The sequence below is a fragment of the Camellia sinensis genome, unplaced genomic scaffold, assembly GCF_055761805.1.
Source record: "Camellia sinensis isolate YWXY unplaced genomic scaffold, ASM5576180v1 Unanchor12, whole genome shotgun sequence".
Classification (NCBI taxonomy): domain Eukaryota; kingdom Viridiplantae; phylum Streptophyta; class Magnoliopsida; order Ericales; family Theaceae; genus Camellia; species Camellia sinensis.
In genome coordinates, this window is record NW_028128998.1 from 7,036,219 (window position 1) to 7,108,307 (window position 72,089).

General features: G+C 39.7%; 2 protein-coding genes across 2 annotated transcripts; both read right to left on the bottom strand.

The window, feature by feature from the left end:
- Nucleotides 1–12,360: 12,360 nt before the first annotated feature.
- Nucleotides 12,361–13,041, bottom strand: LOC145814658 (protein FAR1-RELATED SEQUENCE 1-like). The gene has a single exon (XM_082911629.1). The coding sequence runs from the start codon at nt 13,039–13,041 to the stop codon at nt 12,361–12,363; it is 681 nt and encodes a 226-aa protein (XP_082767755.1).
- A 159-nt stretch (nt 13,042–13,200) lies between these two features.
- Nucleotides 13,201–14,451, bottom strand: LOC145814659 (protein FAR1-RELATED SEQUENCE 5-like). The gene is made up of 2 exons (XM_082911630.1): nt 13,676–14,451; nt 13,201–13,537 (listed from the first exon to the last, which is right to left on the bottom strand). Exons 1-2 carry the CDS (start codon nt 14,449–14,451, stop codon nt 13,201–13,203), a joined length of 1,113 nt encoding a protein of 370 aa, XP_082767756.1.
- Nucleotides 14,452–72,089: the final 57,638 nt, after the last annotated feature.

Below are 72,089 nucleotides of genomic sequence, written 5' to 3' on the forward strand. Positions count from 1 at the left end.
GTGGATCGATACCTGGACTTACCATTATTCTAAGGAATTTGGTATAGTTTAGTGTTTAATTTTGGTGTGTGAAACGGCCCATCAATAGTTATAGCAAAGAAGCAGTTGGGATGATAGCCCTCAGAAGTGTCTGTTTCTAGACTTACTCTGTTACTTTGTTCATCATCGCCTGTATGTTCCTCTCTCTCTCTCTCTCTCTCTCTCTCTCTTCGTGCACACTTCATATCTTCTATCATTATTTGCAGGAGAGCTAGAGGTGGTAATGGTTGCAAAGTTGGAGACAACAATGGTAGCGTGTGAGTATAGACTTCTTATTTCCTTAATTTTCTTGCAAAAATGGAGGAAAATAAGATATGGGTTCGACTAATTGTTTTGTTTTACTGTTTTTTATGTTGTTCTGAGGTTAAGTACTATGAATGAGCAATTAATTGAAGTGGGTTATGGGTTGATTGGAAAATGGGTTTTACAAAGGAAGAACTGCAGATTGTTTGCAAGAAATTGAGGTAGGTGAAGATCCTGTCAGAAAAGCCTTCAACAAAATGTCCATTCAGTTATACATAGATGGACAAGGGCGGGTACTTGGTAGGTCTTATTTTAAATTTTTTTAATATGAAATCTCTCTCACATATAGTAATTTTGGGGAGTAAATTGATTATACAAATAAGAAAACTAGCTAAATCTTTAATGCTCCTCTCTCTATTTGATATACATATATATATATATATATATATATTGTTAAATCAACTATTGTTCATAGAAAATTGGCTAAACCATTAAAGGTATCCTACTTCTTTAATATGTTGCTTGGCTTTCAATGGGAATTAAATTGTTCAAGTTGCATTTAGTTTACGAATTTTGTTTTTTTTAAAAATTAATATTATCATTTGTTAATGTTCTGCAATAATAGATGAGTATATAATACTTGATCTTAAAATGTAATTTATCCAATTTGATGTAATTTATCCAATTTAATCTTAACATTATGTTTCTTAAATGAATGTAATTTTTTAAAAGGTTTTGAATCTGAATTAATACTTGATCTTAATAAAAATGGGTTTTATTTTTTAAATGTGTTTTGATTTTTGACATGATTTTGAAATGGGTATTGATTTCCTATGATTTAATCAAATCAAGAATTTGAGAGGAAATAGAGTGGAAAAAAAAATAGAAAAAGTATGAATGAAAAAAGGGACTCATCGCCGTTGTCTATTCCACTGTTGTCCACCACCATTTAAGGGATTTGGGGAGCCGCGCAGTAGCACGCCCAAAACGACGTCGTTTTGAGTTCCAATGTTATTTCAAAAATTTCCAACAATTCCAACAGTACTGAGGTTTGATCCCTTGACCACTCCCACAGATGCAACGCTTTAACCACCGCGCCACTTTGTGTTCTCAACATTATAAAGCACACATAAATTATTTATTATATTATTCAAATGTATACCCATCTGTAGTGTCATCAAAAACAAAAACAAAAAAAAAACTATATGTATATAAATCTAATTAGGTGAATGTCATAATCTCACTTTATTTTGTGGTTCTTAATTTCATAGTGAGGGAATAAATAATGTCCATTTAATTTATATTTTTTATGAATTGATGATGCCACTCAATTCGATATATATTTGCACTTATTCATCTAAACAAGAAGCAAAATGACTACTTCAAGAATAAACAATATAATTCATCAAATCAATAATTAAAAAATAATAATTATCAAGTTATGCCAAAAACTACAATATGTCCATCCAAAAAAACACTAAAAAAAATTCCAAGGCTCAAACAAAATCCTATAAAACCCATTTGAAATATTCAAAATATGTCTCAAAAAAAAAACATTATCTAAGAATTACGATAAAAAATAAAATAAAAATACTACATTTCAATTCTATGAGGGAGGTTGTGAATGACTACAAAATTTTAAAAAAGTTTCATTATCTAAGAATGACTCGTCCCCTGTGGGATTGAGCTTCATCAAATGACATTCTCTAAAAAAATTAAAATGAATAAGTGTGGGAGAATATATTGGAATTAATTTATTTTTTTTATTAAAAACAAACTACATTACAAACTTCAATTGCATACCTGAGAAGTTTGTGGATTAACTAATAGTTGTGAAGATAAAGAGGTAGATTGTGGGTAACTTGTAACGCCCTCAAAATAATAACATTAAACCCATCAATATAAACATGCATTTATATATATAAGATCCACATTCTTCAATTCATCAGAGTATTTCTTTACAAAAGTATTACATGTTAACAACAAAAGCAATTGCCCTACGGACTTACAACTTTCCAAGTTAACACTTGGTTACAAAAAAAGAGTACTAACTCAATTACACATTAAGCCCTTGGCTTGGATTTACATGTAATACATCAAAAGGAAATAAGACAACAAAAGTCTGTCCGCCTCTAGCCTCCCAAGCTATGTCCTTAGAGGTGGCATACTACCTGTACCTGAAAATAATGTCCCATAAAGGGTGAGCCAACGCCCAGTAGAGATATGCTAAACACAGTATGAGCAATACCTAAGACATTAGCAATTGATAAATGTTCAATTTTCATAAACCAATTCATAACCCATTTCCATCTCATGACCATTACGTTCATGTTTCATTTCAGTTTCCATTTCTTATCAATTTCACAATTTACATCAATGGCTCAGAACCTGGCCAACTACTTATATGAGACAGTGACTCATATTAAATATTTCCCATTATCACAATAGATAAACATACAGGTTGTATCAACATCTCAACAGGTAAGCATACAAGCTATACCCACATTTCAACAGATATGCATATTAGCTATATCAACACTTCCAATGACAAGCATATGAGCTGTATCAATACTTCCAATGACAAGAATATGAGCTATATCAACACATTATCTGACAAGCATATGAGCTGTATCAGTGGAGTCCATCCCCTATCTCCTCCCAAACAACATTCGGTTTAGAGGTCCATCCCCTATCTCCTCCCACACACACAATGCATATATACACAAAGGTCATATACACAATCAATCAATCAATACATAACGTTAATGTATTCTGTCAACCGTCATACTCTATGACATATCCAATTGATTAGTTTTAGTTTGTCTAATCATCATGCATTGTCTACAACAATCAAAACTATCCTCCACCGGTAGCCCAAGTAATTATTTCTAAACAGATAATAATAGCTCCAACAGATAAAATATCAATGTTTTCAAAAGTGAGCGATTTATAAATCTAACTCCATCATTCACAACATAATGAGCCAATTTCATTATTTCCAACTCAATTCCATAAGTCCACAAATTTCCCCAAATTAATTATACCAATTAATTTATTCAACCAAATTAGGGTTTTCTACCCCATTTCTCAATATTGACCCAATGGTTTAAATATCAACAACCAACATCAATAACACCATTTGAAACCCAAAATACATATTTTGAGCCCAAAATCACAAAACCCTCTTTAACACATTTTCAAACCCTAAGTCCCAAAATTTCCCAAATTCAACACTTTATCAAAACAACTAAAAATCTAGGTTAAAGACCATAAGAGTGAGTAGGAATCCCTACCTCAAAGATGACTCCCAACCAAGAAGGTGAACAAGACGAAAATGCTCCAACCCACGAATTTCTCGGAACAAAAGATAGCCCTCGACGATCAACAACTTTTTTGTAAAGGCCAAAGGTAAGGAAATCACTCTTACTAGATCAATACCTAGAGAGAAGTCAAGGTTTTAGAGAGAGGAGCTCTCAAAATGGGTTTTAGAAAAAGTAGGAGAGAGAAAGGAAAGTAAAAAGTGATTTAAAATCACCCAGCGGATAACTCATGTACGCATGACCCGCTCGAGCGGAGAACACAATGCTTGAGCGCCAAGAACAAAAATCTGGACATGCTCGAGCGCAATAAGGCCCGCTCGAGCGCCAAGACACAAGAATAAAGCACTTCTGCTCGAGCGCGAAAACCAGTTCGCTCGAGCGTAGATTTCCCCCTCTCAGAACTTATACCCAGAAAGTACTACCTGCTTGAGCGCCAACAAACCCGCTCGAGCGCTACCGCTCGAGCGTAAACAAACCCGCTCGAGCATAAAAATCACATCTGCAGAAGTTTTGCAGGAACACGAAATACTGGAGGTGTGCAATCCCCGCTCGAGCGCAAGAAGACCCGCTCGAACAGATTGCCTAAAAACTGGACAACAAGGAATTGAAACCAAGGCCTAGCCAACCTGTAACAACCCTGCTCAAAACATCCTAAAACTCAATCAAGTGAAATTAAAGGACGGCAACAAGATAGACACTACTACCAACTTCACGGAACCGAGTCCGGAATACAACAGAACAGTAAAGGGACAACCGGGATCGCTATAACCTCCCCCCCTTAAAGAATTTCGTCCCCGAAATTAAACACAAGTTTTTCAAAAAAATCAGGTTTTCTCCATTCTCAACAATATTACGACATAATATTAAACATTTCAACCCATTACCGGTCAATTCCATCTCTTTTCAAGAGGCATTTCACAACATATATTACAAGTGCATTATCAACATGCAATTTTCTTCCATTTCCAACCATTTCCAACATACATGGTTCACAGTTCATATCATAATCAATATACATGATACAACTCCAATTCTATAATATAGCCAACATATGCAATATCATAATCAACTCCCATATCAAGGTAAGTTCTACAACATACTTCCATTAAACCAAAACATTACCAATGTTTTACAACTTAAGACATATATAAAGCTCTTAAGTCCAACAGCCTTACAAAATTCAAATACAAGATTACACGTCAACAAACAAGTCCGGATAATTCTCGCGGACCTCCAACTCACGTTCCCAAGTGGCTTCCTCCACTCCGTGATGTTTCCACAAAACCTTTACCAAAGGGATGGTCTTGCCACGCAGGACTTGATCCAGCCTATCCAAGACCCGCACCGGTCTCTCCTCGTACGAGGCATCCTCATCTACCTCTAAATCGGTCCAATCTAGCACGTGGGACGGATCCGGCTCATACTTCCGAAGCATACTCACGTGAAACACGTCATGCACTCCGGACAACTGCGGCGGCAAGGCTAAACGATAGGCAACCTCGCCAATCCTCTCAAGGATCTCAAAAGGACCAATAAACCGAGGGGATAACTTTCCACTCTTCTCGAACCTCATCAAACCTCGCATAGGTGATATTTTCAAGAAGACATGATCACCTACCTCAAACGCCAAAGGCCTCCTCCTATGGTCGGCATAACTCTTTTGGCGACTCTGAGCTGTAACAAGCCTCCTACGGATAAGCTCAACTTTCTCCGTCGTCTCCCTAAACAACTCCGGACCCAACAAAGGTGCATCACCCACCTCGGCCCAATACACTGGAGACCTACACGGTCGGCCATACAAGGCCTCAAACGGTGCCATACCGATACTAGACTGAAAGCTATTGTTGTAGGCAAACTCCACCAATGGTAAGTGCCTCTCCCACGTCCCATTAAAGTCAAGGACACAACCCTGAAGCATATCCTCAAGGATCTGAATAGTACGCTCGGACTGCCCGTCAGTCTGAGGATGATAAGCCGTACTAAAGGTCAACTTAGTGCCCAAGGCACTCTGCAAACTCTGCCACAACCTAGCAGTAAAATGAGGATCTCTATCTGAGACGATCGTCACGGGGACCCCGTGCAATCTCACTATGTCCCGAATATACAAGTCAGCGAGATGATCTACCGAATCTCTCACGCGCATGGAAATGAAGTGCGCCGACTTAGTCAACCGGTCTACAACCACCCAAATAGCATCACTACCCCGTTAAGTCCTCGGAAGACCTACAACGAAGTCCATAGTGACATGCTCCCACTTCCACTCGACAATAGGCAAGGGTTGCAACAAACCCGCTGGCCTCTGATGCTCGGCCTTCACTTGTTGGCAAGTAAGGCACTTAGACACGAAAGCTGCCACATCTCTCTTCATACCCCGCCACCAAAACTGGCGACCCAAATCCTGATACATTTTAGTGCTTCCCGGATGCACCGCAAGGCATGAATGATGGAACTCTCGGAGTACTTCCTCTCGGCAAGACTCCGGCACAAACAAACGGTCTCGGTATCTCACACTCTGGTCGGGATACACCGTCAAACCCTTCTCAACTTTCCCACTGGAGATCTTCTCTTGGAATGACTCTACTTCAAGGTCACCTCTCTGTGCCTCTAACACTCGAGTCACAAGTGTAGGCTGCGCAACAACAGAAAACAAGGTCGCAGCCTCAACAGATTCGCCCAGATGCAAATCAAACTCGCCGAGTACACCCAACATCCCCCATTCCCAGATGGCAATACAGGCTATATCACTAATGGATTTCCTACTAAGGGCATCGGCCACAACATTGGCCTTTCCCGGGTGATAGTGCAACTCAAAATCATAGTCCTCAATGAACTCCATCCATCTCCTCTGCCTCAAGTTCAAGTCCCTCTGTGTAAACAGGTACTTCAAACTCTTGTGGTCCGAGAACACCTCGAACCTCTCACCATAAAGGTAGTGCCTCCAAATCTTCAAGACAAAGATCACTGCTGCTAACTCTAGGTCGTGCGTAGGATAATTCTTCTCGTGGATTTTCAACTGACGTGAGCCATAAGCTACCACCTTCCCTTCTTGCATCAACACACAACCCAAACCCTCTCGTGAGGCATCACAATAGACCGCGTAACCCGACCCTCTCTCTCGAATAATCAAAATCGGAGCGGTGGTCAATCTAACCTTCAACTCTTGGAACGACTTTTCACAAGTCTCACTCCATACGAACTTGACCCCTTTCCGCGTCAATCTAGTCAACGGCGAAGCTAGCCTGGAGAAATCCTTCACAAACCGATGGTAGTACCCAGCTAATCCTAGAAAACTGCGGATCTCAAACACACTCTTAGGCTTTGCCCAATTTTGCACTGCCTCAACCTTGGATATATCAACGGACACCCCTTCCTCGGATACCACGTGCCCTAAGAATTTGACTTCCTTTAGCCAGAACTCACACTTCCCAAACTTGGCATACAGCCTATGGGCTCTAAGCAACTCAAGCACCACTCTCAAGTGTTCCTCGTGCTCCTCCTCAGAAGGCGAATAGATGAGAATGCCGTCCACGAAAACGACTACAAATCGATCCAAGAATTCCCGGAAGATCCGGTTCATCAAGTCCATAAAGACTGTCGGTGCATTGGTAAGCCCGAATGGCATCACCAGAAATTCATAATGGCCATACCGCGTACGGAATGCCGTCTTAGGAATATCCTCCTCCCTGACCCTCAACTGGTGGTAACCCGATCTCAAGTCTATCTTAGAGAAACAACGAGAACCCTTCAACTGGTCAAATAGATCATCTATATGGGGCATAGGGTACTTATTCTTCACCATAGCCCGATTCAACTTCTGGTAGTCTATACACAATCTCAAGGCACCATCTTTCTTTTTAGCAAAGAGGGCCGGTGCTCCCCACGGTGAAACACTAGGGCAAACAAAGCCCTTATCTAGCAATTCCTGGTGCTGAACTTTCAACTCAACCAACTCTGCTGGAGCAAAATGGTAAGGTGCCATAGAAATCGGCGCTGTGCCGAGCACTAAATCAATAGAGAACTCTATTTCTCGGTGAGGTGGCAAACTAATGAGATCCTCGGGAAAAACATCCGAATACTCACAAACCACCCTCGGTAAAATAATCTGGGTCTCACCACTCTCAAAGCTAGCAAGTAGACCACTAAGCTCACTCCGCCCTCGCGAATCATACCCCGGTGGCAAAACACTACCAGCCCGGTCTCCCAAGAAATCGAACCACTCCCCGTTCAAGGTACATAACGTGACCCTCTGGCGGTAGCAATCGATAACAGCCCGGTATGACAATAGCCAATCCATACCCAAAATAACATCAAAACCCTTCATGGGCATGACAACAAAAGGAAAAGGAAGCCTATGGTCGGCGACCTCTATATCACAACCTCTAACACCTTATTTCAAGATCAACTCACCACCAATAGGCGATACCACACAAATAGAAGATGCTAACTGTGCCAACTCCAATTCCAAAACAGATGCAAATGCAGCAGATACAAAAGAATGAGATGCACCCGTGTCAATCAACACACTAGCAACCGAGTTGCAAAACAGAAAAGTACCTCTCACTACTGATGGAGCCGGTACTAGATCCTGCGCGGTAACAGCATACACGCGCCCTGTAGGCCCCTGATCCACCTGCTCACCTCTAGGAGCAAAAGACTGCTGCACTGACTGGGATGACGAAGCTCCCGGATTGACCCTCGAGGCCTGCACAGATTGAGCTGGCTGATAACACTGCGTCTGCCTAGAACCAGACGCTCCTGAAGTAGCACTCAACTGTGGGCAATACCTCTTCAGGTGTCCAGGCTGACCACACTGATAGCAAGACAAAGTCTGGCCCCTGCCCTGACTCTGGCCCTAAGGTCTAGCTAAAGAAGAAGCAGCTCGCTGACCCCCTCCCTTCTGCGGGCAAACCGAAGACTTGTGATCCAGCTGGCCACACGCAAAACAAGTCGAGCCTCCCTGACTACCTCTCCCAGAGCCCGTACTCGGCACTAGAAAGGTCGACCTAGCCACACCACCCTGAGACTGTTGAGGGTTAGAACCCCTCTGTCTCCTGCCGTCACCCTGACCATCATGGCTCCTCTTGGAGGCTCTCTGCCCCTCATCCTCCTCCTGCATCATAATCTCCATACGAGCAGCTGCATCCACCAAACGTCTGTACTCTCGGATGAAAGATCCACCAACCCTCAGCTTGAGGCCTCGCCTCAACTTCCGCTCAAACTCAAAGCAACGGCGTTCCTCGGACGCCACTAGTTCAGGTGCAAACTTGGACAGACTAGTAAAAGTAGCCTCAAACTCGGCCACTAACAAGCCCTGCTGTCTAAGCTGGCAAAACTGCTCTCTCAGCTTCTCCCTAGCAGCTGCAGATAAAAACTTCTCCTGGAAAGCATCCACAAACGCCTCCCATGCACCACCAACACTGCCCTTCTCGTACTTCCACCATTGACCCGCATCTCCCTTCAGTTGGAAGGATGCCAAGGTCACCTTTAAAGCCTCGTCCTCGATGCCAAGCATCTCGAACATCTTCTCCATCTGTTCCAACCACTCGTCAGCCTTAAGTGGCTCCTTTGGATCCCCAACAAACTCGTCCGAATTAGACCGGAAGAATTCCCTCTTCAAGAAAGAAGGCCCTGCCTCAGCAACCTGATTCTCAGCTCTGAGAATACCCAAAGCTCCCGCTATCTCTCGGGCCAAGGCGCCCATAGCCTGCTAACCTGCTGGCTTGGCCACGTTAGCCTGACCAACTCCCTCCTACACTGCCGGAACGTCATCCGGTAGAGGTACCTCCTGCCTACCATGCCTGCCACGCCTACCACGCCCTCGTCCTGACATCCTAATAAAGGTAACCAAGACTATTAGCACATTCACAATGTGCCGAAGCTATAACACTCGCGTCCTAATGCATGGACAATTGTAATTCACTCCACGTAAGCACATAAACACATAAGCACTTACGAATTTCATTTCTGGATAGTGATAGTCCCGAGGTGTTACTAGAGTTCCGGTTAGAAACAGCATTGATCAAGTGCCTTTCCAACAAGACTCCCAGAAACCCAAGGATCCAATCAATATCCTAGAAACTACATTCCATACCCACATAATCACATAAGCATGTTATCAATTAAGCATATAACATATGAAAATACATCTAAGTCTCTATCAAGCGAGACAAACCCATTGTGATCCTAATCACTTCCCCCGTACCCAAAGTATTCGAACCCGGTACGCTCTGATACCAAGTTGTAACGCCCTCAAAATAATAACATTAAACCCATCAATATAAACATGCATTTATATATATAAGATCCACATTCTTTAATTCATCAGAGTATTTCTTTACAAAAATATTACTTGTTAACAACAAAAGCAAATGCCCTACGGGCTTACAACTTTCCAAGTTAACACTTGGTTACAAAAAAAGAGTACTAACTCAATTACACATTAAGCCCTTGGCTTGGATTTACATGTAATACATCAAAAGGAAATAAGACAACAAAAGTTTGTCCGCCTCTAGCCTCCCAAGCTATGTCCTTGGAGGTGGCATACTACCTGTACCTGAAAATAATGTCCCATAAAGGGTGAGCCAACGCCCAGTAGAGACATGCTAAACACAGTATGAGCAATAACTAAGGCATTAGCAATTGATAAATGTTCAATTTTCATAAACCAATTCATAACCCATTTCCATCTCATGACCATTACGTTCATGTTTCATTTCAGTTTCCATTTCTTATCAATTTCACAATTTACATCAATGGCTCAGAACCTGGCCAACTACTTATATGAAACAGTGACTCATATTAAATATTTCCCATTATCACAATAGATAAACATACAAGTTGTATCAACATCTCAACAGGTAAGCATACAAGCTGTACCCACATTTCAACAGATATGCATATTAGCTATATCAACACTTCCAATGACAAGCATATGAGCTGCATCAATACTTCCAATGACAAGCATATGAGCTGTATCAACACATTATCTGACAAGCATATGAGCTGTATCAGTGGAGTCCATCCCCTATCTTCTCCCAAACAACATCCGGTTTAGAGGTCCATCCCCTATCTCCTCCCACACACACAATGCATATATACACAAAGGTCATATACATAATCAATCAATCAATACATAACGTTAATGTATTCTGTCAACCGTCATACTCTATGACATATCCAATTGATTAGTTTTAGTTTGCCTAATCATCATGCATTGTCTACAACAATCAAAACTACCCTCCACCGGTAGCCCAAGCAATTATTTCTAAACAGATAATAATAGCTCCAACAGATAAAATATCAATGTTTTCAAAAGTGAGCGATTTATAAATCCAATTCTATCATTTCACAACATAATGAGCCAATTTCATTATTTCCAACTCAATTCCATAAGTCCACAAATTTTCCCAAATTAATTATACCAATTAATTTATTCAACCAAATTAGGGTTTTCTACCACATTTCTCAATATTGACCCAATGGTCTAAATATCAACAACCAACATCAATAACACCATTTGAAACCCAAAATACATATTATGAGCCCAAAATCACAAAACCCTCTTTAACACATTTTGAAACCCTAAGTCCCAAAATTTTCCAAATTCAACACTTTATCAAAACAACTAAAAATCTAGGTTAAAGACCATAAGAGTGAGTAGGAATCCCTACCTCAAAGATGACTCCCAACCAAGAAGGTGAAGAAGACGAAAATGCTCCAACCCACGAATTTCTCGGATCAAAAGATAGCCCTCGACGATCAACAACTTTTTTGTAAAGGCCAAAGGTAAGGAAATCACTCTTACTAGATCAATACCTAGAGAGAAGTCAAGGTTTTAGAGAGAGGAGCTCTCAAAATGGGTTTTAGAAAAAGTAGGAGAGAGAAAGGAAAGTAAAAAGTGATTTAAAATCACCCAGCGGATAACTCATGTACGCATGACCCGCTCGAGCGGAGAAGACAACGCTCGAGCGGCAAGAACAAAAATCTGGACACGCTTGAGTGCAATAAGGCCCGCTCGAGCGCAAAAACCAGTCCGCTCGAGCGTAGATTTCCCCCTCCCAGAACTTATTCCCAGAAAGTACTACCCGCTCGAGCGCCAACAAACCCGCTCGAGCGTAAAAATCACATCTGCAGAAGTTTTGCAGGAACACGAAATACTGGAGGTGTGCAATCCCCGCTCGAGCGCAAGAAGACCAGCTCGAGCGGATTGCCTAAAAACTAGACAACAAGGAATTGAAACCAAAGCCTAACCAACCTGTAACAACCCTGCTCAAAACATCCTAAAACTTAATCAAGTGGAATTAAAGGACGGCAACAAGATAGACACTACTACCAACTTCACGGAACCGAGTCCGGAATACAACAGAACAGTAAAGGGACAACCGGGATCGCTATATAACTTGATGAGCACGCAATGTTAGTATCGTCAAGCTTGAAAAGACTGTGACCATAATTCATCAATTGTGGCCAATAGGGTATCCCAACATCCTAATTCATAAAATACTGTTAGAAGTAAATATACTATTATAAGAAAATTTAAATATAAAGAATAAAATTGAGTGGCATAAAGAGGAACTTTGAACAATTAATGTGTTGCTTGATTGACCAATTTTCTAAACAAATTATAACATTTATCAATACATTGTATGAGTCTAAAAGAAAGGAAAAATTAGAATCAATTAGGTGAACAATACCTTACTAATGTCGATAGGTTGTGAAATAATTTTTTTCCTCTTATTAGTCTTCTCATGCCAAGGTTTTAATCTATCCCTACCCTTCTGTCCACCTTTTTTTTTTTTAAGCCTTTAACTCGTGCAAAGTTAGGATTAGAAGTCATATCAATGTTGCTTCCACTACCACAATCACCCAAATCATCAAATGATACCATCATTTTATTCACTTTTGTACACAGTTCCTTAATCCCTTCATCAACCAATTGATAAGCAGGCTTATGAACAGATGCTTGAGTTGCTAGCTTTACTATCCTAGGACAAAGATCCCTATAACGTGCTGATATCTCTAACTTGGGATCATTCTCATCCACTTCAACTTTTCCTCCCTTAATTTCACCACTCTTGGCATCTAATGTCCATCGACCTAATATGTACCTCTCAGGAATTTCCATAACATTCATTCTATCAAGTGCTTTAATTGCATGACTATATAAAATTCCAATGTTTTCAAACTTTTGACAAGTGCAACGAATTTTTTGACAAATTTTTTCTCCTCCTAACTCATTGACTCCCATATTACCCTCCACAATATACTCTTTATCACCACCATACAAGCTAATCATGTATCGAACTTCTCCTTCTAACTCATGGCATTGCTTCACTCGACAAGAAAGAGACATATCCAACTCACTATGAAATAAGTCAAAGATAGGAGGGGTGTACAAATTTGCAACTTGGTTCAAAATTGGAGACCTTTTCAATTTCATTCTCGGCAATTGTTGTCTAGAATTATATATAGCTTTTACTTCTTCGTACCGCTTATCTACAACAATCCGATTGAAGTGGGTAAAAAATTAAATAATATTATGATCAGCTAGCAAATACCTCTTTAATGTTGCGTTCATGCTTTCACTAAGTTGGGTGCTTCACATTCCTGTAGCGAACAAGTATTTCATGTATACGTGCGTCCATTGCTCTCTTTTTTCCCAAGTCTTCTTCATCCACGCATTCTCATACAAGTTGTATTTATCAATCAAAGAATCCCAAGCTTCAATTAACTCGTGTTCATCCTCACATCCAAAAAAACAAGCTTTGAAATCACTACCAAATTTTGAACCACTCTTATACAAGTACCCTAAATGCTTCAAAGCATTTTGCATTAGGTGAAAAGTGCATAATCCATGGAAAACCTTAGGCATGACTTCAGATATTGCCTTAGTAATTGCCTGATCTTGGTCTGTGAAAAACTGGTAGGCTCTTTCCCTGACATTGCATACAAGAAGGTTTCAAATAACCACTCAAATGAAACTGTAGTTTCATCATATAATAATGAGGCACCAAAAATCATTGTCTTTCTAAAGTGGTTAAAGCCAGTAAATAAAGCTAGTGGTCGATATATACTCCTTATTTGTGCGAAATGTTGTGTCGAATGATACGGCATCACCAAAAAATTCATAATCTGTAATCATCTCATGGTCAGCCCAAAAAATATTAGTAATCATCTCATCCACATCCAATTGAATTGCATAGTAAAAATATGGATTTTCTGCTGCTTGTTGCTGAAAATATCTTAACAAACTCCCAGCTTCTCCGTATTGCAAATTTCGTTGTCTTTTTCCACGCAAGTAGCTTTTTTGGTCTTCTCTCGTGAATCCCAAATTTTCTTTTCCCCCTGCTAAGGCACTAATGAGATCATGTGATGCTTTAAGAGAGATACCAGTGTCATCAGCTATATCAACATTCAAAGCCTGAGCCTGACATAACTTTCTTTGAGATGGTATCAAATGTGTGCACTGAGGAAGATGCAAAGGATGGTTGTGGTTGTCATCAAACTTTTTCACTATCCACTTTGACAAGTCACGATCCAAAGATACATACATAAATGCATTGCACTTTGTTCTTGTCTCATGTTTAGGATGATTTACAATCATGTACCGTTTATCTTTTTCTTTTTCTCCCTCCTTACAACAAACAAACTTCATGTTAATCATAGCACCATCTTTTCTACTTTTGCTATGGTAATCTTTTCTAATGCCAAACCCCATAATCCTTTCATATTCATTATAGAATTGATATGCGACTTCCTCTGAATGAAATTCCATGCCAAGACATGGTGTTTTATCTTTGGTCAACTCCCCCATATCTTTGCTACAACCTTCATGTCCACCATTCTCCATTCTAACACCAACAAATCTAAAAAATTGAGAACAAATATAAAAGTAAGGTAAGATTTTTTGAGATTGTCATGACATAAAATTTATATAGATGTCACTATAAAAAAATAAAAAATAAAAAATAAAATATTAGTCTTTATTTATAATTTTTATAATTTTTTATTCTACTTATCTAATAAGATGCCAAGTTTTACTATTAAATTTTTTAGAATTATCTTCTCTAATTTTGAAGTAGCATATTCTCTAGAACATAATGCCTTTTGATTAAAAAAACAATGTTTCTAACCTCAAAACAACCTAACATTTAATGGAAGAGAAAAAAATTGACAAAGAGCAATCACCAATTGACCAATTGAAAGAATTAAGATTCACCTTTTTTTATTCCACAAAATTCATCATTACGACAATATGCCGTTGACAAATAAAAGGATAAATATAATACAGTAAAACAATATGATAGATGTAACATTATTGTTCTTAGTTTTAAAAAAATGAAATAAAAGTTAAACATTAAAAAATCTTAAATCTAGTCATTCATTAATTTTAGAATATTTTGTATTAATTTATTTATATATTTTATTGTTCACTTTATTGATGTCAAAAGAATAATAATAAATAAATTGTAGAGACTAAACAAAGCAACGCACAAAGGGGCAACAATAAAGGTAGACACATCTAGCATTTAGTATTAATAACGAAAGCAATAGTTCTGAAGACAATGAAGAAAAAAAAAACTCATAACATTCTACAGGGAAAAAAGGCCAACCAATCACAATCACAATATTGAAAAAAATTATATGTTTTTTGTTGAGGCCTACCAATATTCAAAGAGCAAATATGTTGTATTCGTACAAACCTAAATAGTACGGTGCAAGCAATAGAGAGTCTTCGACGAAGGTAGATAGATGGTTAGCCGATGAGAACAAACTTTTTAGGATTTTGAGAAATTGATAGTTAAGAGTTTGTTTGAGATTATAAAAATAAGTTAGCGTAAAATAAATGATAAGATCTTAAATAGTGTAGTTTTGATTTTTAAGATTTTTTTAAAAAACAAAATTTCAAAACGGAACTGCTATAAGATTTCCAAAACGGAACTGTTGCGTACTGTATATTTAAGGTATAAATAATATATGTTATATGGTATAAATAATATATGTGTGCTTTATAATATTGAGGACACAATGTGGCGCGATGGTATAGAGCGTTGCGGCTGTGGGAGTGGTCAAGGGATCAAACCTCAGTACCGTTGGAATTGTTAGAAATTTTTGAAATAACCTTGGACAATTCATTTATCTCTTTTCTTAAATAATTGAAAAAATTAGTGTAATCGAGAACATGTGTATTCTCTAAAATAATAATAATAAAGTCAAACAGAATTAATATTTTAATTTTTGAGTACTTTAATAGATTAAAATAATTATATTTGAGAAGAAAATTAATTTGAGAAAAAATGATTATGAATTTGATGGTGTCACCATAACATAAATCATAATTTTATCACTCCATAAATTATAATAATTTTATGTTAAAAAATGTTTGTAGAAACAAACAAATTGATTGTCAAAGTTGAACCTAAAATTTAAATAAATAAAAAATTAAAAAAAATGATTCCGTTTACTAAGGAACGTAATATTATTATAAATGTTTATTTATTAAAAAACGTAACTACCATTTTCGAAAAAAAATTGAAAAATATGGTTGTGGAAAATGTTGTTTTCAAGGAAAATGTTTTTTTTGGGGGTTTGATAAATTTGAACTCAAAATTTAAATTGAGTTTTGTTAAAATGTAATATTTTCACAAGGCAAGTAAGAGAGAGAAGGAGATGATGAGGGTGTGTGATTTGTTTAAAGGCTAAAAAAAAAGGCTTTTTTTAACAGAATTTTTTTACCCACTTCGGTGACAAAACATACGAGACTGTTGGCTTATTTTTCCTACGAAGGAAAATATCATAAATGCGAGCGTGCCAGCAATGATTGAAAAATCCTTACAGATTAAATTCAAGCCAATTATCAAGCGATTGTGTTGACGGTTCTTTTGCCACAACGAAGAGGACTTCAAATTTGCCAAGTGTAGCGAAAAGAAAAAGTAAAAGAAGAAAAGGGGACGGAGAAAGATGATTGAGTGAACAATCAAAGTAATAAATATTTACCTCTACTCCTATGCTTCGAAAAGAAAGTGCATAAAATGCTTCGAAATGGAAATGCTGAAAATAAATGCTTCGAAATATAAATCTATGTTAAACTACTCCTAAGATAAGGAAAATGACAAGAAATATTGAAATCAATTGTCTTTGATTTAAGTTCTGGATCTTTTGCAATGTAGCCATTAATGGCTATTTATAGAAGAAAAAATACAGCAATAACTACTTAGTAACTACACATTTCTTCCATCTTCATTCTTGTCTTGCCATGTGTCCTTCCACTCATCCACTTTGTCCTCCCACTCATCCACTTTGTCCTTCATATTCTCCATTATCTCTATAACTTCTTTTAACTTCCAAATGAATAAGAAGAAGCCACGTGTCCTGCAATTATATAAATAATAAATAATAATAAAAATTGCAGATTTATGGTGTTAACAGAGACATATTCTTAGAATAAATTACTTTTTTCTGTTTTTATTATAATTTTATTGGGTGTATTTTTATATGGGTAATTTTATAAAAAAACATTTGAAAGTCAAAAATGGATCTATATTTATAGTTTGACTGCAAATTTTTAGTAACAAATTTGATAAATTACATTTTAATTTAATAATTTTATTTTCATTTATATTTTAATCTCATCATTAATTGCACCGTACATTCAGACACGAGAATATACTAGTATAATTATATTTCACTTACATTTCACATATTTCTTTCGGGTTGTACTAGAGACCTTAAATGATTTATCAAAATTGTTACCAAATCTCACACATGGGTATGGGACCCACAGACATGTGAGTTTGAGTGGATCTCACACCCATGTGAGAGATTTGATAAAAATTTGATAAATCATTTAGAATCTATAACATTTTTTATTTATTTATTTTAAATTTCTTTCTAAATTTATAAACCAAATGGTATATGTTTGAAAATGTAAATGAGTTTGTGCCTATTTTTTTCACTAAAAGGATTTTAACATTGAATGCAATGTGGGAGATGGAAAGTTTGACTCCACCGAGAAATTGAGTACCAGGTCCGTGAGGAGTGTTTGATTTTAATAATTTAATTCATTTATTATATAAGCCTCTATGGGTAGGGGTTATTAAATGATTCGCGGACAAAAAAACTTAGTATTATCCAACTCGTTTTATAGGTTATCCCAATTTGTTTGACTTACCAATCCGTTCCATCCCATAAAAGATCATTTAGGATTTTGGATAAAGGTTTGAAACACGAAGCCCTGTCCATGAACCCAACCCGTACAAGCTTACACAGGTAAATCTAGTTCGACTATGTCATTAGCCTGACTCAAACTATCCTGTCTAAAAAAAAATTAATATTATTCAAAAAAAATAATATTGTTAAATTCAATTTTAATCCATTAAAATCAATAATATTCCATTTTAAAAAATAACATGTGACAACCCATATTATCCTTGTAAATTGTACTTTAAAAAAAACACAAAACACAATTTGTTAATTGAATTTGATAGTGACCAGTGATATCTCCTAACTTTCAACTTTTTACAAATGACATTGTCATAATTTGTTAATTTGGTGAATTCATACTTTAATTTGATTGTTTTAATAGTATTAATTAATTTGATCATATGAATTATTAAAAAAGAAAAAATAAATGTGTATAACTTAATAATATAAGTCTAATAAAATTTGTGTAACACGATTCAGTCTGATTTTGACCTGTAAAATTTGGACTTACGAGTGGGAAGTGGTTTTAATTTTTTTTAATAAGCCCGACCCGTACAAGCTCGTTGATTGGTCAAAACCCAAAACCCATTAACATATGGGTTGTGGACACACCAGTTGCGGGCCGGTTATAAAAAAAATGGGAGTGAATTCTCTTTAGTCGAGACAATCAACTTGAGAGAATCTAAATCCTAAAAAAATAACTTAATAATTGTAATTAAATAATTTAAGGGTGATGTTACATAGGTTAAAAAATTGGATTTATTTTTCAAACTCAATGAGATATTACCTTAAAATATTTAAGCTAGTTCTCTCTCATATATTCTCTAATCAAAAATGCTAGAGGCCCCAAAAATTCTACCAAAAGTTTTACCAAATGTCTCACATGGGTGTGGGACCCACATGTGACCCACATTGTGTGGGTCCCACACCCATGTGAGACATTTAGTAAAACTTTTGGTAAAATATTTGGGGTCTCTTGCGTTACTCTTCTCTAATTATCAACCAATAATCTCATTTACACATCATTAGATAGAGAAAGTGTGTTTAGAAAATAAATTTGTTTATTATTTTTCATAATTTAATTATATTTATATAAAAAAAAAAGGATAACCAGCATAACTTTGTGACTAAACAGTATTTTTTTAAGGACAAACATTAGAAAATATATGACTACAACTATTGGATCAAAACAATATTTTTTGTGAATGATCTATGTACAAGGGGGTGTTTGCTAACCTAATTTGTCACTGAAAACTGAATGTATTAAGTAATAATTAATTAAGTCCATTTGATAACCACAATTAATATTGCTTAAAATTTTAAGTGTTTCTTAAAATGTAAGTTAAAATTTAAGAAAATTTTAAGTTATATAAAACCTATTTAATTCTGGTTGAATTTATAAATATTATACATATGTATCAATATACACTATTATAAATTCACTATCACAACCACCACCACCACCACCACCGTAATTAGGGGTGAGCATGGTTCAGATTGATTCGGCTTGGCGTAAAATCAGGACTGATACGGTTCCATAAAAATTGAAACATCCAATCCATGTAAATCGTGGAATCAATCCGAACTAAATTATTTAAATATGGTTCGGTTCGGTTCGGTTCAGTTTGGAACCACAAATTCACATAATCTATTAACAAAGAAAAATTATATAACATTTTCATTTCACAATTTTTCAACACATAAACATGCATATTTGTTGGCTTTTTGGCTTTCGAAGGTTAATAATGTAAATTTAAGCGTGCCAGCAAGGATCAATTAGTCTTTACAGAATATTAATTGCCAACCAATTATCAGACGATTGTGTTATAGTTCTTTCAGCCTCAATGAAAAAGACTTTTACTAGTAGCTTGTTTAAGAGAAATTAGTAAATAACAAGAAGTGAAAAACAATTTCAAAATCTGAATTTCATTAAGAAATGACAACTTACAATGATTTGACCCAGCCTCATAGAGGTTCACAGCAACAAACTATTTGAAACTACTCCTAGGAAATGAAGTGCAGTATAGGAATTGAAGTGCAGAAATGTAAAGAACTGTAAAACTGGAAGGAAAATGAAGTAAATAAACTGGTTTTTTGATCTAAGTTTGGAGTCTTTCATTCTGGGGCCTTCCTTGCTATTTATACTTCCTAGTGGTAACCATCGAAGTGGGTTTTCAACCGTAAAATGTCCTCCCACGATTGCTAAACCTACTCTCTCACAGTCAGTCCCACTACGCCACTCTTACAGTTTGGCTTCCTTGCTGATTTTGAATTTAAGCTTATGAATAACCGTTAGGCCACATCATCTTGTATCTCTTGACTATTCCAGTGCTACGCAGAACCATTATTACCAATACGAACTGCCCCGTGCCCGACTTTGATTGGTGACTTGCATTAATTCCCCAAATTGCCTTTTAGGTGCCACGTGTCACTCTGTGATTGTCTTTTACAAATTATACACCTAACATTACCCCCCGCACTAATATACCCAATACTTAGTGATATTAGTGGGTTAATGCAATCTACCCACGTCCTAGGACGTGCATGAACTCTGTATAGTCTGGGAGTATAACTGCTTTTTGAACAATGAAGTAGTGAACTTCATTAAATCCTAGTGCTTTGCACTTCCATTCTTTGAGTAAACGAAAATACTGGTACATCCTCAATGGCCAATCACACATTCTCTTATATTGATCGAGCATACGAGGAGTCTTTGGAAGATGATTTCAGGCCTCAAAAGAACCTCAATGCATTTATTGGCTATACCCATCCGCCTCTATTTATACAAGTCATGGAAGCTTTTGTAAATTACCAACCTTTAGACCAAAAATCTGCCAACTACAGACCAAGCATTTGCAAGAATGGACCTTGGAAGCTCTTTTTTTGCCCCCACCACCCTCCGTGTGGGACAAAGCCGCTTTTTCTTCCTCCCAGTCCACTGGCTGGGAAAGTTGGTCAAAACCTGATGAACCCCAATTAAGGGAGCGGATTCACCATCGATTCGTTGAATTCGATGATCCCCTTTCTATTCCTCCTTCTGCTCAGAGCTCAGTGGTTTATCCCTATGTACTCATTGATCAGAAACGTAGTTTGGAGGACAACTTGCTTGTGGCGTGGTGTATGTCTTCTATGCCAGCGAAGATAGTGCGAGCCACTCCTCATCCAGACGAAACATAGGGATACAATCCGTCATTCTTGGCTAAGAAGGCAAAACTTTGCTCTTTTGACTGGCTCGAATGCGTGAATATTCCCCAGTTCTCCTCTTCTTTCGGGATGGATCCCTCTGCACCTCCTCTTCCTCAGAATCGTCATTGGATAGAGGAATTGAAACTTACTCTTTTCGAGAATCAGTTTCTTTCTTCCTACCAACCTCCAGCTCTTCCAACTGCGTTTGAGCGATACAAAGCTCAACTTTTGCTCACTGCCTTCTCTCACTTGCCTTTCAATGTTCTTGGAGATGAGATTCCTCTCAAGAACTTCCAATAAGTCTGTGATGTTATGACTCGAGGTCATGTTCTCAACCCCATTGCCCAGGCAGAGCTTCAAGCTTTTTTGGATCAACTCCCACTCCTTCTTCATTGGTACAAAATTTCTTTGGCTACCAGTGACTGTTTGGACGAAATCATAGCCAATAGAATTCAGACTCAGTACGAAGTAGAGAACATTATTAAAGAATATGATGACTTTAAGAATAAGGATTCAGCGTACTGGGATGATTTAAATATGGATGAAATGGAACAAGGCTTGAAAGAGATAAAGTTTGAGATGAATGCTGAACAACTTTTTCACCAAATAAGACCATACCAGCTGTAACAACCTGGCTTTTATAGGATAGAAAACAGAATAAAGAAAGAACATAAGTTCATTGAACATTGCTGGGTTCAATTTAATGAACTTGTTACTTTTTCCATTCCTTACTATTATGAAATCGAATTCGTAGCCAAGTAGGCTTTTCTAATGTAATTACTTACATATCAATAAAACTAGGGTTTTCTTTCCCTATTTGGCATGATCTGGTTTTATGTTCCAATTGCATGCTTATGACCTTTATATTCACACAATTCAAATAAAATTAAGGCTTCGAATTAGCCATTTTTTTGCTTCGAAGCCTGATTTGAACATTTCCATAGTATGGAATATGTAAAGCCTAATTTGAATATTTCCAAAGTATGGAATACAATTGACAATCTATGCCTTAGGTCTTCGCATTCCAATTGCATGGTCAACATAATTTAACAGCTTTGAATTAACCAATTTTGCTCTGAAGCCTAAAATATTTCCAAAGTGTGGAATTTTCTCTTAAGAAAGGTAATCTTTGTCCTAAGTTTTACTTTTCAATTATATGGTTAGCATAATCTGTATAACCAACAGCTTCGAATCAACCATTTTTGCTTCAAAATACAATTTTTGTGCTTCGAAGTATGGAATTTTCTCTTAGGAATTACACTGCTTACTCCTAAAGAGTGAGTCTAGTACTTACTTTCGGAATCCACAACTTTAAACAAGATAAGCATTCCGAAGATTCTTTCGAAGAACATTACCGTATAAAAATGGTCTAGGAGTATGCCTATAGAACCTTTGAGAAGAACAAGCCTTAACTATTTTCCTTTTTTGAGGCATAAGCTTCAAAGATCTTGGGAGAAGACTGGTTTCGAAGCTGACTACAGGTTTTCGAAGCCACACTGAGCATTTAAAAATATACTTCCCTTCCACAACTTACTCCTGAAAAAGACTCTACGATGTGGTTTTAAAACCCCTTATGTTCTGAAATTAGCGTTTTAATTCCACATAAGTCAAAACCATCAAATGGTTTACTTCAGGTCTAACTGACCTGTTGGGTTGAATTGGTAATCTTTTGGACAGAAAGGTTAAACCCTTCTTCCTTCGCGCTTTGCCTATTCACTTCCCCAAAATTTCCCTTCTCACCCCTACTGCTTTTGCCTACAACTTTCCACTCCTCATCTACCTTCCTCTTTTAACTTTTCAATAATGGCTTCTTTATCTCTGAAAGTGCCAGTTGTTGAACATGTAAGCCCCTCTGTGACCTTGAGGAGACTCATCAATGAAGAATGTGAGAAATATAAAGTTGGTGAACGTCGTGCTGTTGATGGACGCATCCCCGTTCCTCGTCACCATGCTCAAGGAGAGTACGTGCTTGGACCCATTTTCAAAGAGGCCCCTCCTCAGCTCCCTACCTTATACCCTCGTCTGGAGGACCATTGCCTAGTCTACGAGGGTGGGCTTGACTGGGGAAGTTGGAGGTTGAACTGACCCTACCGTTGTTGGCCCACAATGAGACCCGAATGGGAAGAATGGTATGATCGAGTTGTCCCCACTAGGACGCTGGACTTTCAGGAACTCTGCCTCCTTGATACCTTTCGACTAGCTAGGTTTTCTATCCCTGAAGACCCTTTCCTCATACCTGTTGCACTTTGTTTTTGGAATCCATCTTTCAATTTTTTCCAATTTCGATGTGGCATGATGGCCCCTACCATTCTTGATATATGTCATCTCTTAGGGTTATCCCCCATTGGCACCCCTTTTGGTCTTGAATATCCTGACCTTAATATGCCTTTTTCCATCCTTCATTTGAATTCTTCCTTTAGTAATTTTGCACATTCTGAAAACTCAAGAGAGGGCCCTATGTCAGACAGAGAGTTATTCTCTTTTCTTCTATATTAGCTTGCAAATTTTTGTTCTGTACGTCTTCTCAGAGAATTATGCCTGAGTTTGCTCCCCTTGCTAAGGCCCTTGTTTTGGGAAAAAAAATAGCCTTAGCTCTATATGTTTGAGGCCACGTATATAGAGCCTACTCCCAATTTTGCGAAAAACCTTTGGATGCCAACCAAGGGGGGCCACTCTAAATATTGCAACTTTGGCTCTTTGCTTATTTCACTGCCTTACACTTTAGGTGCCTGAGTTTTTGGTATCAGACCCTACTTCTTATGGAGTAAAATATGCCAGAGTTTCACTTTACCTTTCCACTTTTGCTTATTACTTTACTTTCTTCCACCAACTCTCAGCTTCCCCTCATTCTTAAACCTTTTTTTGTCCCTTCAAAGCTAATATTGGCCCAGCCTGGTTGAGGACTTTCTTGGTTGACAAAAACTGTTCCCAACCTTAGCACAAGGACATGTGGGCTTCTATCTTAACTCCAAGGGGGCTCTTTATTGGCACTTTATACACTCGAGCTTACAAATGCATAGCAGAAGCCTACTACCCTGCTCAATTTGCTAGGTAATTTGGGCTTACTCAAGGGATCCCTACCCCTCTCTGTAGCCAAACTAACCCCAACCTTGCCACCAGAGAGCTGAGAGTGCAAAGAACCAAGCTGGAGGAGGCAACCTCCTAATTTATTCAAGACTTGATCGAATTTCAATTCACTCCCTTTATCCCACAAGGCGCTGCATTGAGGAGGTACCAAAACTGGTGGACAGCAAATATGGAAATGCACTTGGCCATTTCCCCTCAGGATCTATCGGTGGGACTGGACTTGTCTTCTCAGGCCAAGCCTAAGGGGACTGGACTCATCACTCCTTCTACTACTCCTATTATCCCAGCTCCTACTCCTGTTGCCTCATTTCCTCCTCTTAAAGTCACCAGGGCTGCTTCGAAGAGAGGCATGCACATCTATCTTTCCTTTTTCTTCTCCTTATAATGCCTTGCCTGTCTACTTATAGCTTCTTTTTGATGCAGGGGCTTCACAAGTAGACTCTCCTCAAAGGGCTCAAACCCTAAGCATTATTAAAGACAAGCAACAACAACAATAAAAGAGAAGGAAACTTGTGTTTGATCCTGAATAAAAGGAGGTACCTGAAGAAACACCACTTAAGAGGAGGAAGAAAATAATAGTCTCCCCCTCTGATTTCATTCATGACCCTACTCATCAGGCAGCTGCCAAGGCAGTAGAGAGGGAGCAATCCAAGGAATTGGTGGTTTTCTAGAGATCTGAAAAAAGGAGGCAGCAGCAAATATTAAGGAATGAAGCTGCTACTGCTAACTCGCTTCAAAGCGAAGTTACAAGGCAACAAACTGCCGAACATTATGCTCTTCGTAGTTCTCTAACCATTATCACCACCACTTTCGAGGCTGGTATTTTCCTTTGGTTTCTCTAGTAATTTCCTTTCCCAAGTTTTCAGCAATAAAACTTACCATTGCTTCTTATTTTCTGTCTTGCAGCAACAGTTACTCCACCTCCTCCTCCTTTGACAATGGCTTCTTCTGCCTTGTCTAAAATTGAAAGGCCATTTGAGGCAACCTTGAAAAGGAGGAACAGGATCAACACTGAAGTGCCCTTAAGTGTAGAGCCTATCCAAGCAATACTTCCACTTCCCAGCTCTACATTTTCCATACCATTTTTGAGGTAAGGCATCCCTATTTCTTTATGCCTAGGCTTAACTCCAAATCTACCTCATCTAACCTTTACCTCAGCCTAATTTACCCTCCCTACAATCCTGGTTGCTCCTTCATCACCTGAGAAGGCCCTAGTTTTCACCTCATCAGTGATAGGTGGTGCTCCTAAAGAAGATACTGGTAGCTTACCAATTTCTTGTCCACCACCACCATCCAGCACCAGTCCCTCTTCCCTTGATCTGCTGGTGGCCAAGACTATAGACAATGCTAGGGACACTTCAACCTCTTCTCTTATCCCTATGCAACCATCTCCTCCAGACCTCTTTGCACCTTCAATGTCAGTGGAAGAGATGGACATTTTTGAAACCCGACTGGCTAGCCTTTTTGACACACCTTCAAGCACTCAGCATCCAGCAGTGAAGCTGAACCATTGGCCCTTGCTAACTTCCTCTTGGAAATTTTTGAGAGCTCTTCAACCATTAGCAGAGTTTCTTTGTTTCCATTGGACTTAGGCATCTGTTTGGAATTGCTAACATCATTTTCAAGGATCACATTTGAAGCCTTACAAGGACCTATACTTAAGAATGGTTTCCTCCTATGTTGCAAAGTCATTGAGCAATCCAATATGGTTATTTCAAGCCACTTAGCCCAGGCAGTAGCTACCATAGATTTCTATGTCAACATCTGACACATGGCTAAAGCTGCAGAAGAGAAACTATTGAAAGATAAGGAATTTGTTTTCTATATACATACTAAGGTAATTGAATTGAAGGGACAACATTCTTCGGCTTCTCAATTTCGCATCTAGCTCTTGGAGAAAAGGGCCCAATTAGAAGAGGAGTTAGCAGCAGTTAACCTAGCCTTGGATTGAATTGTTACAAAGCTACAGATTACCAATCAAGGGCTAGCTAACCGTAGGCAAGACATGGCTACAACCATTCAGTTGTTTCCATCCCTTAGGAATAGAGAATCAATTATAAGGGAACAACTTAAGCATTGTACTGATTTCTGGGCCAATCTATGGCTGGATGTACTTAACTCTTTATCAAATGAAATCCTTATTTATTATTTAAGTGTTTTCATGCTTCTTTTGTTAGCATTTCTCACACTTCTTGTGCTTCCCACACAGTTGGATAATAAGGCTTCAAATACCTGCCATTGGTTTTCTTGGGATGTACATAGCCATTTAGATTTTTCTGATGGTATGTTCCCCTAGGCAAAACTCTATGGACTTGATATGGTCCTTCCCAATTAGGTGACCACTTACCAAATTTATGGCTTTTAACTTCCATTGGGAGTATTTTTTTTCACACCAAATCACCTTTATCAAAGCTAATATGCTTAACCTTCTTATTATAGCTTTTGGATGCCTTTGTCTTTTGGAACAAAATATTATTTAATGCTAGAATTCTAGCTTCATCTATATTCTCTAATTCCAAGAACATGCTCTGATGATATTGCTCAAAAGTTAACTGGTCCTGGCATTTCACCCTCAAGGACCTAATGTTAATCTCTACAGGTAACACTGCATCATGCCTATATACTAAGGCATAAGGGGTGACTCCAGTACTTGATCTTGGAGAAGTCCAATAAGCCCATAATACATCCAATGACAAGTTATGCTAATCCCTAGGATTGTCTTCAACAACTCTTTGTATGCCTCAACTCTTTGTATTCCTTTTTTCAAGGACTTGTTGGATGATTCTGCCTGACCATTCGCTTATGCATAATAAGGAGTGGAATTAATAAGACTAATTCCAAATTCTGCTATGAAAGATTTTACCATCTTTCCATCAAATACAGTCTCATTATCTATAGTTATGGTCTGTGGAATGCCAAACCTATGAATCAGATCTTTAATAAATCCAATAACTTCAATTTGATCCACAGCCTTATATGGTTTAGCTTCGACCTACTTAGTGAAGTAATCAATGGCCACTAGGATGAAACAATGGTGCTTCGAAGAGGGTGTATGTATTTTCCCTATCATATCCATAGCCCAACCTCTAAATGGCCAAGGCTTCACAACTGCATGCAAATCAGTTATTGGTATATGTCTTATCATGTCATGCTTTTGGCATGCCTGGCAACCTCTAGCATACTCTATACAATCTTTAAAGATGGTTGGTCAATAGTAGGAGTGCCTTCGAAGCAACCATCTCATCTTCACACCAGGCTGATGGGTACCACAAATACCTTCATGGACTTCAGCCTTAATGCCTCCTTCGGCCCTAGACATTCCAATAACAACCCATCTGCTCCCCTTTTGTAAAGAGCATTACCATAGACTATGTATTGCATAGATTGTAATTTAATCTTTCTGCTGGCCTTCGAAGATCGGCCAGTTAAGTACTGCATAATTGGATGCCTCCAATCTTGATCTTGTAAGTCATTATGATTGACTTCCAAGACAACACTCCTTTTAGCTAAAGGTGGTATTAATTTTTGATATATTGTTTGACTTATGTTCAATTGAGTGTCATCCCTCCTTCTAAAATTTGAAGTCTTCTGAGCTACGCCATTGCCTTTGTTATTCATGAACCTTGGGATATAAGTCACATTTGCTATCTAAAACTGAGAAAGAAAATGTAATACAACAACATAATATGGTAACATGCTAGCACTTTGACATTTGAAAATTTCTTTCACTTGGTTGACTACCAATTGAGAATCTCCAAATATATCAACTGCATGAGCTTGTAATCCAATAAGCATTTCCAATCCCATTATTAAAGCTTCATATTTAGCTTGATTATTAGAACAAGTAATTTCATCAACCCTGAAACCATGTGTAGTTTCTATCCCCTGTGGTGACTTAATTACAACACGAATTCCAATCAGACCACTGGCCTTTGATCCGTCGAACCACATCTGCCATGGCTCAACATTGACCATACCAAGATCCATTATCTCCTGGCTTTCTATTTGACATGGATGATCTGCTAAGAAGTTAGCCAAAACTTATCCTTTTACTACCTTTTGGGGGATATATTCTAGATGAAATTCTGATAAAGCTAATATCCATTTGCCAATTCTTCCTCTCAACATAGGTCTAGATAGCATGTACTTAACCAAGTCTGTAGTTGCAATTACCAAGACAACAATAGACAAAAGATAATATCTTAATTTCGTTGCTGCAAAGTACAATGTAAGGCACAGTTTTTCTACAGCCGAGTATTTACATTCACAAGAATTTAAAAACCTAATAAGGTAATAAACTGCTTGCTCCTTGCCTTCATCATTGTCCTAGGCTAAGAAAACTCTCAATGAATCTTCTACTGCAGCAATGTATAACTTCAAGGGCTTGTCGCTCCTTGGTGGCATTAGCACTGGAGGCTTGGCCAAGTAGGCTTTAATTCCTTCGAAAGCAGTTTGATGCTTTGCTATCCACACAAACTCCTCTTCATCTTTTAACTTTAACAAAGAAGAAAATACTTTAGTTTTTCTTGCAGTGTTAGAAATAAATCTTCGAAGAAAATTAACCTGACCAAGGAACTTTTGTACTTCTTTCTTACTTGATGGAGGCTTGGTCTCAATGATGGCTTTGGCTTTATTCTGATCAATCTGTATTCCCTTCTTGTGCACTACATACCCCAAGAAGTTTCCAGCTGATATACCAAAAGCACATTTGAGAGGATTAAGCTTTAATTTGAACTTTCTCATTCTTTTGAAAGCTGCTACCAAGTGAACCAAGTGTTCCTCCATGGACTGGGGCTTTACAACAATATTATCAATTTAACACTCTAGGTATCCTCCGTTAAGATCATGAAAGACAGTATTCATTGCCCTCTGATATGTTGCCCCGGCATTCTTTAGACCAAATGACATTTTTACCCATTCAAAGGTGCCAATATTCCCAGGACACCTGAATGCTATCTAGTGGACATCCTCCTCTGCAATGCAGATCTGGTTGTAACCAGAATGTCCATGCATTATAGACAAAATCATGTGCCCTACTGAACTGTTTACCAATAGATCCACTATAGGCATGGGGTCTTCATCTTTTGGAGTTGCCAAATTCAGATTTCTAAAATCGATGCATACCCTTATCTTGCCATTTTTTTTTTTTAACCACAAGCACAATGTTTGACAACCATTCAACACACCTGGCTATTCTAATGAAGCCTGCTTTTAGGAGTCTGAGAATTTCTTCATTCACTTTCGGAACTACTTCAGGGCTCATCTGCCTTGGTTTCTGTTTGTATGGTTTGAAGTTAGGCTTCATAGGAAGCCTATGTTCCACTAATGACCTATCCAATCTTGGAAATTCATTATAAGACCACGCAAAACAATCCTTATATTTCTTTAGGACTACCAATAACTGGTTCCTGTTAAGAGAACTTAACCAAGCACTGATATAAGTGGGTTGTTGTGCAAAACCTTCCCCTAAATTGACTTCTTCCAAGGGGTCTTGTGCTTGAGCACTTACTAATGCTTCTCCTTTGACTTCTTCTGCCTTCGAAAAAACTTCTTCATTTTGTTCTGCTCTCAACTTCTCTGGTTTAACATCTTTGCCTTCTTCCTCATAGACAAAATCTGTCCATAAGGCTTATTTTTCTTGTATTTCCTAGACTTTTGTTTTGATATCCAATGCACAGTGCTTATCAAGGGCCAAAGGCCTGACCTGTTATTCCTCCTGCTTACAGCCAACTACCATGGCTTCTCTCTCTTGTTCCTGAACCTTATGGACTATTGATTTTATGTCCAATGTTGAAAACTTGACTAAAGCTAAGGGTCTGACTTCTTGGGTCTCATCTTCTTGCCTACAACCAGGCATCATTGTCATCCTTGGTGATGAACTCTTCATCAGCACTCTCCTACACTAAGTCCTCATCAGCCATGCTATTTTCTCATCAGCCGTCACTTCGGTTGTTCCATTAGGTTTCCTCAATATACTGAGTGGTGTCACTCCTTCAGTATATAACTTGGCCTTTGCAAAGTTAACACAAGCGATAAAGGGTTAAGGGTCTGCGTTGATCTCTTCTGTCTCTCCATTGCATAGGGCCATCATTATTTTCTAATGTAGAGAGGAAGGCACACATTTGTTGGTGTGGATCCAATCCCTACCAAGCAAAGCATTATACTTGGCATTACTATCTATAACAAAGAATGTTGTCATGCAATCTCTGGTTCCCACACTCAAGTTGATGGGCAGGATACCTTGAGCCATCTGCTTATCCCCAGCAAAGCCAGCAATAGTAGTGCTGATTGGAATTAATCTAGGGTTTCTTTTTCTAATTTCTTCAAGGAGGACTTCAGAAGCAGGTTCACTACTGCCCCATTATCCATTAACACCATGTTCATTTGTATCCCATCGAAATAAGCCTTGATATACAAGGGCTTAACGTGCTGTGTCATAGATGTTGTAGGATACTCGAAGGGATACGAGAGATTAATACTCACTTCCTCACTTTTATCTTCAGTTTCCATTGGTGTGGCCACTTCAGACTCATCTTGAATCATGGTAACCTGTGAATCTTCACTAGAAACTGGAATAGGGCCATCTTCCTGACCTTTTTGGTTTCCATCTTCAGCCTGGAACTCCTATGGTAATATATATACCATGTTTACTAACACTAGAGGAAATGAGCCAAACTAAACTACTAGCTGCACTTGTTTCTTTTCCAAACTAACTTGTTCAGTTATTTCGGAAGCATCTTCTATGTTGCACTCTGGTACCTCAGCATTAGTGCCTTCCTTTGAATCGATTCATTTGTGGTCTGCTCCTATTGGCTTTTTGACGAAAAAGGTCTGTTCAGTGATGAAGGCTTCAAACATCTCATCATCAGCCATTTCTTTCCTTTGGCCTAGTTCAACTTCCCCTTCTATCTCGCTGTCGCTTTCCATCAAGGCCTTTTCAAGAACTGCTAGGCTAGATCTTTCCTTGGCTTTCAGTTCAGTGTGAACCTTAGCCAACTGCTCTCTGTTGACACTTCTTTTGTTTTGAGAAGCCAATTTTGGACTTTCTTTTTTCCTCTGTCTGGCCTTTTGACTGGGCTAATGAAGAACTCTCTTCACTTTCCTTTAGATCCTTTTGGTACTGGGTGTACCTTCGCTGGATCTTCCTCCTTTAAGACCTAGAAATTACTAAAACCATATCTGGTTCCTTTGTTTTGGGGTGCTTGAGTAATACCCAATTATTTGGGGCCACCAAGGGAGGTTTAATCATTTGTCCCTTTTCTCCAAAGATATTTCTCTGTGTAGGTATTTTCTTAGGCTTGTTCTACATGACAAACCAGTCTGGCACCCCAGGTACCTATGAACTCGCTAGTTCAGTCGCTGAACTTGCTTTCCCAGTCTTTGAAGCCACCTTCGAAGCTAACTATTGAGGCTAATCACTGGCTTTGGCACCCTGTCTCGAGCCTAATTCAGGTCTTCTTTCAGGGTAATTACCTTGCATCTAGTTCGAAGTTGACTTTGGAGGCCAATTCCTGGCTCTAATTCCTTGACTTGAGCCTAATTCAGGCCTTCTCTTAAGACAATTCCCTTCCATCCTGTAGTAATTGGGTAGTCTGAACTCATGCAAAGGTCTCTTACCCTTGGATTGCATTATAGTAGCTAGTGGTCCAGCCAAGAATGGCTATTGTCTGGGACCAGTTGGGCATGGCCTTTTGTTGTTGGTATTGGTTGGCTTAGGGCGTCTATGTACATCCATGTAATACTGTTTCCCATCAATTGGGAGGCCTTTCATCCATTTGTAACTTAACCTGTATCTGGGACACATCCTTTACATGACAGCTGCCTCAAGAGAGTAATCGTCCAATGTTTCCTCACTAGAGTCATCCTTTTGGTCCGCAAAGCTCTGTCCATTTGCTGGTGAACTTCTGGTATCCTTCTTAAAAGCAGCCTGGCTAGCAACATGCACCTGCACATTAACCTCTTCCAATTCCTTCAAGGATAGGTTTTGAAAATCTGGCACGCCAACATTGGCTGTAACCTCCCCAATCTCTAGGAACGGGTTGGTGTCAATCCCCATAACTTTCTCTACTTTGGCTGGAAACTTTAAACTCTCCTTTCGAATCTGTTCTTGGATCCTGCCCCTAAAAACAATACAATTTTTAGTTGAATGAGACCAAGAATTATGCCATTTACAGTATATTTTCCTTTTAAGTTCTTCTAGGGTAGGGATCTTAACTCTCTTTGGTAACTTTAGGAAATTTGCTGCAAGTAAATGATCAAAAAATGTCATCTGCTTTTGTTAAATCAAAAGAATACTTTCCATGATGGTCTTTCTTTTTAAACTACTGGTCTATTATAGTGTCCTTATGAATTAACACCTCACAGGTCATAGGCTCTTTCCCTACGGTTTCTGCTGCATCAATTTCATAATTAGGGTCCTTATAATAAGTCTTATATAATGCATTACTTCGATCATGTTCTTCCACAAGTTTCATATCTAGACACCTTATAGGTTAATTCCACTAAGCCTCGAAACTCAGTTAAATCGAACTTCTTTCGAAGCCTAAACTCTAAACCATTTTGAGCCAATCTCACAAATTCAGGCTTTGGTAGAATGACCCTACACTTATTTCATGCTCTTTTGAATCTGGCAATAAATTGAACAGCCTTCTCATCAGACTTTTGGCTCAACCTTGCCAAATCTACCATGGAAACTTTAGGTTCTGTTTGGAAGAATTGGGCATGAAATCCCTCCTCCAGTTACTGCCAAGTTTGGATAGAGCCAGGTGTAAGGTTAATATACCATACAAAGGCTGCCCCAATTAAAGAATTTGGAAATAGTCTCAACTTCATACAATCATTATTGGTAAATTCACCACATTGGCCAGTGAACCTAGCAATGTGTTCTACTGTTAACTGGTTTCCATTTCCATAAAAGAGAGCAAAGTCTAGTATTCTAAACCCCCTTGGGTATTCATGCACCCTATCCACCCATTCTAAGTATGGCTTTCTATATACAGGAGTCTGGAACCTCCAAGCTATAGGTCCACACATCTTTCTGACAATATCAGTAATTTGTTCCCTAGGAACCATATTATGTGCTTGTTGGACTACTACTGGAGGAACAAAGATAGGGTTTGGTGGAATCCCATGTGCTTTAGGTCCTCTTGGTCCATAGGGAGGTATATTTGGGACTGGTTGTCCCTGTGGTACTGGTTGCTGTTGAGGGTATAGTTGACCTCTTTGAGCTTGTCCTGCGAAAGGTGCTGCAAGAAGAGGAATGGGTGTTATTTCTCTCCCAGCTGCAGGAAACCCTTCCAACCCACCAGGTGTGAATTCGAACAGAGGGTTAGTTAACCCCCTTGTGCCAGGCATGGCTTCGAACATGGGATTTGGAAACATTCTCATGCCATTTTCTTGTGTTGGCCTAGATCCACCAATTTGTATGGCTTCGCTATTAGGTAATGAGATATTTTGATTTACCATAGGCCTCAAAAGAGGCTCATACCATGACTGAGGTATAGGTGATGGTCTTTCATAATTTTAATTACTAGTCTGACCATTAGTATGTCTATTAATTTGCATAGGCTGTTTATCTCTAGCCAATCTCTGATGAAAAATATTTGAATTTTCCTCCATATGTCTTGTAATAGTTGGTTGATAGGAATTTATTCGATCCATGAAGGATGTTGTCCATCTTTCCATTGTATACATTAATTAATCTACCAAGCCTCCCCACAGATTCATTGGTTGGGTAGACGGAACAGTGGTGGTCCAATTCCTTGGCTTCATCCAATATTTTGAACATGCGGTATATGCTCCGAGGTGCTGGTCTATTCGACCATAGGTTTTGATGAGATAGGTACTTCCACAGAATGTGTTATCACATTATCCTCTAGATTAGATACTTCTACCTCTTCCTCCACACCTTCTTCCAGGCGTTCACTTTTTCCTGGTCTCCTACGTCTAGCCATTTTAGAATCCCACTGGGCGTGCCAAAAATATACGTTGGCTTTTTGGCTTTCGAAGGTAATAATGTAAATTTAAGTGTGCCAGTAAGGATCAATTAGTCCTTTCAAAATATTAATTGCCAACAAATTGTCAGAAAATTGTGTTATAGTTCTTCAGCCTCAATGAAGAGGACTTTTACTGGTGGCTTGTTTAGGAGAAATTAGCAAATAGCAACAAGTGAAGAATAATTTCAGAATCTGAATTTCATTAAGTAAATGAAAACTTACAATGATCTGGCCCAGCCTCGTAAAGATTCACAGCAACAAACTATTTGAAACTACTTCTAGGAAATGAAGTGCAGTATAGGAATTGCAGTGTAGAAATGTAAAGAACTGTAAAACTGGAAGGAAAATGAAGTAAATAAATTAGTTTTTTGATCTGAGTCTGGGGTCTTTCATTCTGGGGCCTTCCTTGCTATTTATACTTCCCAATGGTAACCGTCGAAGTGGGCTTTCAACCGTCAAAATGTCCTCCCACGATTACTGAACCTGCTCTCTCACAGTCAGTCTCACTACGCCACTCTTGTAGTTAGGCTTCCCTGTTGACTTTGAATTTAAACTTATGAGTAACCGTTAGGCCACATCATCTTGTATCTCTCGACTATTCTAGTGCTACGCAGATCCATTATTACCAAAACAAACTGCCGCGTGTCCGACTTTGATTGACGACTTGAATTAATTCCCCAAATTGCCTTTTAGGTGCCACATATCGCTCTACGATTGGCTTTTACAAATTATACAACCAACAATATTGTTCCACCATTAATTTAAGTGAACATAATATCTAGTTCCATAATAAAAACAATAATCACCAAATTATTAAAAAAAAAAAAAAAAACAACAACAACAACAATGATAGCAAAATTCCATAGAGCACAAATTTCACAACAAATTCCATAGGTGTATGATATGAATATAAGAAGTATGATAGTATGTATCAGAGATATATGATATGAATAAGTTGTATACGGTTCGGATCGGTTCCCATCCAAAACTGTGAAGTGTAATCCGGAATCGATCCACGAAATAACCAAACCTGTAATGCCCCCAAAATTTATCATCCATTTTATAATTAAAACCATTACATATTTTCCAACTATTACAATGACCACCATTAAAGAACATAGTCTTTTACTCAAAAATAATCTCTTTCTCTTTGAACTATTCCAAATGAAATATATATCATTGCTTCATTAACATACAATCATGAATAATAACAGTTCAAAGAGTAAGAGAATACAAAAGTATAGTGCCCTAATGGCGTACACATTTTCAAGGATAGTACTTGATTACACAAAAATGGACATTCAGTCCCAAACCACAAAATAACTTCGGAGTTTCAACAAGTAACATCCATTGAGCCTTCATGCTCCATGCAAAATACTTCTACCGCGAAGTCACTTGGGCGGAGTCACACCATCGATTCCTAAAATATTGTTAATTTGGGATGAGCTAATGCCAGTAGAAATACTATTAACAGAGTATATAAATGATCGAGATGCATATGATCATGCTATGCAAGTGTTAAGAAAAATCTATATTTTCTCTTTTAAAATCAATGATAATGCATGATTTCTATTTAAAATCCCATTCATAACCATTGGGTGGTGAATACACTATGACGTCCTCAACAATAGTCGTAAAACCATACGTACACATATAGATTTATATACTAAAAATATTATCACATTTTCCGACTCTAAAAATGACAGGGTGTTGGGACCCAAAACCTTTTTCCCTTCCGCATTTGCCGACTCTTGAAACTATGGGATTGTGGATACCCAAAACCATGTTTTTCCACATTTGTTGACCCCTAAAACAGCAGGTATGTGGACACCCAAACATATTTTCCCACATTCATTTGGCGATAAGCTCAAGATAAGGCAATTGGACACCTTGATTCTCTGCGCAGACAGCAATACCATACACAACTCATTTCCAAAACCCGACTCACTATCCAAACTCATACACTATTTACCCCCTTTTAACATTTTCAAAAAATTCAAGGGATTATAGGATCACAAAGGTAAAACCATAATACATATGATGCATGAATTTGCAAATCCTAATTCATTTAAGATTTATTCAATTTATAAGTAAGATTCAACAATAGCAAGAAACAAAAGCATCTTCTCCAATTTCTCATTTCAATAGCTTCAACTTTCATCTAGCTCCACAGATTTTTCCAAGATGATCCAAAACTTACATGTCTTAACATATTTGTAACAATCATACACCCAATTTCAAAGTTTAAGATCCAACTGAACTAAGCCCCATTATTCATTCAAGTTTAACAGCTAGAGTTTTGAGAAATTTGGGGCCTTTCCCCTTTTTTCACTTTAAGAACCAATATCCATCATCAACATCTATAATCAATAAGAAATATTAATTATCTTTCCCAAAAATTAGGTGTAAGCCCCCTTTTTGTTCATCAAAGGTCATCTTTGATAACAAAATCATCTCATGCATTACTATAACTAAGAAAATGTTGCATATATATATAATCATAGATATACTAAGTTAAAAGTATCCCTACCTCAAGAATGTAGACAAGGAAATGGATGCCCAACAAGAAACTTCGAAGAAAATGTGAAACAATCAGTGAAAACCTTCATCTAAGTTTACTCTTCATTTATCTTGGAAGATCTAAGGTGAATATATAGTAGGAATGAGGGAAATCAAGAGTTTTGGGTTCGGGTTTTTTGAAAAATAGGTGATAGATAGAGAGAGGAAATGAAAAAGTGAGAAAGAAATGAGCAAAAGCCAGTTTTTAATAGATTGACTCTGAACAGACTGCTCGAGTGGTCAATCCACTGCTCAAGGGGCATGAGAGCAAGAACCACTCAAGCAGTAAATAGATCGCTCAAGCGAAGAACCCACCCTTCCAGAATTTCAGACCTACCACGAAGATATTGGTTATCCCTTCTTTACCACTCGAGCAGTCCTTTCTTTTTCAGGACATAACATAATCATAGATTCAAAAAATTAGTCCAAACCTACCAGATTAGATTAGACCAAATCAGTTTGCGGATTTTACGGATTCCTTACTCAGCCTTAACCATAACCACCAGCATCATGCTATTGCCACCACCACCATCATTACCACTACTACCATCGTCGCCGCCATCACCACCACCACTACCACCACCACCTTCATTACCATTGTTACTGTTGTCATAAACTTATTCCAATTTTGACATGCAAGTAGAATTTTTTTTTTTAACAGTAAAATTCCACTACTTTTGTTCAAAGTAAAATTTTACTATCTATTTATTAAATATAAAATTTCGTTAATAGATAGAAATATTAGAAATTTCTAAAACAATGCCCATAACTAGTTCCAATTCGATGAGAGCTATGTTGTTTTCGCATTGTTTCAAGAGATCAAAAGGTCAAATAAACACCCATAAATAGGGTCGGCTCTGACTTTTTTGGGACACAAATGGAACCTTTCACACATATTTTTTTTTAAAAAATAATAATTATGTGTCTAATTTTATTTATTTATTTATTTTTGAATGTTTGACAGTACTTGTGAAAATGTTACTTTCACTATACATTTATTAAAATTTACTTACATATACATTAAAGTTTACAATAAAAAAATGATCAAAATAATCTAAACTGAAGTATCAAATAAAAATTAAACAAAACTTTAACAAAAATCACTTAAATATTGTTCTTCTTACATTTTTAGCTGTAAAATTACTGATCTAGTTCGCATAATCCAAATTATAAACTACATCATTTTCAATGGATAAAATTGCTAATTCATTTAATATTTCATTTGATATAGTTGAGCAAAGATAAGATTTAATCAACTTTAATTTGAAAAGAGCAACTGTAAGTAGTATAGCCAATCGTATTCTATACATTTAGAAAATAACTATTAAATAATTTCAAACAATTCACGACTTCAATAAATTTTTTGGTTTCTTTCAATTAAAAATAGCTATCTATTAGTTTTAAAAATTTTCCATATCAACTATCTATTAGTTTTAAATCATAACTGCATTTTGTTGAGGCCCTTTAAATTTCAATGAGATTTTTTTATAGGCTAATATAATAGTTAACAAAATTTTAGGACCTTTTTTTTAGTCAATTTTTTAGGGCCCAAAGCAGCGGCTTCCCCGATTTATGCCTAAAGACAGTCTTGCCCATAAAATGCAAAAAATATCATAAAAATATTGAGCATTCCCAACTAGATTGACACCACAAAATAAATTTAATCATATACTAGCACATCACCAAATTGGTGAGAACCCAACCAACAAACAAAAAATAATAAGAGAAAAAGTCTAGCACACAAAGCAACAAAAGCAAACAAAAACTGGACACTAAAAAAGACAAACAAGAGCAAACGGCTAATTACTCTCAGTGCTTTAACCATGTTCATGTGCATCTAGGGCTGAGTAAAGAAATTGAAAAATCTATAAATTGAATCAGTTCGATCTAATTTGATAGGTTTGGTTTAGTTTTTTGAATCCATAGTTCGGTTCTGATTTGCAAAATTGGAGAACCGATCTCTGCGGATTGGTTCCGGATTTAAGTTCACGGTTCCAGATTAGAACCGAACTGAACTGAATCGTATGTAACTTAAACCATATATATACCATATACCCTGATGCATACTATCATACCCTCTTATATATAAAACCAAACCCTAATTCATAACATTTCAAATTAATGTAATAATAAAAATCATAGATTAACATTAAACAATATGTGCTTAATGTTATGTTTTTATTTGGTGGACACTTTATTATTATTTATAAAATTTATGATGGGTTGATTTTTTTGGAAAATATTATATGATTTTTCTTGTGAACAGATTATGTGAAACCGTGGTTCCAAACCGAGCCGAACCCTATTTAAATGGTTTGGTTTAGATTGGTTTCATGATTTAAATGGATTGATTTGGTTCCCATTTTTATAGAACCGTAGACAACGTATTGGTCTTGATTTTATCCGTAAGTGAACCAATCGGGACTATACTTACCCTTATGTGGATCAACAATGCAATGGTGAAAATTTCTAAGAAACCCCAAGATATTAATTTGTGATTATGATTCAATTTTAAACAATGAATAGTGTGGGAGCCAGAAAATAATATACATCCTCTTATTGGGGTTAACCCAATTAAGGCCTATAATGGGTCCAGCCCAAACAAATATCACACCCCCCATCTATAAAAGGGGGGGCATTCCAAAAGAAAGGGTATGTGCTCTCTCTCCATACACTACACACCAACACTCTAGATTTCCATAGCTTCATTCTTTCAATCAAAGGACTAACTTTACCATCGGAGTGTCTTCGGCCGGCAACCCCGGTTGGGTGGCGCCGATCATGCTCATCTTTGCAACCACACAGGGACAAAGTTCATCTCTTCGTTGGATCTCTACTACATCCATGTGAGAGGATATTTCATGGTCTCACAATTCGCGCCGTCTGTGGAAAATGTCTACAACAATTCAACGAAGGAGATGACAACCACCACACTCAAGATGCTCAAATCTTCACTACACGTTACTAGAAACAAAACTCACGGTTGATCTTACCCTTCTCCTCTTTGTTTAAATTTATTTTTGAATTCTATCTTGCTGTCCATATGCATATACTTATACACAGACATATATATATATATGTATACATTTATGCTTATAGATTTGGTCCACTATATGTTGATGCTCATAGATTCTGTCAAATAAATATTAATTTTGTTTAGAAAAGTTAAAAGTGTGAGACGAAGGTAGTGGATCTACATTGGAATCTAGATTTGTCTCTCTCTAAAAATGGGTTTCACACTTTTCTTTGTGAGAACATCTTTCCGGCCTTACAAAGTGGGTTACCCGGCCTTACCCAGCCAAACCCGCCCTGGGACTTTATTTACTAAATTATTGTCTCACAAAAGTTGATTTTTGGGATATACATACATGTGCATGTGCTAACAATTAACATGAATTAAAGAATTGTGTTGTGGTTCAATAAGCCGAATGGCCTACTCGCCCCAACTTCAACTCAGCAACTTCAGTCAGGCAGGACCATTCATGGGTCCTCTCCGGACTTCTACATAGCAATTGGGTACATCGAAAAATCTATGGCTATGAACAAGCTTTGTGCGTAGTTTCCTCGGCTTCTCAAATCCTTCTTCACTAACACGGGTTGATCGACAAACAATCAATCACCAAGCTTTGTTACCCAAGCAACTCACATAACAAGAACAATCGGAGACAACGAGGATTATCGGCTTCAAGAGCTTGGCAAACAACTTAGACGACGATGAAGCCGATACTATTATCTGTAATAACCAACAGTGCATGGTCAATAATTCCGAGCTTGAATTCGCCATCTCCGACTTCAACGTCATCTTCGGCTTCAGTTTTGGCTCCAACTATTTGTCCAAAACATACCTCAAGATTAGGATAGCACAACTATGCCTATTCGACAACCACCAACGCACCAACTTACATAAGGCCCAAAGACGACTCTACAATTCGGCATATCAAATTACCGTCTCGGATTCGGAAACATTATTCATTTTCGGCATTGCTTATCAACTCTAAATTATACAGTACTCGGCAGAACATCATACCGCATTGCTTATCCTCTGGGATTCGGTATATCATTCGGCCTATTATCACCTGCTTATTAACATTACAAACTCTGCATAGTATCTTGGCTTCGGCACCTTACTTGGCAACTAACACTACTCGGCCACAAGACTACTCGGCCGCCCATACGTCATGCACAGCATCGGACAATCCCGCCCCATTATCTACGTTATTCAGCTAACAACATTATTTGTCAAATTTATACGGCAATCTGTTTTGACTAAACATTGTCAACTTATTCGGCAACAGAATTTATCGACATTATGAACGCTGCATGCATATGATCAACTCTGCTTCGATAACTTATTTGGCAAAAATTACATCGCAACATTTCTTATTCGACACATTCTTTGACTACAATATTCTTCCGCAACAATATTCGGCAACGTTGTAACTTATTCAGCACTAATATCTCAGCATAAAATTAGCATCTCGGCTTGCCAAAACCCACATCTGAACCTACCACAAGATTCGTATCGGCTCAAAGAGTCCAAACCCACCAACCCGAGGAGCCAAGAAGTAACCCAAGTCCGGCAAAAGTTGTGAAACGGATCACATGTGTCGAAAATTGAAATTTCAAAAGCTGTCAAACTCAAGTTTTGACCATACCAATGTGAAGTACTCATTGAGACGAGTCCAACGCAACAAACCGTGTCGAAATCGAAGCTAAAACAACGCCGTACGGGCCTATCAAAGTTTGCCCAGAATCGACGAATTTGCTGAGGGCGACGAACCAGCAAGCCATGCAAGAGAAGTTATCCGGTGCTTCGCAGCGCACAATTCTCAATCGATCTAAGCCATCAGCTCTATTTTGGCTACAACTACACCATCAGGACTTCGATTACAACGATCCAATGGTCATTTCCAACTATTTGGAGCCTTCTGAACACATCTGTATGGTCTAATTTTGCAAATTCTGAGTCGTATATTGCGATCAATACATCAGCCAATCAGGAACATTAAATAAAAAATCAATGGTCAAATCATATCCGATCAACATGCAATTTTAGTAGCAGGATCTTGGGGCTAGGAAATAATCCTTCGGCTTCCCCGATCAGTCATTTCGTTACCTTGGCCATTTATTGCCCACTGAGGCATCTTAGTCACTTTTTTCGCTCTCCTTTTGGGGCGTGTCAGCCGATCAAGATCTCGGCACCTCTGCTATACTTGGCCAACTTGGTACACACATTACAAGCAAATTTACTTGAGTTACAGACTCTCGCTCATTTTCACACCGCTCCAAGCAAGCGCCAGTTTTGGGGCAACACATTACACACTTGGCAATCGGCAGTTCGCATTTGGCAGCCGGCAGTTCGCATATTTTTATGCGTCGTCATTTTACCAAAGCCAAATATGCCCTACAACATACGACAATGGGGCACATCCAACTTGCATTCTTTCCGACTAACACCTGTCATTCGAAAGCAATGGGCCAAGTCTACATTAGACTAAACGCAATCCAAGCAGCCGAGCAATGCTAATTGGCCCCAAATTCTCGGCAATTAAATAGTTGGATATCTACTTGGCAATTCCTTACAAGCACAGCAATATTATTTGTGAAATATTATTTGTGTTTAACACATCTACCTCATTCGGTATAGGCCATCGCTGACATAGGATGCATTATTCAAAATCCTTGCAATACTAGCACTTGATCGCCACTTAAAATTAGCATAAGTCTCCGAGTACAGCATAATCTTCGCACTCGGCATGGAGCGCCATCAGCAAAGGCCTACACCTATGCCCAAGGGTCATAATATCGTGGCCTATACCCTCGCCCAAGGGTCATAATACCGTGGCCTATACCCTCGCCCAAGGGTCATAATACCGTGGCCAACACCCTCGCCCGGGGGTCATAATACCGTGGCCTACACCCTCGCCTGAGGGTCATAATATCGTGGCCAACACCCTCACCCGGGGATCATAATACCACGACCACCCAAGGGGTCCTTATGTTAGACCTATATGGTCCCATCGTGTCATGCATTATTGGTGTACCACATATATTTGTACATACATTCATACATACATACATTCATCCAGTCATTCATTCATTCATTTATGTTATTCATTTGTCAACTGTATTCATGTTATTTATTTATCAATTGTATTCTTTGACAAGAGACCTAACATTTATTTGAATAAAGTAACTCGGCAAGAAAAACTCTCATTCCTTCTACCGCAGACAATGAAAGTTTTGGGGCAATTGTGGGAGCTAAAAAATAATATACATCCACTTATTGGGGTTAACCCAATTAAGGCCTACAATGGGTCCAGCCCAAACAAATATCATACCCCCCATCTATATAAAAGGGGGGCATTCCAAAAGAAAGGGTATGTGCACTCTCTCCATAAACTACACATCAACACTCTAGATTTCTATTGCTTCATTCTTTCAATCAAAGGACTAACTTTACCATCGGAGTGTCTTCGACCAGCAACCCCGGTTGGGTGGCACTGATCATGCTCATCTTTGCAGACACACAGGGACAAAGTTCATCTCTTCGTTGGATCTCTACTACATCCATATGAGAGGATATTTCATGGTCTCACAAGTAGCAATCCCAATCAAACAATCAACAACAAATCAGCACAACGATTTAACGTGGAAAAATCACAATTAGACTTTTCCAATTGTGATAAAAAAAATCTTCGGTCAAAGTCACAAAACAATCCACTAAGAAGACAAAAATGAATTACATACAAGAACTCTCAATTACCTAGTGAATCCATGCCCGAATTGAATCAATTCCAATGTGCCTTTTCCACCACCATCTTTACCTCGGAATTGCTTTGCCCAACGTTGAATCCACACTGCCGATATCAAATCCACGATGATTAGCCACTCCGGAATCCACCAAAGCTTCAGGCCCAAGTTTCCCAGAATCCATTGATAAGCACCACTCACATTTTATGAATGAAAGAACAAAGACAACCCTTGATGTTTGTCAATATGTAGTTTGTTGATCAATTGATCACATTCTATACATCAGGAAAATTCATATATAAACACCCTCCAATATAGAACACTTTGCGTTTTACTCCTCTCTGAGAATCTGGATAAGTTAAATCCTAAAAATAGCTAACGACACACTTCATACTAAATAGATTCGTGAAAACCGCTCGAGTGGCGTGACTAAAGGTGGTGCTCACATATAGCCAACCGCTTGAGCGCAATATCTACCACTCGAGCGGTAAAACATGTTTACCAGAAGTTCAAAATGCAGGCAGAGACACTGGATGAACCACTTCACCGCTCGAGCGCAGGAAAGACCGCTCAATCCCCATGTTTAGTTAGTGAAGTGGCAAGTCAAGATGCGAAATGTCAGTACAAACTCTCTGCACAGGCATAACCCAAGTTGGATTCGCATCTAAACTCTAATAACCTTATGGATATAATAGAGAAAATAAAAATACAACTGAATAAAGTTTTGTCTAATAGGATTGCCAATTACAAAAAAAAACCTAACAATCTCCCCATTTGGAAATTCCATGACAAAACAAACCTAACAAAGAAAATCCTAATCAGTGCAACCCATTACAACCAACAAAAATAACTTTCTCAAGGTCATGATCTGCAAAACAGCTATTAGTACCACAAGAGTATATGATAGCATGAGACATATGACAATAGGAAAATCTGAAATGACCGTCATGCTATTAGTGCCACCAAAACATCATGTTATCAAGCAACAACATCACTTCAAAAACTTTCCCCTCAAACATACTCCCCATTTTTGTCAAGAGTTGTCAAAGGAAGATCAATCAACACAAGAACAAAAGCCATACAAAAAAACACATGATGATGCAATAACCAATAGCATGCGATAAATAAGCACCACATAACAACATGCAAACCAACAAGTATTTAACTCCCTCCCAAAATAATCAATGTAAGTCCATGCTCAACAAGCTCTAAAATAAATAAATAAAAAGAAAAAAGAAAAAACGAAAGACAAAAAGTCAATATGATGGAGCAAGTAAGGAATTTTATATTTGTACCTCAAAACACAAAAGAATATCCAAGAAACATAATTACTTGAAAAGACAATGTGCACAATCTCTAGAAGGTTCCTCATGAAAGAATGTGATGCAACATGTGCAAAGTATAGATCCCATAAGAAAAGAGAGAGAGAGAGAGAGTGTGTGTGTGTGTGTGTGTGTGTGTGTGTGTGTGTGTCTCCTGGAGTTCGACAAACACTAGATTCAAATTCTAGTAGTGATCTGATGGTTGGACCTTCGACAAGAGAATCTGTGAATGATTGAGAAAAGTCAAACTTCTAGTGATCAAGGGTATTTGTTGAATAAACAAGAATGCTCTCCCTCAAACAATACAACATATTCTTGTATACTCAATGGAGGCTTTCACACTCAATAGTATGGAAACCAAACCAGAGAATGATGGAAAAGATAGTGAAGTCTGGTTCGTGACTCTGAGGTAGCATTTTCTTCATACCATTAGAGACAAACATAGAGGGGTAAGTAGTGGAGGTGCAAAAAGATGGTAGGGGTTAAGACACTCAATATCACCCAAGATATGCTAGCATTGGTTGATTTCTCAAGAAAAACACAAGAAACACTGCTAAAAGTCCATAGAGAACTTTGATTACTTATACAGAAAAATCCAATATTTGCTAATCCAAGAGTGTGTATAGAATGAGACATACTGATCAAAGTACACATAATCTGAATAAGTAATAACGACAGATAGCACACACTCATTAACAAGTATTAGAAATTCTCATTAATTCCAATATGTACCAAGAACTTCTAAAAAATTTCAAGCTTGCAAAACCATACAAAGAAAATCTTTTTGGATTTTTGATAAACAAAGCAACAAAGAAATGAACAAACACACACAAAAGACCCAAAAATAAAAAAAGACAAACGAAAACTCAAAACAAAAAGAAAAAAAAACAAATTAACAAATTAACCCAAGTCAAGCTTTCTCACCAAAACCGCTTTAGTATGAACACTGTTGTGAGAATCGTGGTTTTTGGGTGGTGCATTGATGTTGTGGTTCCCTTCCCATTCAATGGGAACCCTTCTCGACTTGGTTTCCAGCCTCCTATACTTAGGTCTAGGAAAACACAACCTCGCTTCATGTTCGGTCTCAAGCAATTCAAAACAATGAAGTGTAATGCGACCCTTATGCCTATAGTGATGACACATAGAAATGAATTTACCCTTTGTTACACAATTATGAGATAAAGAAGAGGATGAAATGATATTACCTCTAGCCATGAAATCTTGAGTGCTCTCATTCTTCGAAGTTGAGGCTTTGGATAATGAGACATGTTCTTTGATGAGGCCAACTCATCCTTTATCATTGGCCATGTATTGAGTATAAGGAGCTGCATCCACACTTTGTACACTTGAAGCTTTGACACTTTCGGGTTCCAACTCCAAGGAGATAATTTTCACTTCAAGCTCTTTCCCAGACTTTGAACAAGTCTCCAATTCTCTTTCAAGAGCACAATTCTTCTCTTTCAACGTATCATGGGCTTGAAGCAATAAATTTCTTTCCATTTCGCAAGTGGAAAGTTTGGTGATCAAGGACTTCAATTCATTGGTAAGAACACCAACTTCCGCTTGAGCTTCCATGAGCTCTTGCTCTACTTTCTCTTTCCCCTCTCCACTTAGCCTGAGTTTTGTGGACAAGTTGATGTTTATCTTTGTCAAGGTAAAACTTTTCTTATACATCATCTGACATGATTCATGAAAAATTACACCATCTACTTCTTCTTCTGTGCTTAAAGACTCTACCACCATTTGAAGACTCAGAAGTGGAGCTTTCATTCTCACTCTTACCGATAGATGAATCTTCATCCAAAGAATCAACATTCGATGAATGAAGGATGGACTTACCATGAGATTCGCCATTAGAACTTGCATCATCATAGATAGACTTCAACAAATCCCATGCTTCTTTGGATGTCTCACAATGAGAAATATGGGTTTACTCACCTTCCCATATAGCTCCTCGAATTACCTCTAATGCTCTTGAGTTGTATCCAAAGTGTTGCAGCTCAAGTTCACTCCATTGCTCTTGAGGTTTCAAGCTTTTCAAGTTGGTTACCAAATCAAGTTCATATAGCATCTCGAACCCTTACTCTGTGATCCTCCATAGGCTTGCATTAAATACCAACAAGCACTCTAGTACAAGTGTTTACATCCATCAAAGTAAGGACGGGTGAAAACATTTTGACCATGAGCATACTCAGCTTGCCCTTCAGCATAATTCATCCATCCCTCGGCCATGGAAATTGCCATGAAAGTAAGAAATTGTTCATACCCCACTTTGCCTTGAACCTCGTTGTCACTTTCATCCTTATCAGATTTTGACTCATTGTCTTAAGTGATAGTGAAGGCTTTCTTCTGCCTCAACCAGTTAGGGCATTCTTGAGCAACATGGTCAAAATCTTGGCATTCATAGCACTGGACTCTTTAAGGATTCCCTTGTATTTTTCCTTTCTTCTTCTCCATTGTAGGATCAATTTTGATTTTCTATCTTCCTTTGGATTTGTGAGTTGATTCCATAAGATTATGCTTTATTTTTCGAAAAGACTTCTTGAATTGTTTTACAAAAGTATCCATAATCTAGGAATCAAACTCACAATCTTCATCGGATTCCTTTTCATCTCTATGAGCACTACTAAAAGCAACATCATCTTTTTGTTGCTTTTTTAAATTTATATAAGCCTCATAGGTTTGGAGATTTCTAACCTAACGATCCAGCTTGAGGTTGTCAATATCTTAAGCTTCCTCAATAGTCGTAACTTTTGATTGGAACCGATCGGGGTAAGGATCTCAAAATTTTTCTCACAATCTTGGATTCAAATATTTTTTTCACCTAACTTAAAGCCCTAATTCACAATATCACTCAACTTTGCATAAAATTCATCAAAGGTCTCACTATTTTTCATGGAAAGGCTTTCAAAACTAGAAGTGAGCTTTGAAGTTTTGAGCGTTTAACCGAAAGGGTACCCTCATGAATAGTTTCTAAGATATCCCATATCTCTTTTGTAACTTCACAATTACAAATACGACTAAACTCTTCGGGTGTGACGGCGCAAAATAAGAAATTTGATAGCTTTACTATTCCAGCTACTATATTGATAATCGGTTGTGTCTCATTTATCAATTGGTTTGGGGAACGTTACTCCATCAATGGTAATCATAAGTTCAGTCCACCCAGAGATGACGGATTGCTAAACTTTTTCATCAATAACTTTTAGAAATGCTTTCATCCGAGCTTTTCAAAAAAAATAATTCAATTCATTAAATAGGGGTGGTCGCACCGTAGAATTCTTTTCACAAATTGAATCCAATATCACAAATCAAATAAGATCTCGCTCCTTATAGCTTTGAAAAACAAAGATTGAGTGACCTGCTTTGATACCAATTGAAAATTTCTAAAAACTCCTAAGATATTGATTTGTAATTATGATTCAATTTTGCAAAACCCCTTAGACCCCTACGAGTTAACTGAGCAACTCGATTCCCGTGCTTATTTAGCAAAGTGACAAACAAAAATGCTCAAGTCAAGATTCTATACAGGTACAATTCAAATTTGATTCACATCTAAACTCTCATAACTTCACATATCATTAGCTTTCAAACTCTGATGTGTAATTGCCAATACATCTTCTAACTTGATGAAAATATGACACGAACTCATTGATTGAGTATACTGACTCAAGAGAATGGGATTTCCACCAAATTGTCATTTTCGATTAAATAATTTCACATAACATATTGCTTGCTTATTATTGAAAACACTCTTACGAATAAATTCCCCATTAAAAATATTAACGCATGTGAAAATGGAAATACACCCATAAAAATATGTATACATAAAAAAATACATAATATTTAAGGTGATTTGGTCTAAATATCTATATTTATGGGAGAGAGATCAATTCATTATATAAAAAATAGAGAGTACATATGATAGTAAAAAAAAAAAAACTTAAAACCCACACTACTACCCGAATCTCATGTCATGATAGTTGAATCCTTACTCACCCAATATCCTATAATATTTTCTCTCACCCTTCCCCCTCTTTCTCTCTCACTCCCAAGTCAACACATAAACCCATATTTATACACAATACAATAGTTAAACAGATACACAATAAAACACCCTTTGACCTTTTCCAAAATCACAGTTGAGTGTTTGGTTTGAATTTAATTTTTTGAAAATTAAATATTTTACTTTTTTTATTTTTTTATTTTTAGTAAATTTTTTAATATTTTAAGCAAAAATTTTATTTTTTACATACATTTAATATGAATACAATTAAAAAATATAATATTTATGAAAATAATCTTTAAAATTTTATTAAATACCAAAAATACAAAAAAAAAATACATTTTCTTATTCTTGTATATTTACTGATTGTTTTAAATATTTTTTTTAATAAATATTTTAATCTTTAGGTACATTTAGATTAAGTGCATTTAAAAAGTAAAAAAATTACTTAAAATACTAAAAATAAAAAAACTCAAAAAATTGAAAATTAAATTTTCAAAAAATTAAATTCTAAAAATTATTCATTACTCAAGCCATAACTCTTGCATATATCAAACAAAGTGCAAGTCCAAATACAAAAAGTCTAGCCCCACATATGATCGAACACAAATTTAAATATAGAAACTGTGCATTCGGTCGGACGATCAGCCAAAGCTTGTCTATCGCGAATGTTATGATATTTTCCGACCATCTAACCAATCGTCCAATGAAATAATTTTTATATTTGATTTTGTATTTGATGCTCCACATTCGTAACATTGTTGACCCAAACATAACTAGGTCGGTAGTCCTACCCAAGGCTACTGCCTAGTTCCAATGCCAGCAGTGTTTGCTCGCAAAGCAATAATGATACATGTATCACATGATCCAAAATAATCATCACATCACACATTAATGTCAACCATGCATGTTTACCTCCCAAAAATATTAGAATTATATTAAGAATTTTAAATAAATTATCAAATTTTTTATTAAATTTTTCATATGGATGTGAAACTCATACACATATAATTTGTGTGAATTTTATACCTATGTGAAAGGTTTGATAAAAAATTTAATACCTGATTTAGAGTCCATAATATTTTCTAAAATATTGAGCCTTAATGAGACAACTCCCAAGAACAAAATTTAATTTAATATTTTAAATAAATATTTTTTCATTTTATATTGACTCACAACAAACACAATAATAACTCTTCTTTCTTGCTCCTACTCCTAGCTGCGCCAGTAGTGAAGAAAGATTACTTCACAACATAAGTAAGTTGAACTCATTTACGCTATGTTTGATTGGAAGATTTGGGAAGGGATTTAGAAAAAGAAAGGAAAAAGGTGTGTGAAATTAAGTGAAATATAGGCATGTTTTATTCACATTTCACCTACTTTTTCTATTTCCCTTTCCAAATCCCTCCTCAAATCTCTCAACCAAACACAGCATTAGAATTTGCATTAATAAAGAAAACATTTCTTCTAAAAGTACAGAATCTGATCATAAAATTGGATACAAAAGAGTTTATATTCTGTTATGTGATCAAATTCTGTATGAATAAAGAAATTGAAAACCCATATAGAAGATCAAGAAATTGTAGGTGGGGAACTATGGATTATGGTTAGAGGGGCCATAACGGGGTGCAGGGGGTGTAGTGCTGCTGGGTGTTTCTCTGTCTTCTCGTCCTCTAAGAGCGTGTTTGATTGGGGGGATTGGAGGGGGGGACTATCCACTATTTGGATTACAATCCAAATAGTGTTCCTTATCCGCCGTTTGATTTTTTTTTAGTCCGCCGGACATGGAGTCCGGCCGGACTCCATGTCCCCCATATAGAGGACTATTGTGTCCTAGGGGGGGTGGGATAGAATGTGGGGGACTGTTCACTGTTGGGATTAGATGCGAAAATGACCATTTTGACCCTCTACTATTTAATTATGTATTATATTTAATAAAATTCAATAAAATTGAAATGTCTCAATTTAAAAATAAAATAATTTTATTTAACTTTTTATTGATGTTTTATTTATTTAAATTTTTAAAATAATTTTTTATAGATATTTTATTGATGTTTTATTTTAAAATTTTGTTTATAATTTATTTAATTTCATTATTTAAATTTTAATATGTGTTTTATTTAAAATTTATTTAAAATTTTAATTAAAAATATAATATAAATTTTTTATACAGGTTATACAGTATTTTATTAAATCAAATTTAGTGGTTATTTATTTATTTAATTGTGTAAAAAAATAAATTTATTTAATTGTGTAAATAAACAAACACAGTAAAGTTTTGCATGTAAAAAAAATAATGATTTGTGTAGACGCGCCCGCGGAGGGGGGACCTCGCTACTACAGTTCGGACTCGCGATTTTTGTTGTCGCTGTTCTTAATCTGAACCAAAGAGTCCAAATCCGGCAAATCATTTTGAGAAACAGATTTTTTTGAAAAGAAGTGCCGAACATGGACTGTTTTGCCAGATACAGAGTCGCCACCTAAATATTTTAAAATGGGGAAATTTAGGAAACCCTGACTCGGTGCCGAAGGCCACGTGTCCGTCATCACCAAAGTTGCCTCGGCTCGGGAACTTGGGTACGATCGGGGAAGGTCAGCTATGAGCACCCCCTCTCGCCCGGTCTGAAGACCGGCCTCTACTAATCGTGATATCCAATTTTGAAAACGTTTATGTGTTCTTAAACCGGTTATTAGCCTAGAATTACTATGTTGTACGCGCAGCAAACAAGTATAGACCAAATCGCCCAAATTGGAACAAAACATTTCATGTTTGTTTTGAAAAATGGTTTGCTACTCGCAAGTAGGCTAAAATGCAGATTTTGCCACCCTTAAGTGGGCTCTTACAGAAGATGATTTTGCCACTATCTAGTGGGCTTAAAACTCACAGTTTTAATGCATTATTCCAATTTAGGTAATTCGACCTCCATCCACAGGCATCCAAGCAGTTATATCACGTAAGCAACTAGCCTCATGGCAATCATGCTATCATGGCAACATTCACACGCATGCGATATGCTAAAGCATAAAAGCTTACCTAGTACTCCATGCCAAAACAATAAACTAGTTAGCAAAATGTGCGTGTCCTAGTTCATGTTAGATTGCCTAATGCAACACATACAGGATGCAATCAAAGTAGGCTCGGCTAACCTAAGCATGGCGTATGTAATGCGATCAATTATCACATATTCGATTTGTAAATTGAAATACAAATGCAGTTAGCGTGATGTACCGAGCCCAACACATACAGTACAAATGCATGAATGCACGCATGCATAGCATAAGGTATGCTGAATCAAAAAATGCCCTAATCTACCATCGTAAGCAGGTAAATAAAAGGGAAGAAAGAAGTGGGGTTGGAAGACATACACACCACCCACACACACTTATTACAGATTTGCCCTCACTCGGAGGGCCCAAATAAATATTACAGTCCCAAATAATAAACAAATAAAATTATTACAGAATTTTCTAATTAATTAAAAGAAAGGATGCGAAAGAAAAAAAAAAAGAGGGTGGCCACACCCTCTGCCTCGGGGTGCGTAGATGATGCATGCTCGGAACTTGGCTCGCCCGAAAAACCCGTGCCGTACCCCTGCCACCTCTGTTTGTACTGCCTTGTCTCTCTGAAAATTTCCAAAGTCCAGGAGCAGGTTCCTTACACTCTGCAGAGCACCACCGGCCGGACAGAATTCCCACCGGCACTCTACAATTTCCACCGGCTGTTCTTGGACTCATCGGCACTTCAATGTTTGCCGGTCGGCACCAAATTCTGCCGGTCGGCAGAAACTTCCTGCAGAAGACAGTTTGACAGCAAACAGAGAACAGAAAGTGCATGGCATGGGGTTTTCAGGCACATGTGAGCATGGTCATACTTCCTATCATGTTTTGGACTCAAGGAGGCATGTCCTTCGATCCTCGAACCATCAATGGTGGGTGGTGGCTCAAAGGATCAAATTTTCCATTTGATATAAAGACGCATGCAACAAACAAAATGAAAATCGAAGCCTTATCAAGTTGGAGTCAAAGGCCCCGGTGACCGAGAATCAAGGTACATTACATCACTCGAAGTATGAATGTCCCTTAACCCTCATATTTGGCTTGACACCCCAAGCCAAATGATGCAATGCATGTTATGCTCACAAGACTCAAGATGCAACATGATGCTAATTATGCAAGACATGCCAAATGTTAAGCAACAAATATGACAAGTATGCAATGCTAGCATGCAAGATGCAAGTGTGATGCAAACATGGACCAATTTACCATGAAGTTAGCATGGGACTACACATTTATGAAACAATTATGTAGCAAACAAGGGACAAGCATGCAAGAGGGCCTTAAAGTGATAAAGGTGCAGGCCTTAATTCAACCCAAAACAACACCAAAAATGCTCAAAATGATGGACAAATTCTCATGTCAACATGCAAGCCAATAGACCCAAGGCTAAGGCACCAAAAGGGCCACTTCATTTCCAAAAACAAGACCAAATCATGGCATGGTTTAAACAAGTAAAAACAGAGTTTTTTTCATGCAAAATGGGACTCCAAAACCTCCTAGTATGGCAGCTAAAAAAAGACTCCAAAGGAGTGTATGCACCAAGGCTCAAATGTAGGCATAAAAGGGCACACCCTCAAGACACAAAAGAGATCATAAATGCAAGCATGCAAACATGATTTAGGGACTGAAATAGCATGGCAAACAACTTTAATTCATTAAAGTGGACCAACTAAGGCATGCTTGTGACTCATATACTTGAGGGCTCACAAGCCAAAATGCATAACAACCATATCAAACATGTCAAACATGACCAAATGGATAACCAACAGACTTTAAACATGGAAAAATAGTGCTAACATCTTCATGGAACCAAGCCAACACATGCAAAAATCATGGTCTAAACACAAGGGACATTTCTAGGCCAAATGGAGCAATACAAAGCAAGTGCTACAAGCATATAAGGAGGCACAAATCCGGCCAAAAACAGAGATCCTACATGACCTAAAACCACCCAAAAAGTTCTGAAATGAAGCAAAAACCAAGCAAGCATGCATGCCACCCTTTTGGGCCACAACTCAAGGAAACAAGACCATAAAGGGAGAGGGGTGTCCCTCCCCTATGCAAGACTTCAAACCGTCCTCTTCAACACTAAAAATACACTGATTTTCAGTGGTGAAGAGATCAAAATACAAAGATGACCAAAGCTTAACCAAAGAGGCAACAAAAGTGGCCAAACAAGGCCTAATAGAGTGAGTTTGCACTCAAAACACAAAACAACCTTAATGAAAGTTCTAAAGCATGAAAATATAGGCCTTTTTCATGTTATATACAAAAGCTAAATCAAAAAGCAAAATAGGTAAAAGATGATTGCAAGTTTGGGGAATATAAGGCAAGATGCTCACCCTTGAAGAACCTTTGAAGAACAAATGGTCTAGCCCTCTTCTTTTAATCAAAATCAGTCCAAAAACTCAAGAAACAACCCCCCAAGTCCCTCAATCTCGGAGCAAGGTGTAATAGTGTGTGTAATGGTGCAAAAGTAAGGTAAAAACACACTTTTGAGCTAAGAAACACACACAAAGGAGGAGAGAGAGGGAGATATAGAGATAATATGTGTCTATATCTCTAAGCCCTGGTTTTTGGTTCCAACTTTCTAACCTAGACCAAAGAGGAAGACCCTCCCTCTTATAAGACTCCCTCTTGCAAAGCTTATACGACAAGCTTGCTTAGAGGGAGATCCCTCCATACACGTGTATGGAGGGAGGCAGAGTTAGTGCCAGCTATCACAGCTGGCACAAAATATCTCCATAAAGTGGATGAACAGTGGTCGGCTGCCCAAAAAAGTTGTTTCGACAAAAAAAAGTGCCGACCGGCAACAAACTATGCCGACCGGTAATAAAATATGCCGACTGGCAACAAAATGTGCCGATGGAAGCAAAAGACCAGCCGGTGGCCTCTAGCCACTGCCGGTGGTGTGTGGGGATGCCTTACAAGGCCTTCCTTGCCCTTCCAAGGCAAAACACAAGTGTTCGGTGTGAAACCAGACACTAAACGGTCAAGTTCGGAGATCCTGAGGTAGGGCGCGCGAGCCGAAACCTCCGGGAACTCTAAACGAACACATACATGAATAATCACCGAGTGTTCCAAGTGGTGACGTCCAAGTCTCAAGGACGGTAAAAAATGGGGTGTCTACAGTTGCCCCTCTTTGACAGAACTCGAAAGTCATAACAATGACGGGGAGTGAATGTCAAAGCCCAGAGACGACCCATTTTTGACAAGGCCGAAGACTTAGACAAACATGCAAGACAAACAAGATATGAGCCCGAAGGCAGGGGCAAAATGCAAGACAATGCACGAAGCCGAGCATAACTTATGATCATGCAAAGAAAGCTGTAATGAAGCATACATGCGACAATTTTAAGCTAGCATACACCAAACTACACTACAATGTAGGAAGGATGTAAGAGAATTAAGCAATTCTCAATACTTCTCGCTCGGAGGATACAATACCTGTGCGGTTCGTCTGGTTGCACCAGCCTTAAATGAACCGTACATACAATATCGTGCCTGCAAAGAAAACAAACTTAACAGGTACAATATTGTTAACAGCATGCATGGATAACGTACTTGAAATGCGTGACAGCGCAAAGCAAGTGGGGAGCATAACAATGCTGTGGAAATACAAATATGCAGGTGGAGCATGCGGTCTATGCAGGCAACGAATTGACCATAAGCATGCGGTCTACGCGAGTAATGAGATTAACGAGAATGCGGTCTACGCAATCAACACATGCGGTCTACGCAGGTGATGAAATTAAAATAATCATGCGGTCTACACAATCAAAACATGCGGTCTACGCAAGTAATGAAGTTAATCAATATGCGGTCTACGCAATCAAAACATGCGGTCTACGCAGGTAATGAAATTAAGATGCGGTCTACGCAATCAAAGCATGTGGTCTACGCAGGTAATGAAATTAATCAATATGCGGTCTACGCAATCAAAAACATGCGGTCTACGCAGGTAATAAAAGATGCGGTCTACGCAATCAAAGCATGCGGTCTACGCAGGTAATGAAATTAAGATGCGGTCTACGCAATCAAAGCATGCGGTCTACGCAGGTAATAAAAGATGCGGTCTACGCAATCAAAGCATGCGATCTACGCAGGTAATAAAAGATGCGGTCTACGCAATCAAAGCATGCGGTCTACGCAGGTAATGAAATGTATTGTTACACAACATGATTGAAACAATTTGAGGAATTCACAAGGTATGAAAAGGATACAGGGTGGGACATTCCTCGCGCGCATCGAGCATTGTTTGCAGAAGTCGTGGCCTGAGGTCAACTCGAAGGTTCACATTTCAAAAGTGCGCGTCCTCACATGGTTTAAAGTAACGAAGGTGCGCAAACGCGTCGTTGACCCGAACAAAGGTACGGAAGGTGCGTTGACCGCAAGGGGAGTTTTACTGGCATCAATTCTGACACTTTGCTTCCTTGTCACTCTATGCTTTAATTTCCTTTTTACTAGTAATTTAAGCACATTGCACTGCCTCGGGCAGGTTTTATTCTTTTTCAAAGTTACACTTTTTGCAAAACACGTGATGGGAATGAAACAATCCATTTTGTTCAAAAGATGTTGCATTTGTAAACTCCTTATGCATCGCATCGCAAGGTATCACACCACAATGTGAACGAAATTGAACTCATTTTGGAAATTTGCATCGTAATAATCAGGTAGTGAACCGACTTACAACTCGATAAGAAAAACAAAGACATAATATAACCAAACAAGCGTGAGTACAACTCGATAAACAAATAAAAAGCTCAAAGAGGGTGAAAATACAACTCGATAAGCAAATGCACAACAAGTTGTCAATCGGACCGGCGTGCCCCCGCAAGGATCGATCACCGGGGAGGGGTTGGAGGTGGTGAAATTTCCCGATGCCTAGCATAAACAGCTTAGGAAACCAGAAGGAAGCTTATCGGCTTGGGGGAGAGACCATCGGCTACAAAGAATGGCTACCGGCCATAAAATTGACTCGTCGGCAAACTATTATGGCCGGTCGGCAAACAGTTTGGCCGGCCGGCACTAAATGAGAGGATCAGCAGAATGTTGACACCTGTCCCCCACTCAACCTTATCTCCTACAAAAGATCCCAACTTCGTAGTTTTTCTCATTTTCACACTGATTTGCTTCAATGGAAGAGTTTCTTGCTCAAAACCTCACAGCTTGGATTGCTAGCTTGGATGGCTCGGAAAAAGTGAATTTCCGGGGTTTTGGCATAAATGCACTATTCACTCTGGGTCGCACCCCCTTGCACTTCCCGTTTCTTCATGCCGCGGCAAGGTTTTGGAATCCGGTGACACATGTCTTTAGCTTCGCCGGGCAAGAGATATGTCCTACCTTTGAAGACTTCCGAGCCTTAATGGAGTCCGAGCGCGACGAGGAGCTCCTGCCCCAACTTAATTTTGGTCATGCCCAATCCTTAGGGCGCATGTCTGGACTCAGCATGCGTGACACTCGGTCCCTGATTTGTGACGGGATGCTGGACATTCCGAGTTTGGCCAATCGATTTTCTGATGCTGGTGATCGCAGCAACCATTACTGGCAAGGCTTCCGGCGACACGCCTTCTGTTTGTGCATGCTATCTCATTTTCTATTTGTCTCAGGCTCTGGAGGGGCTAGTGTCCGGCTGATTGAGGTTGCCCAAGGCTTGAGAGAGGGAAAGAGCTGTATTGCCATGGCTCTGGCCGAGACGTTAATGGGCTTAGACGCCTTTTATCGCCATGAGACGACCAGATTAGCAGGAAGTCCACTACTACTACAGGTAATGTTTCCCACCCAATCTCGCATTCATGTATTGCTCACATCACTCGGCCCTCAAGCTCGGTCTTTTTCTCACAAAACCCCATTCTCACTCTTCTCTCCTCGTACATCTCTCTATTCTTTACTCTCTCATTTTTCAATCCCTCCCCAGGTATGGCTGATGGATAAGCTACAAGTTGTGGACTCTTGCCCAGCATATTCAGCTCGCGGCTACTTCTTCCGGCACCGTCTAGTCAATGCCTTGGATGAGGGATGGTGGTTTGCTTGGATGTGCCGTTTGTCCGCAGACCGCATTGCTTGGCGGTGCCCTTAGCTGGACCTCCCGGCAATGAGTTACAACATGCCCCGGCAGACTGGGATTCAATTGATTGGTCTCACTCACTGTGTATTCTATTTCCCATTTCGGATTCGACGCCAATTTGGCCATGATCAGACCTGCCCGCCAGAGGGGATAGAGTATCCTACTGCATTCCCGGCCCGAGGCGCACAGCTTGCTTGGCAGGCCACCGCATGGAGAATGAGAGAACTCCTGGTCCCCGCTCTTACTTTCAGTTGCACTTTGTCTGACGAGTGTGTGGATTGGCTTAACGAAGAAGCACAGATTGGGCCCAGCTTGGCATCAGAGGCTTCGACCAGCTCTGGGAGGGGGCGCAGGAACACCTGACTTGACTATGCCCCAGATTTATTGCTTTATTAGTACTTTCAAGTTTTCTTTATGAATGTAATAAAAAGCAACTTCAATTGTATGCAAGAGCAGGAGAACTCTATTTTGAAATCAATGAAATTGAAAGTTGTGGTACTGAAAATTTTCCGTTTGGTCCAAAAATGGTCAAAGTTGTAAAAAGATTTTTTTGAACGAAATCAGCTTTATTAAAACTTCTCAAAAACATTTTTGATGTGGATCAGAACTGGACACGCCTGAGATCTGTCATTGAGATGCACAACCCCAGATCCCCGCGACTGGAAAGTTGCCCCTAGTCTGAAGAGCGCCGCAGCACTGCACAGCAACAGAAAGTTGCCCCTAGTCTGAGTAACACTGTATTGGGGATTCCAACGAATGCTGATAGACAGAGATGACTGAGATGATCAAATGGACAAAGCTGATCGAGGAAGTGTTATGGCTGAACTTCAGGATGAAGCTGCCTACGTATCCCGAGGATGGGAATCAAGCCTTACGTAGTTCCGGCTTAGGTTCGCTCGAGTATTTTCACTCTCCTTTTGCGCTCTAACTTTTGCCAAGGCCGCCCTTTGCGGGTTTTCAGCCTTGCGAGCTCAGTTTTTATATTTTCTAATTTTTTTGTGCTCTGACTTTTGCCTAGGTCGCCCTTTCAGGTTTTCGGCCTAGCGAGCCTCTCAAGGGTAGTATTTCTTCAACTTGTCCATGTTGATCAGTTGGGAGAATTCCAAGCCATCTAAGTCCATCAGAACCACAGCTCCACCTGACCAGATAGCTTTGATGATGTAGGGACCAGTCCAATTGGGTCTGAACTTGCCCCTCGGGTCGTGGATGGGAGCTCGGTTGTCTTTGAGCACCAAATCCCCTTCCTTTAGATTTCTGGACTTAACCTTCTTGTTAAAAGCCCCCGCAATTCTGCGTTGATAACTCTAGACGTGGTACAGTGCTTTCAGCCTTCTCTCGTCAAAGAGCATGAGTTCCTCAAACCTGCTCTGCTGCCAATCTGCCTCAGCTATCTGACACTCAGCCAATACCTGTAAAGACGGAACTTCAATTTCAATAGGTAGAACAGCCTCCATTCCATAAACTAACGAATACGGAGTTGCCCCAGTAGAAGTTCTAATTGAAGTCCTGTAGCCCCACAAAGCAAACGGCAACTTATCTGGCCAATCTCGATAGGTCTCCACCATTTTCCGCAGTATATGCTTGATGTTCTTGTTGGCGGCCTCAACTGCTCCGTTGGTTTGCGGCCGGTACGTAGATGACTTATGAAAAGCCACGTTATACTTTCCCAACAAGTCAACCACTTCTTTCTTAAAGTGGGATCCATTATCCGAAATGATCTCGTTTGGCACCCCGTAGCGACAAATGATGTTGTTTCTGATGAACTTGGCGACGTGCGACGCCTTCAACACCGCGTATGATTGGGCCTCGACCCACTTTGTGAAATAATCTATCGCTACCAGGATATACTCATGTCCGTTCGACCCCTTTGGGGTAACAGCTCCGATCACATCAATTCCCCAAACAGAAAATGGCCACGGGGACGTCATGTTGTATAGCTTGGACGGTGGGATGTTCATGCGGTTTGCATGGATTTGGCATTTGTGGCATCGCCGAACAAAGCCGATACAATCCTCCTCCATGGTTGACCAGTAGTAGCCCTGTCTGAGGATCTTTCTGGCCAGCATTACTCCATTCATGTGCGCACCGCACTCCCCTCCATGGATGGCCTCCATTAGGCGCTTCGACTCTTCAGCTTCTACACAGAGCTTATGCATTCCCAGATGACCCCTTTTGTACAGCTTACCCCCGCAGATGATGAACTGAATAGCCATTCTTCTAATGGCCCTCTTATCCTTGGCGCTTGCCCCTGGTGGATACGTCTCCTTTTCTAAGAAGTTCCAAATGTCGTAATACCAGGGGTTGTCGTCTTGAGCCTCATCTATGGCAGAAATCGACTCGTATGCCGGTGCAAACTTCTGATCAATGATGACTGGACGCATCCGGACTCCGGGCGGGATGTCTATCATGGAAAATAGAGTTGCTAATGAATCGGCGAACCTGTTGTTCTCTCTTACTAGGTGGGTGAAATTTAACTTCTCAAACCGAGGAATTAACAAATCCAAGGTTTGGTGGTAAATTATCATTCTTTCCTCTTTGACTTTCCAGTCTCCTTTTGCTTGAGACACAACAAGGTTTGAGTCCCCAATGACGTCCAACCGTCTTGCCCCTAGTTCTAGGGCTACTTCCAGGCCAGCAATACATGCCTCATACTCTGCCTCATTGTTCGAGACTTTGAACTGGAGCTTGAATGCTAAAGGGATGCGGGAATCGTCAGGCGCTATCAGCAACACCCCTATCCCATACCCGTACTGGTTTGACGCTCCGTCAAAGTACATCGTCCAAGTTTCATCCTCGATGTGCAGAATGGCTTCATCTGGGAATAGGTACTCAACCGCTTCATCCCCCTTAACCGGGTGGTCGGCAAGGAACTCCGCTACCGCTCTTCCTTTCACTGACTTGCGTGTTACATACTTCAAGTCGAATTCAGAAAGCAATAGCAGCCAACGGGCTAACCTACCCGTAAGTGCTGGTTTCTCGAAAAGATATTTGATGGGGTCCAAACGTGAAACCAACATTACAGAGTGAGCTAACAGGTAGTGCCGCAGCTTCCTGGTAGCCCATACTAAGGCCAAACAAGCCTTCTCCAGTGGTGTGTAGCGGGTCTCGTAATCCAGCATCTTCTTGCTCAGATAGTAGATGGCCCTTTCCACTCTGTCCTCTGACTCTTGCGCGAGCATGCAGCCCATGGTGGTCTCAGTTACCGATAGATACAATATCAACGGTCTCCCCGGTTCTGGCGGTGACAACACGGGCGGGTTCTGTAGATACTCTTTGATCTGTTCAAAAGCTGCCTGACATCGGCCATCCCATTGAAACTTCTTTCCTTTCTTCAGGAGACCAAAAAGTGGTTCACAAGTCAAGGTTAATTTAGAGATAAACCGTCTTATGAATTGCACTTTACCTAGAAAGCCTCGCACCTCCTTTTCAGTCCTTGGTGGTGGCATTTCTAAGATGGCCTTGATTTTGGAAGGGTCGACCTCGATGCCTCTTTGTGTAATCAGAAACCCTAGCATCTTCCCTGCTGTAACACCAAAAGTACACTTCTGGGGATTCAACCGCAGCCGAAACTCTCTGATCCTTTGGAAGAATTTTTGTAAGGCGGTGTAGTGGCCTTCTCTTTCTTTGGACTTGACAATCATGTCGTCCACATACACCTCGACCTCTTTATGGATCATGTCATGCAATATTGTAGTTGCTGCCCGTTGATAGGTAGCTCCAGCGTTTTTCAGCCCAAATGGCATCACTCTATAACAATATGTACCCCACGGGGTAGTGAATGCAGTCTTCTCCCGATCTTCGGGTGCCATTACTATCTGATTATAGCTTGAAAAGCCATCCATAAACGAAAGCAAGGCGTGCCCTGCCGTGAAATCTACCAATTCATCAATGTGTGGCAAGGGAAAGTCGTCCTTCGGACTGGCCCTGTTCAAATCTCTAAAGTCTACACAGACCCGAATTCTGCCGTCCTTCTTCGGCACCGGAACAATGTTGGCCAACCATGTCGTGTACTCAGACACCAACAGGAAGCCTGCATCAATTTGCTTGGTGACCTCTTCCTTGATCTTAAGGGCCCAATCAGGGCGGATCCTTCTGAGCTTCTGTTTGACAGGTCGGGCCTCGGGATCAAGAGGGATCCGGTGCTGTACAATCTTAGGATCGATTCCAGGCATGTCTTCGTAGGACCACGCGAAAACATCTTTGAAATCTTTTAACAAAGCGACTAAGCGCTCGCGTTCCTCAGAAGACAACGTGGACCCGATCTGGACCAGCCGCGGGTCCTTCTCAGTACCAACATTCACAGTAGTGATTTCATCCATTAAAGGTTTAACAAATCTTTCCTGCTCTTGATCAATTAACCGTTGCAAAACCGGAGGAATTTCTTCCTCGTCGTTTTCATCAAAATTTTGAAAATCCTGATTTAAGCAATAAATCAAAGGCACAGAAAAATACTCAGAAACCACATCCACGTCGTTCTCATTAAATACTTCCGAGCTGTCGGATTCCTCTGTTACAACAGACTCAAAAGAAAATGAAAATGACGACCTAGACAGGACCGTGGCATCCGGGTTATCACCCCCAGGAATACCGGACTCAGACTCAGCTGAGCTGGAACCTGATTCCGACGCACAAGATTTAGTGGAATCAGATTCCGGCTCACTACCTGACCCGGTGCTGCTAGATAAAAAGCCTTCTTCATATTGCCAGATGAGAGAAGGTGCGATGGACGCATCCAAAATAGCTGATGGAAGGCCCGCAGCCGCTTCATTCCCAATCACACATACCGAGGAGCTATCCCCCAAGCACCTCTGTTCGATCGGAGGATCTGAAAGCAGACACGCCAGCGCTGCCCCCATTTCGTTTTCTTCGTCCTCAGACTGCACTTCCTTACTTTGCTCAGCCTCAGCCGATAGATCTGCCTACCCTTCGGCGATGTCATCCTCAGGTAACTGTAAATCAAAGAAGATCTCAAACCCCGGTACGCGCTTCTTTTCCGCGTTGAGCCACGGCTCTGGGAAGCCACAGAATGGAAAGTCCTCCCCCTCCCGGACGAAGCGTCCGTTTAGGGTCCCCCGAATGGGCTGGTACGTCAAGTCAAAGGGCTTCCCCATCTATTTCGCCCTGGCCCTGCCGGCCATTTCCTTTCCTTTCCTTATCCAATCCTCTTTGGTGGGAAGGTAGCCCAAACCAAAGGTATGGGGATTATGCGGCACTTCGGCCAATGCTGCGACACCTTTCCTGCCGCTCTTGCCCAGTCCCATCCCGGGGATGTGCTGGAGTTTGTTCATGAGATAGACTGCTTGGGCGCTGACATATACCCCTTCGTTAGCTGCCATGATGTCCTGTACAACCCGAGCCTCAGCCAAGGTAAAGCCTGATATGAACACATCTTCCATGCCGTGCTCGATTTCTAGAACAGGCGTAGATACCTCCGGCGGTGGATGAATTGATGAGTTTCCAAAAACAATGGCTACTCCCTTCCCATAGGGGTATTTCACCACTTGATGTAGGGTAGAGGAGACCGCCTTTACCTGATGCAGCCACGGCCGCCCCAAAAGTAGGTTGAACGTTGCAGGAACCTCCAAGACGTGGAAATCTATCTCGTGCTGTCCCGGCCCAACCTTTGTTTGAATCTTAACTGTTCCCATTACTTCCCGGCTTGTGTTGTCATACGCCCGAATTACCTGGGCCGTTGGCACGAAGTCCGCGACTTTCAAACCAATCGCATAAGCTGTCCTTGCCGGGCAGACGTTGATGGCGGACCCCGTGTCGACAAGCACCACAGGTATCCATTTATCCCTGCACTCCACAGAGATGTAGAGTGGCTTGTTATGGTTCGCACCCTCGGGTGGCAGTTCTTTGTCAGAAAAACTCAATGCTGGGGAACTTCCTCCCGAAAAGACTAAGCCTACCAGCTGTTCGGGCGTGGTGTCTATGGAAAGCTTGGCTTTGTCCATGGCTGTAAGGACGGCTTGTCTATGTACTCGAGAAGCCATAAGCAGTCCCCAGATGGAAATGTCTGCTTGTATCTTTTTCAATTGTCTCAATACGGCCTCATCCTCGAGTTGCTTTTCCTTTTGCTTATCTGCCTCCTTATCTTTTCCAGACGCCTCTGGTTGATCTAGGTGTGGAGGCTTGAAGTACCGTCCACTCCTAGTCATGTGATTGACCTCGCCGATATACCAGGTATCATCTGGTTGGTTACCTTCCCAATCTTCGTCCGTGTGGGCCAGGCATAGGTCGTCGTCTTCCCACCACATACCATCTGCAGCCGACAAGCATCCGTTTGGTTCTGGCATAACTGTCCCGATACTTGCAGTACCTTTTATCCCTATGCTCGTAGCATTCTCCATTTCTGTACTTGTGGCGGTCTCAACCCCCATGTGGCCTTTTGCCTTCCTGATCCTCTCAGAATCTTCGAATCTTCCTTGTTCTGACTGTGTCAACGCAGTAGATTGCTCAATGATCCCTGTACTCAAAATGCTCCATTCCCGAGCGAAACTCTCGACACCGGCGCTCTCCGGCGATGTATTCTGTTCTTCGACCTTCCCGGCTGTTATTGACACTTCTGCCCCTGCCGGGCCTTGTTCTGACTTAAATCCTCCTACCACATCTAGCTGATCGTCCAACCATCCCGTGGCCTCAGCTGATTCCTCATAATCGAACCAGTTGACGGTTGGGTCTTCTGGGTCTTGGTTATCTTGAAACTGGAACTTGGCAAGATCCTCTTCCACAGCTGTCAAATCATCCGTCCCCTGTCCTGGACTGTCCCTTTGGATTGCACACAGCTCTCCCCCGATTGGAAATTTGACATCTGGTCTATTCTGACCCATTGGTGAAATGTAGTCACTTGGACTATAAGCGTTCCCAACATCACTTCCAGATTCCGCAGACTCTGGCTTGACAATCTCTTTCTTGTTCTTGATGGTCACCACCACTGGCTTGGGTTGAGTTATGGAGACGTCCATCATGCACAAATCGGTGCTATCAGGAAGGAAAACCTCTGGCTTAGGCAGGTAGGAAGGTGTGATATAAATACTAGGATCGTAGGATGTGACCCCAGTGTGGATGAAATTGACTCTTTTAGGTGGTGGAACTTGGTTATGTGTGGGGAGAGGATTTGTAGTAACATTGGGTTTTTCAGGAGGTAAAATCACCCCATTATCAATGAGATCTTGGATTTCATGACGCAATTGAAAGCACAGGTCTGTGTCGTGACCGTGTTGCTGGTGGAATGCACAATACTTGGCTGGATTGTGGGTGGCGGGGAGTCTTTCGGGTAAGGGCCGCGGCTCTAGGGGCTTCAGATGCCCTTTTCTGATCAAAACCCCCAAAGCTTTGGATAGGGGCATATAAAGTGGAGCGAAGGTTCTAGTATTTCTGGGAGGGTATTTGGTTGTTTGAGGGTTGCTTCCAGACGCACCGGAGAATGGTGTGGCTGCTGTAGTTCTTGGGGAACGGTTGGTGGTGACCATACTCACTTCAGAGGTCCTGGCAGTCGTAACGCTACTCGGGCCTGCAGTAGTATTTCGATTGAAAGTTCTGCGGGGTTGCTCCCGGTCATTATCAATCAGGCCTTGTTTTAAGGCATCCTCGATCTGCACCCTCATTTCATGTAGATCGGCAAAAGTAGGAAAGGGGATTACAATCATCTTCTGCATTAGCTTCGGCTGAAGATTGCGCACAATCATCCGAATCTGGTCCTTGTCCGTGGGTCTTAAGGTCATCATCGAAGCCTTAGCCCGCCATCTGGTTACAAATTCCGAGAAACTCTCTTTGGTTTCTTGTCTCGTTGTCTCGAGATCCCGGGTCGTGATCTCGATTTGCGTGTTATACGAGTACTGCAGGATGAAGGCCTCAACCATCTCGTCCCAACTTCTCTTGATGTCATCTTCCAATTTTGCATACCATGCGGCCGCTACACCCGACAGGGTCCGGCCAAACAAAGACAGCTTCTGCAATCTGGTGAGGCCCATTGGCCTTAGGACGTCTGAAAATAGTCGCAGGTGTACCATGGGATCTTCGGATCCATCAAAACGATCGATTTGTGGCATCTTAAATCGATCTGGTAGCGTCACGGCCGTATCAGAGTATCCATCTCCAATGTCCGGAATGGACTTTGCACCCTGAGACTTTTTGAACAGCTTTTCAAGCTTGTGCATTTTCAATGCCACGGGGTCCACCTCGGACTCGAAGGGAGAATCCGATAGGTTGATGGGAGTGGGTGCCTTGGATTGCTGAGGCAAAATCGGGGGTGGAGCTGGCCCCGTTGGGATGTCCGTATCTTCTTGGACGTTCCGGGCATTTGGAGTCTCTTCGGGTATCGGAACCCTTAGTGGGGGAGGGACTTGCTGTGAAGTTGACGTCCCAGTTTGCTGCTGCAATCTCACAATTAACTCCGCTTGCTCGCCCATAACTGTGGCTTGTTGTTTCGTGAATTCTGCCTGTCGGACAGCATCCTGCTGCATCATTTTCATGCTTTCCTGAAGTTGGCGCACCATCTCCTCTAAGCTAGCCATACTATTCTGCTCTGGTTGAATTACTGGTATGCGTTCCCTCTCTGCAGGTGAAACAGGACCCTGATCCCTACTGAACTCAAGTGGGGTAGATAAGGCCCTCTGCCTAGTTGCCTTCCGTTTAGTAACCGGGGGTAGAGAATGGTACACCGATTGTCCCGCTATCAGATCCTCAGATCGATGGAGTCGGCGACCTCTGACCCAGAGTGCTTGGGGGATGTCTACCGGGTTGGAAGCAATGATGCTAAACTACCTAGCAAAAAGATAAATAAAGCAGTAAATAAACAAGTAATCGTACGGCATAACTGCTTTAAAATAAACACATACAACATGCAGTTGGGCATTCACAATACATAATTCGATAAGCCGTACACACTGTCCCCCGATACTGATCACTGTTTCCTGAAATCTCTATTCCCAAAACTGAACCCTGATATCCGCGGATAACTGATTCTCATAAACTGATGCTAATACCCTCAGTCCTAATACTCAATCTTGCAAACTGATATGCACATTCCTGTAGAGCAACACTCTAAAAGCACATAGCAGGTAAAGAGAGCCAAAAACACCCCTATGTTGGGGTAGGGTTTCCCTGTCCTATTTTGTCAGGAGCTAGGATTTCACTACGCACGCAGCAGTTCTCAAATAACCTAACATCGGGTAAGCAACCTGTCCTAACTTGGAATGGTCACTATGGATTCCGAATATGCACTAGGTCGAATGGTTAAAAAGGGTGCCCCGGTAAAACCGGGGGTTGTGTTCCCATACTATCAGAGCCCATAGCCGGTCAGCCTTATGGACATGTCTTGACAAGACAAGCCTCCGGCAAACCGTTCAGGAATGGCAGATGGCAAACACTGTGTTCCTAGGCACACCAATGCACATGCAATGCAAAGAAACACATAAGTGAAATCAAAACAGGATATCACGAGTTCGAGTCAAGCTCTCTAAATTTCCCCAGCAGAGTCGCCAGAAACTGTAGACGTGCCCGCGGATGGGGGACCTCGCTACTACAGTTCGGACTCGCGATTTTTGTTGTCGTGGTTCTTAATCTGAATCAAAGAGTCCAAATCCGGCAAATCGTTTTGAGAAACAGATTTTTTTTGAAAAGAAGTGCCAAACATGGACTGCTTTGCCAGATATAGAGTCGCCACCTAAATATTTTAAAATGGGGAAATTTAGGAAACCCTGACTCGGTGCCGAAGGCCACGTGTCCGTCATCACCAAAGTTGCCTCGGCTCGGGAACTTGGGTACGATCGGGGAAGGTCAGCTATGAGCACCCCCTCTCGCCCGATCTGAAGACCGGCCTCTACTAACCGTGATATCCAATTTTGAAAACGTTTATGTGTTCTTAAACCGGTTATTAGCCTAGAATTACTATGTTGTACGCGCAGCAAACAAGTATAGACCAAATCGCCCAAATTGGAACAAAACATTTCATGTTTGTTTTGAAAAATGGTTTGCTACTCGCAAGTAGGCTAAAATGCAGATTTTGCCACCCTTAAGTGGGCTTTTAGAGAAGATGATTTTGCCACTATCTAGTGGGCTTAAAACTCATAGTTTTAATGCATTATTCCAATTTAGGTAATTCGACCTCCATCCACAGGCATCCAAGCAGTTATATCACGTAAGCAACTAGCTTCATGGCAATCATGCTATCATGGCAACATTCACACGCATGCGATATGCTAAAGAATAAAAGCTTACCTAGTACTCCGTGCCAAAACAATAAACTAGTTAGCAAAATGTACGTGTCCTAGTTCATGTTAGATTGCCTAATGCAACACATACAAGATGCAATCAAAGTAGGCTCGGCTAAGCTAAGCATGGCGTATGTAATGCGATCAATTATCACATATTCGATTTGTAAATTGAAATACAAATGCAATTAGCGTGATGTACCGAGCCCAATACATGCAGTACAAATGCATGAATGCACGCATGCATAGCATAAGGTATGCTGAATCAAGAAATGCCCTAATCTACCATCGTAAGCAGGTAAATAAAAGGGAAGAAAGAAGTGGGGTTGGAAGACATACACACCACCCACACACACTTATTACAGATTTGCCCTCACTCGGAGGGCCCAAATAAATATTACAGTCCCAAATAATAAACAAATAAAATTATTACAGAATTTTCTAATTAATTAAAAGAAAGGATGCGAAAGAAAAAAAAAGGAGGGTGGCCACAGCCTCTGCCTCGGGGTGCGTAGATGATGCATGCTCGGAACTTGGCTCGCCCGAAAAACCCGTGCCGTACCCCTGCCACCTCTGTTTGTACTGCCTTGTCTCTCTGAAAATTTCCAAAGTCCAGGAGCAGGTTCCTTACACTCTGCAGAGCACCACCGGCCGGACAGAATTCCCACCGGCACTCTACAATTTCCACCGGCTGTTCTTGGACTCATCGGCACTTCAATGTTTGCCGGTCGGCACCAAATTCTGCCGGTCGGCAGAAACTTCCTGCAGAAGACAGTTTGACAGCAAACAGAGAACAGAAAGTGCATGGCATGGGGTTTTCAGGCACATGTGAGCATGGTCATACTTCCTATCATGTTTTGGACTCAAGGAGGCATGTCCTTCGATCCTCGAACCATCAATGGTGGGTGGTGGCTCAAAGGATCAAATTTTCCATTTGATATAAAGACGCATACAACAAACAAAATGAAAATCGAAGCCTTATCAAGTTGGAGTCAAAGGCCCCGGTGACTGAGAATCAAGGTACATTACATCACTCGAAGTATGAATGTCCCTTAACCCTCATATTTGGCTTGACACCCCAAGCCAAATGATGCAATGCATGTTATGCTCACAAGACTCAAGATGCAACATGATGCTAATTATGCAAGACATGCCAAATGTTATGCAACAAATATGACAAGTATGCAATGCTAGCATGCAAGATGCAAGTGTGATGCAAACATGGACCAATTTACCATGAAGTTAGCATGGGACTACACATTTATGAAACAATTATGTAGCAAACAAGGGACAAGCATGCAAGAGGGCCTTAAAGTGATAAAGGTGTAGGCCTTAATTCAACCCAAAACAACACCAAAAATGCTCAAAATGATGGACAAATTCTCATGTCAACATGCAAGCCAATAGACCCAAGGCTAAGGCACCAAAAGGGCCACTTCATTTCCAAAAGCAAGACCAGATCGTGGCATGGTTTAAACAAGTAAAAACAGAGTTTTTTCATGCAAAATGGGACTCCAAAACCTCCTAGTATGGCAGCTAAAAAAAGACTCCAAAGGAGTGTATGCACCAAGGCTCAAATGTAGGCATAAAAGAGCACACCCTCAAGACACAAAAGAGATCATAAATGCAAGCATGCAAACATGATTTAGGGACTGAAATAGCATGGCAAACAACTTCAATTCATTAAAGTGGACCAACTAAGGCATGCTTATGACTCATATACTTGAGGGCTCACAAGCCAAAATGCATAACAACCATATCAAGCATGTCAAACATGACCAAATGGATAACCAACAGACTTTAAACATGGAAAAATAGTGCTAACATCTTCATGGAACCAAGCCAACACATGCAAAAATCATGGTCTAAACACAAGGGACATTTCTAGGCCAAATGGAACAATACAAAGCAAGTGCTACAAGCATATAAGGAGGCACAAATCCGGCCAAAAATAGAGATCCCACATGACCTAAAAACACCCAAAAAGTTCTGAAATGAAGCAAAAACCAAGCAAGCATGCATGCCACCCTTTTGGGCCACAACTCAAGGAAACAAGACCATAAAGGGAGAGGGGTGTCCCTCCCCTATGCAAGACTTCAAACCGTCCTCTTCAACACTAAAAATATACTGATTTTCAGTGGTGAAGAGATCAAAATACAAAGATGACCAAAGCTTAACCAAAGAGGCAACAAAAGTGGCCAAACAAGGCCTAATAGAGTGAGTTTGCACTCAAAACACAAAACAACCTTAATGAAAGTTCTAAAGCATGAAAATATAGGCCTTTTTCATGTTATATACAAAAGCTAAATCAAAAAGCAAAATAGGTAAAAGATGATTGCAAGTTTGGGGAATATAAGGCAAGATGCTCACCCTTGAGGAACCTTTGAAGAACAAATGGTCTAGCCCTCTTCTTTTGATCAAAATCAGTCCAAAAACTCAAGAAACAACCCCCCAAGTCCCTCAATCTCGGAGCAAGGTGTAATATTGTGTGTAATGGTGCAAAAGTAAGGTAAAAACACACTTTTGAGCTAAGAAACACACACAAAGGAGGAGAGAGAGGGAGATATAGAGATAATATGTATCTATATCTCTAAGCCCTGGTTTTTGGTTCCAACTTTCTAACCTAGACCAAAGAGGAAGACCCTCCCTCTTATAAGACTCCCTCTTGCAAAGCTTATACAACAAGCTTGCTTAGAGGGAGATCCCTCCATACACCTGTATGGAGGGAGGCAGAGTTAGTGCCAGCTATCACAGCTGGCACAAAATATCTCCATAAAGTGGATGAACAGTGGTCGGCTGCCCAAAAAAGTTGTTTCGACAAAAAAAAGTGCCGACCGGCAACAAACTATGCCGACCGGCAATAAAATATGCCGACCGGCAACAAAATGTGCCGATGGAAGCAAAAGACCAGCCGGTGGCCTCTAGCCACTGCCGGTGGTGTGTGGGGATGCCTTACAAGGCCTTCCTTGCCCTTCCAAGGCAAAACACAAGTGTTCGGTGTGAAACCAGACACTAAACGGTCAAGTTCGGAGATCCTGAGGCAGGGCGCGCGAGCCGAAACCCCCGGGAACTCTAAACGAACACATACATGAATAATCACCGAGTGTTCCAAGCGGTGACGTCCAAGTCTCAAGGACGGTTAAAAATGGGGTGTCTACAATTTGTTATACAGTAATGATTTAAAACAAATTTTATTGATATTTTATTTATTTATTTAATTAAATTTAAAAAAAACGAATTTATTTAATTAAAAATAATTAAAATATTAAAGATATGTTTAATATTGCTATTACTTAGTAAACAATTAAAAATGGTAAAATAGTCTTTTGTTCATTTATCCTATCCAGTCCGTCCAACCAAACGTTTGATTCATTGAAAATAGTCCTATTCAGACATCTAATCCCATGAAAAAACAAACACAGGATACATATCCAATCCGACCAAATAGTCCGGGGGATTCACAGTCCCAGGACTCAAGTCCGATGGATTCTAATCCCTCATTTTCCAGTCCGTCCAATCAAACACACCCTAAATTCCTCTGTCATCTTCACTCCATGCTTTGATTCACATATTATATGCCTTGCATGACAAATTTTAGGAGTAAGAACCATTGACACTCCCAAAACCAACACAACCACCATAAATGTATGCAAACGAGACTCCGTTTTTGTTGTGAACTAAAGAGAGGTTTAGAATATGCACAACTCACCTCTCTATAGTGCCATTTATACATGTATTATGGGTGTGTTTGGAAGTGTAAATGAGTGTGTGCCTATTTTCCTCACTAAAAAATTAAGGATTTTTCTATTGAATGCAACGTCCTTTGCACATTCGTTATTCCAACCAAGTGGAGATGGCAAGTTTGACTTGAGAAACTGAATACCGGGTCCCTGAGGAGTGTTTATAATCCTCTGTGTAAAAAAAATAACTTAATAATTATAAACTGTAATTAAATAATTTAATTACATAGTATTCCTTTTAATAGATAATTAGTATGATTTTGTGACTAGACAGTATTTTTATAAAGACAAACACT

What these genes read in the sequence shown, in the direction of transcription:
- LOC145814658 (XM_082911629.1), bottom strand. Translation starts at nt 13,041, where the DNA reads ATGAAATTGAAAAGGTCTCCAATTTTGAACCAAGTTGCAAATTTGTAC.
- LOC145814659 (XM_082911630.1), bottom strand. Translation starts at nt 14,451, where the DNA reads ATGGAGAATGGTGGACATGAAGGTTGTAGCAAAGATATGGGGGAGTTG. An exon ending in ACATTTCGCACAAATAAGGA is followed by an intron (nt 13,538 to 13,675) that starts GTATATATCGAC and finishes ATGCAATGTCAG; the next exon opens with GGAAAGAGCCTACCAGTTTT.